We start from the raw sequence: 72089 nt of genomic DNA on the forward strand, positions 1-72089 counted from the left end.
CAGGTATATACATTCTGAAAATAATTTATTTATCATACATTCGTCAAAATGATCGTAATATAACATATCTTTTCATAATACTTGAAATCATACTTTGTTCATAGAATCTTTCATATCATAATATGTTCACATAAAATAATATTCATGCTACACGTGCGCTGTATAAAATCATACTTCTTATTCTAAAATCGTAATTCTCTGGCATCTCATACATACATATATGTTTCATCATAATAGAAGTATTTCCCAAACGTACATTTCATCTATAATATACAAGTATAACTTTTGTTTTTCTGAAAATAAATTTACTCATAATTAATAATAAATTACGTGGAAAATATTTGCTTTAGTTTATTCCCTTACCTGACTACTTAGAAAACTCCTAAAATATCATAACCTGACCCCCGTAGGATTTCCTAATCAATACCCTGAAACTGAAAATTCACAGTATTAAACCTTAGTATTTTCATGCGTACATCATTTCCTATAACTATCACAAAGTCTAATTTGGCTTAAAAGTTTTATCTCAACTCATGGATGATTTCCAACTTCATTTTCCTAACGATCCGCTCCAGCAAACTCGCAGAGAACTTCGCCAGGAGCGTCGTGGTAGCCTCAAGTCTTCGATCCGGCGTAAAATTAGCCCAAAATCAAAGAGAGAGAGTGAGAGGGCCAAAGAGGAGAGAGAGAGAGAGAGAGAGAGAGTGGAGAGGAAGCTTGGAAATGAAATAAAAATTGAATTTTTCATATTTATAGACTGGGGATTTCGTTGACGAGCCACATCCTTCGTCGACGAATTCTCACTACTTTCGTCGACGAAATTCAGTCGGCACTGGAACCCCTCTCGGTATTTCTTCGTCGACGAAGTCCTGTGTTCGTCGACGAAATCCTTAAAGCTTTCGTTGATGAAACCCTGTGTTCGTCGACGAATCCCAGCAATCTTTTAAAAATTATTTTTATACCCCAAATGCAATGTCGTCGACGAAATCTACGGCCTCCTTCTATTTCTGTTTCTATTTCTCTCCTTCTTAATTAGTCAAATTCCATTTTATTTGGGTCGTTACAATGACACAACCCATTTCAATAGTCCTTTTTTTTTTAATAAAAAATCCTATGGCAAGTGATGTCATCTTCATGTCACCCACTATTTGCGTCACATAGCACACTCCAATTGATTCTTTCCCTTTCACACGGATTGTCAACATAATAGCGATTCAATCCTTTACAGAAAACAAAGATCATTTATTTTTGCTCTTAGGAATGTAAATGGAACTAAGGCCTAAATAATGAGCACATTATATTAAAAGTAGTAAGATAAGCTAAACAAAATGTTAATTTTTCCACTGCATAAGCCACAAATATTTAATTCAAAAGTTTAAATTGTTAAATATCTTAATTATACTATTTTATTGTAAAATGCTTCAAAATTTTAAAAATATATTTTAAGCAATTGATTTCTAGATTTTTAACTCAATAGAGTAGTTTGGTTTTGAGATAGCATGAAAATGGACCCAAAAAAAAAAAAAACTAATTTTTAAGTTTTCAATTTATTTTGTTAGATTTAAGTTTTTTATTTGTTTAAATAACATTGATAAAAGTCTTTAATCATCGATAAGTAAAACGTAAAATCAGTCAACTTTTAATATGTTTAAACTCGACTCATTTAATAAATAAGTTTTAAAAATCGACCTCGAGGTAGACTCGTTAATTAAACGATTAAAACTCAGACTTATTTATTTGTTCGACCCATTTATTAATTGATCTAAAAATGAGTTTAAACGAGTCAAAACTAATCTTATTAAAATTTTGATTATATAAAAATGAACTTTAAAATTAAACCTAAATTGTTTATTGATTTAAACAACCAAATGATTCAGTTAATTTATATCATAAGTTTAATATTATAAATTGTATTTTACTATCTTATGACATTAAAAAAAATTTAAAAGATGGGAAAAAAACATTCACTTTCCCTGAGATTTGATAAAAAGACAGAAACATTTTCTAAGATTTTAAAAGGGTCACATTCTTTTCTTGAGATTTTAAAAATATCATTGACAGCTCTTAAGGTTTACCAAAAAGACATAGACATTCCCTAAAAAATTTGTCTTTTTACAAAATGTAAGGTAATGTTTGTATCTTTTTTGCAAATCTCATGGGCGATTTTTGAAATTTGAGACGTCAAGGAGAGGTGTCTAAAAATTTTAAAACCTTAGAAGAAGTCATTATCTTTTTGTTAAGGGAAGGCTAATGTCTTTTGCCCTAAAAAGATAAATAAAAACATGAGATTAGAGATGAGTGAAGAAAAAAAGAGGATATATTTTAACACACACTCACACAAACACACATGTAAATAATGTCAATTTTTGGAATGAATTATAAATCAAATATATAAATTAATTAGCCCCCTAACAAACATAAAGACAAACCAATTTTCGATTCTATATTTTAAAAGATTCTAGAACTTACCTCATTAGCAAACTCCTAATCTTATTAAAGAGATCTATTATTTGAGTTTTTAAACAATTCAAGTTACAGGCTACAAAATGAGTCAACTCATGAGTTAAGTAAGTTGAATATCACCTAATTTGAGTATGACGTATTTAATTTTTGAGTTCAAAATCTCATATCGAGATTGACTAAATCATCCCAAACAATAAGGTCAAACAAGCTATTATCAAGTTAAACATCAAGTAATTTGTAAAAGGCTCAACTTATTTGTACTCTTATATTAAAGTTTAAAATTTAAAAAAAATTAAAAAATTAAAATCACTTTTATCACTTAATTAGAAAAATAATTAAAGTTTTACATTATATTGTTAGCTTTAGTGCAATCCCAAGAGAAAGATGAATTGGAGATTTAAAAAATTTCCTCTTAGGTTAAACTAATCTAACAACAGTATAATGCAACCTAGGAGTAGTCCAAGTATATATGAAATTGTAAATACGATATATTAAACAATTTTCACTACATGCACCACAATTTCAGTATTTCTCAACCAGATACAATGTAGTGTCAATCAGATATGCAGTATATTCAGCAGGGAAATTAAATTAATCACAAAGTAGAATATAATATACAGGAAATGTAAAAGTGATACCGAATATGATATCGGGGTTCGGCCAATCCTACCTACATCCCGCCTTGGCTCACTAGGACAATGATTACACTATGAGCTCACTTAACGAGTAGAGCGGCACCTAAATACAATCAGGTCAATTAACACAAGACTGACCTCAACCTTTACAAATAATCCTTCCGAGTTGGATTACCGCCCCCTCAGGTCACACCTGGAATACAATCAATGAATATGAAATTTTGCGTACAACTTTGAGCGCTTCTACACAAGCATATATGAACTACAATACAGTCTAGATAAATATGTACTCACATATGATATGAAGTTAATGTTTAAGTGAGATCTAATATGTAAACTCTTTAAAATGTGTGAGTGTATGTATATATGAGAGTTCAACCTTTGATTCAAGATAAGATATTCAACACATAAATAATCAAAGGAAGTTTAACACAATCCAAATCAAATACCTCAAGGATATTCTAAATATAAAGCACAATTGATATGTTGGATTAAAGCTTACAAAAATAATATCAAAGATTATATGCAAGCTTTCAAGTCCTGCAGTATGAGTGTCAAGACTAGCAAGCAAAAATCAAGATCAATCCCAATTGAATATTTATGAAATAAAATACTAGGGGAAAGATCAATTAAGCAAGAACTCTCAAAATGGATTTTCAAAATTGTATGCTTATGTGAGAGTGTTTGCCAAGGAAATGATATATAGGAGTGTATGCACTAACCATAATCACTTCCCTTCAATCTTGTAATTGATTTGCAAGAGATGGGAACAACTAACATTTACTCTCACTTTCAAAAAGATGTTTATAAGAAAGTATGAATGAGAGATTTCAAATATGAGCTTGGAATGAAAAGAATATTGCAAAAGAGTATGAAAAAATTGAGAGAAAAAATCTTAATCATTTTGGCTAATTTAGTTTCTAATTAAGCCAAATGAAGTGTTATATATAGGTGGTACTTAAAAAGTAACTGTTGGGACATAATGAGGAATATTAGAATTGTTTAATTTGAATTTTAACCCCAATTAACCTTAGTTACTGTAGTAAAAATAAAACAACCCGAGAGTTTCGGGTGCCCGGTCCATAGTTCGGTCGCCCGAACAGACACACTCAGAAAAATTATTTTTGAAGTTCGGGTGCTTGAATATGGGTTCGGTTTGCTGAACCGAGGCGATTCTCCAGAAATCTGCAATTCGGTTGCCCAATTTAAAGTTCGGTATGTCTAACTCATGCATTCGATTGCCCAAGACAATTTTCAACGTGAGGTTCGGACTGCCGAGTTGGTGGGAAAAGTCAGAGTAATGGTTTGGTTGCCCGTGGATGCTACAGTCAAAATGGTTTGGTTATTCGAAACCAAGTCAACGTTCTAACTAGTCAACGGTTCGGTCACCCGAAGTGTTTTGAACACTAGGGGTTCGGTCACCCGAAACCTCACAACTTTTACCCTTTAAGTCCAGACTTAAGCCAATTAATTCTCTTGATAATATATGTTATGTTCGGAATTGTGTTAAGTGTGTGTGTGCAAGGATCTAAGGCCGTTATAAGGTCTTTTGAGTTAGTCCCAAAAACTTGGCGTCTGTTGACCGAATGGTGAACCCTAAGGTCACTCTATGGTCTTGAACATTTAGTCCTACCATGCATGTGATGTAGTTTATTACAGAACATATTATATTACAGACCAATTAAAAATGAATTTAAATACAATAGAAAACAGATTTTCATTCTTTCGATTCTTCAGATGCCATAAATGAAGATTGATCTTCATAATCCATATGACTTGCTTGAGTTTCTATCAATAGTACATGCTTAGAATGAACCTGTTCAAGAGACTCAGTATACAGGTTAGAAACATTGATCATATAATAATTAAAATAGGATTAGATTCATAGAGCCAACGAATATTTTTATTGATATTATTGTATAAATTTATAAATAAAAATATTTTAATAATAAAATAATTATATTATTAATCTAAAATTAATATTAGTAATTTAAAAATAATCATATTTTATCTTAAGAATAAAAATATCCCACGCACGTCACGCGTATTTACTAGAATAGATGAGAGCAAAAAATTTTTAGGCAAGCCACATTATGGAAATATTATATCCAGCCCATCCGCTAACCTATCATTACACGCCATTTGTCCTTTTGCCCCATGTGAATCATTGGACTCGTGACCTTGTTAAGCCACGTGTCAAAATAATTCTCCCCTTTACAAGTTTGCAAAGACGATACTACCCTCACCCTTCGAGAAGGCCCTGAATGTGATGCTTGTGGATATGGATGGATGGGAAATAATAATAATAATAATAATAATTATTATTATTATTATTATTATTATTTACATTTGAATTTAAATAAAAATTAATAACACAATTGAAGATTAGATATTTTGTTTCAATATTTCAAATTAAATAAATATAAAATCTAAATATGTATACATAGAATATAATTATCTTAAGCATAAAATTGAACACTATATTAGTTAAAATCATTGCTTATAATTTAAATTACAAAAACATTAAGTATTACGAATAATAGAAGACAGAAAATAGAATTTGCTGCAATCAATGCTTTCCATTATTAGGAAATATATTATTTGATCAAATAAGGAAAAAGAAAAAACATTAATGGAACTCAATCCCTACCTCAATTGATCCCTACACACTCCTCCAAAGATCAAACTGGATTGTTGATCAAATAAATGGTTGATCAAACCCTAAATTATTGAATTAATGAGATACTTAAACATGATCACATTACAAAATTCAAAATAAAAAGAAAGGACAAAAAACACTAATCTCTTTTAAGATTTTGATAAAATTAAATGCACTAACTTTTCTTGAGGTTTCAAAAATTGTAGGAGTCTTTCATCGTATTTCAAGAATTTTAGAAACTTTTTCTAATATTTACCAAAAAGATACAAATTTTCTCATATATTTTACAAAAATATAAGTCTTTTAAGAGGGGGTTTGTATTTTTGAAAGCAAATCTTAGGGAAAGTTTGTGATATTTTTGAAATCTTATGAAAGGTTAATGAAATTTTAAAGACTGAGAAGGTTCTTGCCTTTTTACAAACCTTAAGGAAGGTGAGCGTCTTTTATCCTAAAAAAAAAAAAAGCACATACGAACACCCAAAAATTCGTAATTCATTTTACAGACTACACATAAAATAGATAAATAATAATATAACAATTGATATTTGGGTTAATAAATTTCCATATAACAATTTTATTATTTTAAGATCAAATTTTGACAAGTAGTTATTTTTTATATTTTTACTTTCTTTTGTACAAATGGGAGCAAAGTTTTCGAAACTTAATTTTAATCACAAAAGACATTGACCTCCCTTGAGATTTGTCAAAAAAATAATGACCTCCTTTAAAATTTTAAAAATTTCAAGGATCTCTCTTAGGGTTTACCAAGAGATGCAAACCTGTGCTTATATCTTATAAGAACGTAAGTCTTTTTAGAGAATATTTGTATCTTTTTGCCTAACCTCACCAGAGGTTTGTGGTATTTTGAAACATCAAAGAAGGTATGTAAGCATTTTTGAAACTTCAGAGGTCGTTTTACCTTTTTACCAAATTTTATGCTGGTAAATATCTTTTGCCCAAATTTTAGTTAAATTATATATAATCTTGTATGGAAATTGTGAATCATTTTACATGTATGTAAAAAAAAAAGGCCCCCTTAGGCATGGCATGGTGGAAAGACATCAATACGTAAGAAGGAGTATCGAAAGTTCAATTCCAGGTAGATACACTCACGAAGTCAATGGTACCTGTGGATGATGAGAGTTTATTCTGTTGGCCAGCGGAGATCGAAAATGGTGAGAGTTCGCTCTTTGACCTAGCGGGAATCATGGATGGTAAGAGTTTTTTGTAAGCCAGCGGGGACCATGGATGGTAATGGAGATGTGTCTCGGGGGTCAAGTTGGTTGAACATTCAATTGATGCACAGAAACCGTATCCACATTTCGAACTTTACCATGATCAGCGAGACTTGGGGGTGGAGGATACTAATCCATAAGCTTGGTGTTGCACCAGGGAGTCCGAAAGGCTCGTTGGTGGCTGAAGTTCCTGTATAATCCAAAAAATAAAAATAAAAATAAAAAATAAAAAAGGTATGCTTAATTAGAATTGACCAGGTAGATTATGGTTGTCAAAGTTGCTGAAAAAAAAAACTTAACACCAAGGATAGCTCAATAATTAACAAAGTAATCATAATGGAAAGACAATTTCAAATATTATAATACAAATATGAATTTCATTTCGATATGAGCTTATTAAATAATTTTAAAAATAAGTACTTATTTAAGTACAAATCAATATGTAATTTAAATACTTTTATAATATATATTTATTTTTCAAGATGGAGATTAATATTTTGTGCATTTTTATTCTTATTTTCAATAAATAAGTAATAATAATGATAATGAATAATTTAATTATAAGAGTGAAGTAATACTATATTATTAATTGAAATTTATTTTATATTTTAGCTAAAAATAAATATTTATTTTTCAAGACATTTTAAATGGAGACTAATTCCCTATGCAGTTTTTATTTTTATTTTTATTTTTAATAAATAAATAAATAGTAATGATAATTAGTCATTTTTCAATAAAAAAGAAAATTTTCTTTTCTTAGCTAAGTAAAATTTTCCTTTCTTAGCTAATTTTTAAGATCTCAAAATAACACCTTAAAAATCTAAAACTATTTTAAAAAATATTTCTATAAGGCTATAATTAGCATAAATTTTCTAAAAATATTGCATAAATATTTTTAAAAATACTTTATAATTTTTATAAAATAATATTTTTTTAGAACTAGTAATTTTTTAAAATAATATATTTTAAAAATATTATTTATTCATTACTTTATTTTGTCACATTGAATTTATAAGTAATATATAATTATTAGTCAAATTTCGCGGGGCACATTAGTAAAAACAAACAATACATGATGCCAAACTTGTCTTTTCACAACCTGTTCAACCCGTCTATCTACATAGTGTACACTCGGATATTCCCCGGCACTAGCGCTGTCTCGTCTTTACCGGAACGAAAAATCGACGATCAACCATGGCCGGAGTTTCTCAATTCAATCCCTCTATCTGCAAGGTCTTCTCTGCAACCTCACCGCAGCTTCAGTTCGGCTCCAAGCCCTCAATTTTTCCGATCAATTCGATCGGAATTGGGGAGAAAGTGACGAAGAGGTGTAGGGTTTCCTCCGTTAGGGGACGGCAAAATTTTCGGGTCCGAGCGGCGGACGAGGACGAGGGGGGCCCGTATTTGGGGGAGCCGGCCGAGGAGGGGGCGGCAGCGGCGGTGGCGGTGGCGGAGGAGGAGAAACCTAAGGAGCCGACGGAGATTAGCAGTTTGAAGAAAGCCTTGGTGGATTCGTTCTACGGGACCGATCGTGGGCTGAGAGCCTCAAGCGAGACGAGGGCGGAGATTGTTGAGCTAATTACGCAGCTCGAGGCGAAGAATCCGACTCCGGCACCGACCGAGGCGTTGACTCTTCTTAACGGAAAATGGATTCTGGCGTAAGTTTGCAAAGAGATTTAAGATTTTTAATTAATTCATGGAGTTCGATTGTGTTAATTGGTGCTTGTTTGTGATTATTAGTGGACTAAGAGTTACTCTTTCTTGGAATTCTATGGAGTTGAAATCCTGTGACTACGTAAGTGGTACACTTATTTTTCTTATAAGAAATACAGGTGTGATGTGATTCTATCAGAAGTATTGAAAAATAAATATGTTACATGTAACAATTCCTGTTAGAGAACACGATTGGCTCAAGGGTTCCCTTTGGATTAGATTCGGAAAGGGTATAATTTAAAATTATATTAAAATTTATCTAAATTAATTGAAATTCAAATCCAAATTCATGCTCCAAACGCTGCGGAAGAGAAGATTCAATGTTTTCAATCATCCTTATTTTTCAATTATTTTTGCTGAAGAAAATTCTTTTAATACTCTTTATATTTTACATATTTTCTACTCCAAAATAAGGATAAATATGTAATATCTTTATGATAAAATTGTGTTTTGTCATCAACATGCAAAGGGATTAGATATTTATTATGTAATATCTTTATGGACAAGTGAAAAGAGCCCTTAAAAATGCTCTCTATATTTTAATAATTTATAAAATTATTTCAATACTCTTTATGTTTTACATATTTTTTACTCCAAGTATTTAACTAATTAATTTTCACATCATCAACCACCTCATCTTTTATCCTACTTTTGGCATGCTATTATCTCAACTTCTCTGATTGTATCCAGAAAATAAGAACATAAGTTTGGATTTAATGTTTTAAAAACTGTTCAATGATCCCTTGTTCAATAATCAGCAGTCTGTTTGTTAATCCAATTTATCTGATCCCTTGCAAACTCCCCCCTCCCAAAAAATAAAAAATAAAAAGAAAAAAAAGAAACTTGTAGTGCATTTTACTGCATGCCATAATTTGACTGCAAAGGACTCTTGTTGCTACTTACTGGAAAACATTTACTATGCTTGTTGTTATTGTTAAGATTTAAATGTTTTATTTCATATTTATTAATGCTTATTGGAAGCTCTAGTCATTGGTAGGAGTTGTGGTTAGTGCTAGCATGTGATCTTATTTTATAGGAGTTGTGGTTAGTTCTAGCATGTGATCTTATTTTATAGGAGTTGTGGTTAGTGTTAGCATGTGATCTTATTTTATAGGAGTTGTGGTTAGTGCTAGCATGTGATCTTATCTTATAGGAGTTGTGGTTAGTGGTAACATGTGATCCTATTTTATAGGAGTTTGTGATTAGTGTTAGGATGAAGTGTTCTGATGTAAAGCCTATTTATAGGCCCTTCTTCTTATCAATTTTTAGATAAGAGTTTTACCATTTTAACTTGTCTCTTTTGTTTTCTCTTACCTTTGTATTAGTGGTATCAGAGCAGAAAACGTGTGAGAAAAAACAAGAGAGATAGAGTGTTCAAACAGAATTAATGGCTTTAGATTCAAATTTTGTGCAGACGGCGATCCCACGTTTTGATGGTCACTATGACCATTGGAGTATGCTAATGGAGAACTTTCTACGGTCAACAGAGTATTAGCGGATCGTTGAATCTGGAATTAAAGAACCAGCAACAAATACAGTCCTGACGGATGCCCAGAAAACAGCGTTGGAAGGGAGAAAGTTAAAAGATTTGAAGGCAAAAAATTACCTTTTTTGGGCCATTGATCATCCCATCTTGGAAACAATTCTTAGCAAAGAAACTTCCAAAGATATTTGGGATTCCATGAAGAAAAAATATCAAGGCTCTGCTAGAGTGAAGCGTGCACAACTTCAAGCTTTGAGAAGAGATTTTGAGGCTCTACAAATGAAGGATGGGGAATCTGTCACCAGCTATTGTGCCAGGACAATGGAGATTAGCAACAAAATGCGATTTCATGGTGAGAAGATGGACGATGTCACCATTGTGGAGAAGATATTGCGTTCCTTGACACCAACGTTTGATTATGTCGTGTGTTCAATTGAAGAATCGAAAGACATAGATGCCTTCTCTCTTGATGAACTGCAGAGTTCCTTGCTGGTCTACGAACAAAAGATGAACCGAAGTTCAACTTCGGAGGAGCAAGCTTTGAAGGCTTCTACCTCTACTAATTTCTCAAACTCTAGAGGAAGGGGTAGAGGTAGAGGTAGAGGTAGAGGAAGGGGAGATCGAGGCAATAGAAATGGCAGTAGGTATTTCAAAGCAAATGATAATCAATTTTAGGGCAAAGGTAGAGGACGAGATCAACATTTTGACAAATCCAAGGTAGAGTGCTTTAGATGTCATAAATTTGGCCATTATCGTTTTGAATGTTATACTAGGTTGCCTAATGACAAAGAAAAGGAAAAGCAATCAAATTTTGTCGAAAAAAAGGAAGTGGAAACTTTGTTGAGGTTGTTCAAGCTAATCGGGAACCTGAATCTGATGTTTGGTATGTGGATACGGGCTGTAGTAACCACATGTGTGGAAATAAGTCTTCTTTTTCTTATTTAAATGAAGGCTTTCATTCTACAATAAGTTTTGGAGATTGTTTCACTGTGAGGGTGATGGGAAAAGGTGATATTGAGATAAGAACCAAGAATGGTTTTGTAGAAACAATTTCTAATGTCCTTTACGTTCCTGACTTGAAAAGCAATTTGTTAAGTGCTGGTCAATTGCAAGAAAAGGGATATGTAATCACTATTCAAAATGGTGTTTGTGAGATTTATGATCCTACTAGAGGAGCTATTGCTGTTGTGCAAATGAGTTCAAACAGGTTGTTTCCATTGAAGATTGAAAGTGTGCAATCTTGTTTGGTAGCTGAAGTAAAAGATCATTCTTGGTTGTGGCATTTTCGTTATAGCCACTTGAGTTTTGGTGGATTGAAGACCCTCCAACAGAAAAATATGGTGACTGGTCTTCCCCAGATTAGTATTCCTTCCCATGTTTGTGAAGAATGTGTTGTTGGCAAATAATATCGTTCTCAATTTCCCCAAGGGGAGTCATGGTGAGCAAAAGGTGTTCTGGAGCTAATTCATTCTGATATTTGTGGCCCGATAACACCATCTTCTAATGGAGGTAAAAGATACTTAATTACCTTCATTGATGATTATGCTCGAAAAACTTGGGTTTATTTTTTACAGAAAAAATTAGAAGCTTTTTGTGCATTTAAAAGCTTCAAGGCTTGTGTGGAAAATGAAACAGGAAAGACCATTAAGATCCTTCGAACAAATTGTGATGGAGAATATTGATCAACCGAATTTGAATTTTTTTGTGAAGTTCATGGCATTCGAAGAGCGCTGACAGCTGCTTATACACCATGTTAGAATTAGTGTATTCCCAAGAGGGGGGGTGAATTGAAATTTTAAACTTTTCTCCTAGGTGAATTAGATGTCAGTTGAGTATTACAACCTAGGATCTTTTCTATTCAGTTCCAAATACGCCGATAAATATAATATGTGAAAATTTAAATCAAACGCATCATTCACGTAATAACATACACGTGCGGTAAATATAAAGTACGACAATATACACAAACACACAATATGTTATCGGGGTTCGGCCAACTGTGCCTACGTCCTCGCCTCTAGCTCGCAAGACCGAGGATTCCACTAATAGCTCACTTAAGGGTGGAGCGACACCGATTACAATCAGGTCAATTAGCACAGGACTGACCTCAACCTTAACCAGGTCAATGAGCTGAGCTGACCTCAACCTACACACCTTAATAGGATGACGCACTTAGCTTTTCTAATCGGGTCTAAGTCAATCCGGGACTATACCAGGGCTAGTCTCCCTTTTCAGGCCCGTGCCTGAAAATACAACAGTATTTGCAATCAAATAATATCGGTACAGTGATTATGCTTTCAAGTAAAGCAGATGTGTACCCAACTACGCGCAATTACATACACCACAATATGATTTAATATATAAGTTCAGTATGGTCCAATATCTCAACTCTCAGATATATATATTTACTATTAGTATAATGAGTGCACGAGAGTATCAATTAAGCAATCTTTGTATCACAGGATATTCAGCCAAGGTGTTCACACAAAGATATCAAGCAAGTCTCATTTATATTAATCAATGTGATATTTCGGTCACGTAGATCAGATAATGTATATGCTTGGTTTGCAAAAGATGTGTAATCTTTGTATTCAGCAAATAATATGAGAGTGAATAACTTTTACACAAAGATTAATATAACAAACACAAATATCTTCTCACAAGTATTATCAAATATAAATAACAGAAGATATTTGAGTATGTTTTGAAAATGATTTTGCAACCCAAAGACAAATACAAACTTCTCAAGATATTGCAATGAATATGTAATACTCAAAAGTTTTATACAAGTCTTCTTAGGAGAGACTTATTAACAAAGTTCCCTAAGAACACTTAGGTTTAGCTCTCGTAAAAATCAAATCAATCTAATCCGAATGAGAGAGCAAACCTTTCTAATCAAGCACTCAATCAACTTACAGAGATTTTGAGCAATAAAAGAAAGTAAGTATGAGTGGTTTTGGTATGAAAATGAGTATTATAGGTTTTTGGATTTTCAGAGAATTTTTCCTAATTAAATCTACTAATCTCTTGCTAATTTGCACAAATGATCATATATATATAGACATGGGATAAGATATGACCGTTATGGACTTATTGAGCATTATTAGGAAAGTTTTAAATCATTTTAAATTAGTTAACCCTATTTAAAAAATATTTAACCGTGGTAAAAATCAGGGGCACCCGAGAGGTCCGGTCGACAAAAGTTCATATGGTTCGGTCGACCAGGACATTTTTGAATTGAGGGCTCGATCAATCGAAAGTGGGTGATTTTTCACTTTACTGAGGTTCGGTCGACCAAGCCATTTTGAACTGAATGGTTCGGTCGACCAGACAGTTGGGATTTCTCCCGAGGACTCTCGGTCGACCAAGTAGTTGCAATACAAATTTGGCTCGATCAACCAGATGGTCAAATTGTTGACCAGAGAGGGTTTCGATCGACCGGGGCTTTTTGAACTACATTGGTTCGGTCTACCAGGCCCTTGGTCAATTGTTGGCCCAGGCTTGGTTCGGTTGACCGGGGCAGAATGAACTGCCAAGGTCAGTCGACCGAAAGTGCACAATGTCTGCATTTTGGTCTTGTCTTGAAACACATAAACCCTATTCAAGTGCCTAACAATCAAGGGTGCAATGGTGTGTGTCCTAAGGCCATTTTTGTCCAAAATAAAGACACCAAAATAGTCCAGTGTCGGTCGACCTTCGGTCGATCGAAGGGTAATCCCGAAAGTCTTTCTAAGGTCATTTTTAGTTTACGGCTAGTTTAAGCTTACCTATTAGATTATGCATGTGATGTGTGTGAGCTTATTACAAACCAATCCCTATTTACTATTACAGACCCTTTGCATATAAATGAAATACAATACAATCGTAAATTGGGTCTTCAGCTTCAGTTCCTCTTTGTACTATCACTATGATCTGCCAATTAGAATACCTTCACATCAACTCGGCAGACATTAAATACCTGAATATTTGTCATAATCAAAACCGGGATATGACCTATAAGGTCAACACACCACAACAAAATGGTGTATCAGAGAGGAAAAATAGAACCATCCTTAATATGGTGAGAAGCTTGTTGGCAAGAGGGAGATTTCCAAAACTGTTTTGGCCTAAAGCAGTAAATTGGAGTATTCACATCTTGAATAGAAGTCCTACATTTTCTGTTCAAAATATGAGACCAGAGGAGGCTTGGAGTGGAAGGAAACCAGGTGTAGATTATTTTAAAATTTTTGGCTGCATCGCTTATGCACATATCCCGGATGAAAAAAGGAAGAAACTTGATGATAAAGGGGAAAAGTGTGTCTTTCTTGGTGTTAGTGAAGCATCCAAAGCATATAGATTGTTTAATCCACTAACCAAGAAGATTGTGACCAGCCGAAATGTTGTCTTTGATGAGGAAAACACTTGGGATTGGAATAGGCAACAACCTACTCAAGTTCTTTTTGACAATGATTCTGAAAGAGAGCCAACTCCAGCAGCATTTATGCTTGAAAATTCATTAGAAGCAACTCCAACAGCTGCTGAAATTTTGCCAGCAGCTCAATCTCTTCGTCGTATTCGAAAGAGGCCCGCATGGATGGAAGACTATGAGGTAACTAAAATTAAAGATCTAATCACTCATTTTGCTTTATTTTCAGATTGTAATCCTACAACTTTTGAAAGTGCCGTCAAAGAAGCAAAATGGCGGAAGGCAATGGATGATGAAATTGATTCCATTGAAAGAAATGATACTTGGGAGCTGACTGATCTTTCGAAAGGGCACAAAACCATTGGTGTAAAGTGGGTATTCAAAACAAAACTAAAAGAAAATGGTGAAGTTGATAAGTATAAGGCGCGTTTGGTAGCGAAGGGATATAAGCAGGAATATGGGATCGATTATATAGAAGTTTTTGCTCTCGTTGCAAGACATGATACAATCAGATTAATGATTGCATTGGTGGCGCATAACTCGTGGCCTATTTTCTAGCTGGATGTCAAATCGGCATTCTTGCATGGAAACTTGGAGGAACAGGTATTTATAGAACAACCCCTTGGTTATATTAAGATCGGAAATGAGTATAAGGTATATAGATTAAAGAAAACTCTTTATGGATTAAAACAAGCTCCATAAGCTTGGTATAGTTGCATTGAGACTTATTTTTTGAAAGAAGGCTTTCACAAATGTCCATATGAGCACACACTTTTTGTTAAAATTGGAGATAAAGGGAAATTGCTCATTGTTTGCTTATATGTAGACGATCTTATATTTACTGGAAATGATGGTGTCATGTTTAAAGAATTCAAGAAATCTATGATGGTTGAATTTGAAATGTCTGACCTTGGTATGATGCATTACTTCCTTAGCATAGAAGTAGTACAATCAACTAACGTGATCTTTATTTCTCAAAAGAAGTATGTGCAAGATATTTTGGACAGGTTTCGGATGAAGGATTGCAATCCTGTAAGCACTCCAACTGAGTTTGGTTTGAAGCTAAACAAAGATCATGAAGGGAAGAAGGTGGACAGCACACTTTACAAGAAAATTGTTGGCAGTTTGATGTATTTAACTGCAACAAGACCAGACATAATGTATTCTGTGAATTTGATAAGTAGATATATGGAGAATCCAACAGAAATGCATTTGTTAGCTGCCTAGAGAATCCTTCGTTATTTGCAAGGAACTAGAGATTTTGGGCTGTTCTACAAGAAGGTTGAAAAGTTAGAGTTGTTCGGGTTTACTGATAGTGATTATGCAGGAGACCAAGATGATTGAAGGAGCACTTTGGGCTATGTTTTTATGTTGGGTACAGGGGTTGTTTCATGGTCTTCTAAGAAGCAACCAATTGTCACCTTGTCAACTACAGAAGCTGAATTTATTGCTGCAACCGCTTGTGCTTGTCAAGCTATCTGGTTGAAAAGAATTCTTGAAGAGCAATAGTTCAAGCAAGTTGAAGCTACTACAGTTTTTTGTGACAACTACTCAGCAATCAAACTCTCCAAGAATCTTGTGTTACACGGAAGAAGCAAACATATCAATGTGAAATATTATTTTTTAAGAGATCTCAGCAATGATGGAACAATCAAAATGGTTTATTGTCGAAGTGAAGACCAATTTGTAGATATACAGACCAAGCCTCTCAAGCTGGCTACATTTGTGAAGTTGTGTGGTCTACTTGGAGTTTGTTCACGTGCTGCTGTAAAGAAGGACTTTGCAGAGGGTTGATTTTCTTTTAAACTGATTTCTGTAGATTTCAGTTTAAGGGAGGGTGTTAAGATTTAAATGTTTTATTTCATATTTATTAATGTTTATTGGAAGCTCTAGTCATTGATAGGAGTTGTGGTTAGTGCTAGCATGTGATCCTATTTTATAGGAGTTGTAGTTAGTGCTAGCATGTGATCCTATTTTATAGGAGCTGTGGTTAGTGCTAGCATGTGATCTTATTTTATAGGAGTTGTGATTAGTGCTAGTATGTGATCTTATCTTATAGGAGTTGTGGTTAGTGCTAGCATGTGATCCTATTTTATAGGAGTTTGTGGTTAGTGCTAGGATGAAGTGTTCTGATGTAAAGCCTATTTATAGGCCATTTTTCTTATCAATTTTTAGATAAGAGTTTTTCCATTTTAACTTGTCTCTTTGGTTTTCTCTTACCTTTGTATCAGTTATGCTGTTTAGAGTTTATGATTTTTCGTACCTAAAGACTTATGTATTGTAATAACTAAGTTTTCTGCCTTGATAAAATTTATCTTACCTTCTTGTTTGTTTATTTATCATTTTTTCCAAGCTATAGAAGGCTAGAACTAGAACCCGAACTCAAACCTATATGAAAGAGAGAATAATTATATAGATTGATATATTATATATAACTAAAATTTTTAGGACAAAAGGCTAAGCTCCACGTAAAAGATAACTATAAGAAAAAAGGCCTACTTACAAGATGAAAAGTAATAGAATAGTAGCAAAACTTACTGAATATTTTTGTAAAGCAGTGAGATCGTATAGACTGGTTGTTTTCAATTTGGCGTTTATTTTCTATTTTCTAGTCCTGTTGTTTTGACTTTTGGGGGGCTGTAGGAGTGAGTTGTACAAGAAAAATTATTAGGTTAGTTTGAAAAACCACACCAAATTTTAGATGACCAGAATCATGCACTGGGGGGGGGGGGGGGGGTTGTTCATATCTTATAATATCCACTTCAACCATACCTTACACTTTCTCATTATTTAATTAGCTGCAGACTTAAACTTGATGTGTTTCTGACTGCATAATCTAAGGGGTATTCAGCTTCTTTATGCTGGGTCTGGTGGGGGGCACTTGCCTACCCTCACCCCTATTGTATCTGCCCTTCTTTTGAGTACATTTGGGAATTATAAATGAGAATATACATGGGATACAGATAAACTGAATTTTGAAAGGCATTAGATTCTCTCACTGCATGAAACAGCACCATGGAATATGAGATTCAATTATTTTGCCCTTCCCAATCCCAAATGTTAACAAGTTCATACACAAATAGTTAATATGATAAGTTTCTTTGACATTAGTGATAATTAATGGCAGTAATGGGGAAAGGGGAAAAAAGCTATAAATATAGAAATGGTGGCAAATGTGATTGAAAGCATCTAGTATCCATCTTTGATGTACAACATCCCATGATTAGCATTTAATGTGATGGTATTATATGTTGATTATACAATGCTACACTGAGATCCATGGTAACGTGTGTTTATATTGCTCGCATTTTCTCCTCCATGTCCTATTTCTTTCCCCTATTATTCTTTCCATATTTTTCTGTTTCCATGTTATAATTATAGATTTTATAGGAGCATTTCCCATTCATGATCCTTATCACCCTTCTGATTCACTCCGCATTAGCCTGTTGGGAAACTATGATTAGGGATGCTTCTTTCACTCTAGAAATTTTGTTTTTTGAAATTTTAGTTTGTCACGGAGGGTGACTTTGGGGTTTGCATTTACTCACTAGTCAGTATTAGCCAAAGTATTTTTCTGAAAAGGGTGTTGATGTTTTTAGTTATTTAGAGCAAAACCAGTCCCACCTACGTTTAAAAGCTGTTAAGAGTTTGTTCTTTGTAATTTAATGGTTGTGTAATATGTTACTTTGAAATTTTTGGGGTCCTGCAGGTATACATCATTTGCAGGTTTGTTCCCCCTGATGTCAAGGGGAACACTACCATTGGTGAAAGTGGAGGAGATATCTCAGACCATCGATTCAGAGACATTCACAGTCCAAAATTCCGTTCAGTTTTCTGGACCACTCACCACTACTTCTGTCAGCGCTAATGCTAAATTTGAAGTCCGAAGTCCCCAGCGTGTGCAGGTTCACTTTCTACACTCTGCTTCTGTAACTTCTTGCATTTACTCATCACTTATGAACCCTAAGTTGCACAATTCCTACTTAAGAGTACGTTTATAGCCCCACAACAATGCAATCGGATGGGGATATTTCATATACAATCCTAAGCCTTTTCTTGCATAGATGCATTTTCTTCAAAATTTTCTTTTATTATGGCCCATATAGTTTTCTGCCGCTGAAAAAACATCTTTGGGTTGGCCAACGAATATATCCATGTTATAAGCTGATTACTCATAAAAGGGTAGGCTAACAAGAGGAAAGAAAAGAAGTAATGAGGTTGGTTACTAGTAAGCAGGGCTCATAAAACAGCGTTGGATCCAGTACTTGCAGTTTGTGGACTGAAGCTTTTTTTGTTTCTTCTTTACTTTATAAGATTAATGGTTTTTTTTTCTCCCCTTTACAATTATTCATTTGTAATAATAAATTATTACCACATGGATTTCCTTCTCTCTCTCTCTCTCTCTCTAATTTTGAAACAACCTCCAAACTTTGATTCACAACAACAAAACCAGCCTACTGTTTTTAAGCCTATATATGTTGATCAGACTCTGGTTCATATATGTTTAAGGTTAGAAGGACAAAGAATTAATAATTGAAGGTCATGTCTGAGAATTGGGGTACATTTCGTTAGAAGGTTTTTCACATTTGGTGGTTTTGATTCGATGGTATTTGTACTTGCTGTTTAATCAATACTTCATTGTTTTAACATCAGTAGATTTCATCACATTTTGCAACAGATTAGTCCTTCTTGTTTTCTATCATAATGGTTTATTTATTTATTTATTTGCTGGGTCTTCTCCAATTCAGATCAAGTTCCAAGAAGGCATCATTGGAACTCCCCAGCTGACAGACTCTATCGTGATCCCAGAGAACGTAGAATTTCTGGGACAAAAGATCGACCTCACCCCATTCAAAGGCTTAATCACCTCACTCCAGAACACTGCTTCGTCTGTTGTAAAGACCATTTCCAACCAACCACCATTGAAGATCCCTATCTCAAACAGTAGTGCTGAATCATGGCTACTAACGACATACCTCGATGAAGAACTTCGGATCTCTAGGGGAGATGGGGGCAGCGTATTTGTGCTCATCAAGGAAGGTAGCCCCCTTTTGACGCCCTAAACAAATGAATTTGGATATGCTTGTACCCCCAAGAACTAGATGGTTTGTGTGTAGTTATTTCCTTAATTACTGAAAATAACATGTGTATTGTCAAAATTAAATGTTATGTATGTGTAAAATCAAATTTGGGGCTTGTTAATTTATTATGTATTTTAATTATCTTCCCCACTTTTTTGATAATCAAACATGGAAAAAGTGAAATCTATTCTTCACACTTTCCTTCTAATGTTTTAAGATTTTGCCTCCACGTGCATTACACTCCAATATTCATTGGGTTATCATTGCTTCTTACAAGTTGAAAGATGTTCATTGGGTTATTCCTTTTCGTTACTAGAAAAAGCAATCCAAGCAGCTCAGGCAGAAAAGAAACGAAAATGGACCACCAAATGTAGACGAAAAAAATAGACGAGAAAAAAAGACTGACAAACAACAAACTACTACAAGCATAATTAAGCCCAAATTGGTGAAGCTTGGTCATTCACAACATGGTCATTCTGTATAGGACATTAGTATAGAAAATGTAGAAGATGCTCTTTTATTGATGTGAAGATGTCCAATATATAGGACTTGTACAAAGTATAGTTGTTATAAATTCAAAAGTATCAAATCAAAAGATCTTAAACTATTAAATACAAATAAATATTTAGTAATATAGCTAAAGAATTCAAAGCAATTGCAGACTATTGAATATTAGTCAATCTTTAGCTGTACAGGTTCTCAGTAATTCAGTAATCGATAGAATCCGAAGTAGTGAACTCTTCGGACATAACATGTTGCTACTTGAGATCCTTAAAGGCTTGAGACACCCATATGGGCTTTATAGGTTGAGGAAGAGGGTGTTTAGTGGCAAGGTAAATTTGTTTGAGTCTATTGATCATGCGTCAAGGTTGCATAATTAAGTATTTAGATGCATTAATTAAGTGTCATCATTTTAATTAAATACTTAATTATGTTAAATATTTTAATCATTGAACTCATTTGATAATTTTAAGATAATTAACCTACACTTGTTGTAAATTTATGTACATTCGTGTTCTATTATTACAGGTAATTTTTTAGGAATCAAGGTCAAAATTAAAATGCACATGAAAAATCGGCATTTTTGGGAATTACAAGGTTAAGGGCACGCACCTGAACTTGCACACCAAGGGAAGGGCAAGCCAATACACCGGAGTTCTCTTGCTGATGTCAAAGATGATACAACACCTACTTCAACTTTGAAGTCTTAAACGACAAGGGATTCTGACAAGGGCTTTACAAAGGAAGAAAGGACAAGCTCACGACAAGCAACAAGGCCGACCATGCACCACGTTGAAGGGAAGCATCATGAGCCATGCACGTGCGTGAGAGGGTTGTGCCATGCAATTCATAAAGAAGCCCTGCCATGCATGTTTGTGAGAGACCGTGAAAGAAAATTGTTAAGATTAATACAAACTTTATTAATCTTTTTGTGTACATACAACTATACAAGACCATCCTTTTATAGGAGAAGGAGACATACAAGGGTACAAGGGTATTTTAGGGAGTATCTTAGGGAGATATAGTAACATTCCCCCTCAAACTCAATGTGGTATCGAAGATGACATCTGGAGTTTGTATATTAAAGCACGATGGCGACCAGGTGGATGAGATTTCGTGAAGATATCAGCTAACTAATCAGCTGAAGGAACTAACAAGAGGCGAAGTATTCTGTCCTGAAGATGATGACACACAAAGTGACAGTCGATCTCGATATGTTTGGTGCATTCATGAAAGATATCGTTGTGAGCGATCTGGACAGCACTATGATTGTCATAATAAAGCGGAGTGTTTGAGGGCTAAGGAACTCTCATATCTTGGAGAAGCCAACAAAGCCAAAGAAGCTCAAAAGTAGTATCAATGAGAGCCCGATACTCAGCCTCATTGCTAAAGCGAGAGCAACAATAGTCTGCTTTTTGCGCTGCTAAGAGATAAGAGAATCACCAAGTAAAAAAAGAAAACTAGTGGTAGACCGACGATCAGTAGGGTCCCCCGCCCAATTAGCATCTGAATAAACTTGTAACGTCAAGGATGAGTGAGAGGAAAAAAAAAAAAGGCCATGAAATAAGGTGCCCTACACATATTGTAAGATGCGAAGAACAACTGCATAGTGAACAGACTGAGGAGCCGACATAAATTGACTAACAAGGTGCACCGCATAGACAATGTCTAGTCTAGTGACAGTGAGATAAATCAAACTCCCGACAAGTTGTCGGTAATGAGTGGCATTGGGGAGAAGCTCCCCATCAGTAGGACGGAGTTTGATATTGGGCTCCAGCGGACTATTAGTTATCTTACAATCGGTGAGGCCAACATGTGTGAGAAGATCATAGGCATATTTGGCTTAGGTCAAGGAGTAGCCATCAAAGGTAGGGGACACTTCTAAGCCAAGGAAGTAGCGAAGAGAACCGAGGTCTTTCATCTCAAACTTCCAACATAGAAATTGCTTAAGCTCATGAATACCAGAAGTATCATCACCAGTAATGATCATATCGTCAACATAAAGTAGTAGAAGACTTATGCCAATAGCAGTGTGATAGGTAAAAAGAGCTGAATCATAGGGGCTAGAGGCAAACCCAAGTTGGGCAATAGTGGAGCTGAACTTGGCCAACCAAGCACGAGGAGCTTGGTTAAGCCTATATAAAGCACAGGGAAGATGACAAACCTGACCACAAGAATGAGGATACCCAAGGGGGGGCTGCATATATACCTCCTCAGCCAAATCACCATGTAAGAAGACATTCTTGAAATCCATATAAAATAAAGGCCATCGCCGAGCAGAGGCAACAGCCAAAAGGGAGCGAACGGAGGTAATACGAACAACAGGGGCAAATGTCTCCTCATAATCAATGCCATATTTCTGAGTACAGCCCTTTGCCACTAAACGAGCTTTATGTCATACTTCAGAACCGTCGGAGTTTGTTTTCCGTTTATACACCCATTTGTTCCCAACTACAGTCTTACCAGGAGGCAAGCCAACCAGGTCCCAAGTATGAGTTTTGTGAAGTGCGTCAAGTTCTTCAGACATAGCTTGCTGCCAAATAGGAACAGAACAAGCTTCGCGATAACTATGAGGCTCATGAAGGGAGTCAAGAGTAGAAAAACAGTGAAAGTCACTAAGATAGGCAGGAGGTGCCCTTACCCGACTAGAACGATGGACATCCAAATCAATGGATCAAGTGGTGTGGAAGCGATGGCAGGATCATCAGACATTCCAGGTTTGGGAGTGGCAGACGCAGAGGGATCACCTGATGAGCTGGTAGGACCTGCATTAGAAGAGAAAGAGGGAGAGTGATCGAGGGTAGGATCAGTGAAAATGGGGGAGTATGAGAGACAATCGGAGGAAAATGGAGAGATACTAGTGAACATGTGTTCCCAAAATTGAACATGCTGAGAGACTCGAAGAAGCTTGGCTATGGGGTCATTGCACCGATAACCCTTGTGTTCAATGCCATAACCAAGAAAGCAACATAGACAAGAACGAGGTTCAAGTTGTGTATGTTCATGAGATGGAAGCAAAACAAAGCAAGCACAACCAAAGACTTTGAGAAGAGAATAATCAGGTACCTTTCCATATAGAGCCTTATATGGAGATTTATTGGAAAGAGTAGGGGTTGGAACCCGATTAATAGTGTAAACAACGGTAAGAGCAGCTTCACCCCAAAAGGATTCTGGGAGGGATGTAGAGAAGAGTTGAGAGCAAACAGTGTCAAGAATATGACGGTGCTTACGTTCGACATGACCATTTTGTTGGGAGGTGGATGGACAGGATCAATGGGAGACAGTGTCGACCTCTCAAAGTTCTTCAATGAAATGGGTAGAAGTATATTCCAGGGCATTATCTGACCAAAAGACTTCAATGGTGCGAGCAAACTGAGTTTTAATCATCTACTTAAAGTCACGAAAAGCATTAAGTAACCCAGTGCGATCATGCAAAAGATAAATCCATGTATACCGAGAGTAATCATCGATAAAAATGACAAAGTAACGAGACCCGCCCTTAGTAAGGACAGGAGCAGGTCCCCAAATATCAGAATGAACCAAATCAAAAGGTGTAGAAGACAAAGAATTACTTTCATGAAATGGTAGAGCTTTATGTTTCCCAAGTTGACAAGGCATACAATCAAAATGTTCAAATTTAACATTTCCTAAGCAACCACTAGAAGCTAAAGACTGAACACGAGACAACGAGGCATGACCGAGATGAGAATTCCAAACACTGAAAGACACTGCAGCAGAAAGAGATGGAGGAGAACACGCACGAGGAAAAGGCAGAGATGTGAGCTCGAAAAGGCGACCAACTTTACGCCTGGTCCCAATAAGCTGGCCCGTCTTCGGATCCTATACATCACAACCTTTGTGAGAAAAGGTTAAGATCAGACCACTTTAAACAAGTTGACCAATAGAAAGGAGATTGAGAGAAAAGTTAGGCACAACATATGTATCAGGTACAGAAAAAGTAGGAGTAGAAAGATTACCAAGAAGACTAACAGACATATGTGAATCATCATCAGTATAAATTAAGGGAACATAAGTTAAAGATTGCTTATGCGTCACTAAAGAGGAATTAGAGGTCATATGATTGCAACAGGCAAAATCAATAAACCAAGGTGTAGAGATACCTGTGGAGATTGATAAGGTAGTAGAAGTGCGGGATAGAACCTGGGTGATAATTGCCTCAAGGTTAGCTGTAGAAAGAGACGAAAAAGGAGGTATAGAAGATGGAACAGAAATTGAGGAGTTGGTGGAGACAGCAGCAACAGGCTTGGAAGAGTACAAGGCCTTAGCCTTGAGAGCATCCCGAGCATCCTTGGCCTTCTTCTTAGGAGAATCGGAAATACGATGACCGTCTTCCTTACAATAGTTGCACTGGCCATTGAAATGACGCGGTTTAGAAGATGCAACAGCTGCTGCAGGAGTAGCCGAAGTAGAGGAACAAGACGGAGCAGTAGCTAAAACCATATTGGTAGAATGAACCCAACGAGTTTGTTGGCGTGTCTCCTCAGAAATGAGCTCCGCAAGAGCAACCTCAAGTGTAGGAAGAGGCGATCGATGTAACAAAGAAGCTTAAGTATTCTCAAATTCATCTCGGATTTGCATCATAAAGTATATAAACTGACGATGATCCCGATATGCAGCAAAAAATTTAATCGACTGTTCATCAGAAAAAGCAGGGTTAGCTTGAGAAAGCTAATCCCAAATGCCACTAACCTGAACATGAAACTCGACAATATATTGTCCAGGTTCTTGACGCATCTGGGAAAGCCTAGTTTCCAACTGAAACTCGAGAGCAGCATCATTACCACAATTGTATCGTTTGGCCAAAAAATCCTAAGCAAGTTTGGCATTACGAAATTTAGGAAGTAGACTCTGAATAATAGGAACAGATATATTAATAATCAGGAAAGGATCTTACAGTGAGTACTTTCCCATTCACTAAGAGCCTCATCAAACTCTTCTGTTGATTGCGTGTCAGTTTTCGTGAGTTTTTGTTTTGTTCAAGTGACAAAACGCCATAATCGCCGACCAATAAAAAAAACTAACATTTGTTAGGCCCAAGCATTGTAGTTGGTGTAGTGACTCGAAGAATAATGGTATTTAAATAATTAAGAGGGATAGAAATGGAAAAAGAAACAGAAGAAGATGGAAGACTTCGTTGACGACATTGCACTTTGGGGGTAATAACCGAAAATTTTTCCTTGGTCCTCTTCGACGAATACATGGGATTTGTCGATGAGGGTATAGCAGGACCTCGTCGACGAGGACGAGCTTCGTTGATGAGAAAATACCGAGAGGATGTTTGGGCGACTCTGAATTTCATCGACTAAGGGCAGGGTTCGTTGACGAATTGTCTCTTGACCTTGTTGATGAGGTGACGTGGCTCGTCGACGAAGGCCGTAGTATAAATAGCCTAAACTTGGTTTATACACATAATTTTCAGCGTAAATCTCTCCTCTCTCTCTCTCTGGGACGGTGCTTCCTCCCTTTTTCTTCGATTTCGGTTCCGTCAGTCGTCGGATCGACGATCTGAGGCCACCACGATGCTTTTGGCAGAGTTCTCTTCAAGTCTGCCGGGGCAGATCGTCGGTGGGATTGAGTCGAATTTCTCCCCAGAATCAGAGTAAGGTCTTTTATTCAGTTTTTGACCTTCTGGCAGTTGTAAGAAATGATGTAAGTCAAGAAATATTATTCTATTCTGACAAATGTGGTTTTCAGGGTGTGGAATAGGAAGGCCTGCGGGTATAGGATCAGTATACGATAGGGGCTTTTAGACAGTTTGGTAAGGGAAACATGCTATGCTAGGAAAACCTAGTATGATATCAGTATGAAGTTATTGTTTTTACCAGATTATTATTCAGAGCTGAAATTTATGCAATTTATTATTGATGTTAAAATAATTTAAATTATTGTGTGGCATGAGAGTATGAATACCGTATAGAAACATGTTTTTACAGCATTTTCAGGAATATGTTTTACAGAATATACAGACAGTGAAATGTGTTTACAGTATATTTCAGAATATCATGATTTTACAGTTTTGCAACACCATAACAGGTAGATTTACAGTTTATCTCAGAAAAATGCAGTTGATATAGTTATAGAATATTACAGAATCATGGTAAAACAATTAGTTGTATATAGAAACGTATTATATAGTATCAGACCCTGATGAATTAGACAACAGAGCACGGTACCGTAGCTACTGATATACAGATATTCAGTTCAGAGTGCAACCACTTAACTCAGATAGTAAGTGGTATGAGGTCGATCGTGCCTAGTTGTGGACAAGCTCCCCATCGGATATGGGTTGAGGAGGGCCGATCTGACCGAGGAGTAGAGTAGTTTACCTTGGTAGGCCAGTCAGGATAGATCCAGCCTTCGGGCCGCACAACCCTTTCATGAGGGATTAAATCATGACATACAGTCATCCAGGGAAATATTCTCAAATATTATAGTATTATCAAATTTTTCGAAATAGTAGTATTATTATGAAAAGTAATTTCATACAGTTTGACATGTTAAATTATGTAGTTAAAGGTTTTATAATATGTTATGTAGCATCAGCATTTTCAGTTTTAGTTATTTGTACTACTCTTAACTCGGATTAATTTTTACAGATCCATATCTTAATAGCCACACACTAGTAATAGCATGTTTCGTCTTACTGAGTTTTGACTCATTTTAGTGTTGAATTATTTTTCAGGTGAATCAATTGGGCGAGTGGAGCAGGCTCGCAGATAGAGGAGCCGTTAGTCTGTCCTTTTTTAGGGTAAGTGTTTTTTTTTTTGGGTACAATTTGGTTAGCCCTGGTATTAGTAAGAGTAGTTCTTAAGAGTACAGTAAAATAGGTAATATTTGTGGAATATATAGACACTCTGGTATTGTAAATTTTCTGGATTGTGTTTATATGGATTTCGCTTCCCACTATTTAGGTTGATGGTTTGGTTTAGTTTAGTAGGTATTAGAGCATTATGAATTTTATAGTATATATATAAACCAGTTAAATAATAAGTCGTTACAGTTGGAGCTATTCAAAACAATCTCTATAGGGCGGGCAACATCAATTAAAGACGCCATATAAAAAAAATAATGGATAATACTGATCGATGGAGAGCAAGTAGCAATTTAACAGAATCTGAAAGATGAAAATTGGTGCTTCGCTAGAGAAAGAATGCGACCAAGGAGCAAGTTAGAGCACAAACCGTTGTTGTTATAAACCTTGCCAAGGAACCGGTTCTGTCATGGATTTTCCAAGAAATCAAAGGTTCCCTCGCCATCAACAAGCGGGATTATACTGCGGGGACTCAATTGCCTATGCCGAGCGCGGCCAGGGAGCAAGGAGCGGTGTGATGGTGAAGAAACCCGTAGCCCAAACCACCCCACCAGGAATCGATTCGCTAGGTGGGGCTCAGGGACTAGCAAGGCGCACCCGTAGTCGCTTAGGATGGGGCTTCGCCGGCCAAGGTGGTGAAGCCGGGCATGGTGGTCCGGCTGCTGCGTCAGCAGTGAGTTCACGAACAATGGAGACAAGCGGTGGAGAACAATGATGAGCTCGCGCGCACATGTTCGCCTGCATGGGGAGAACAAATTGGGAAGACAGAGACTCTCTGCCCAAGGGTTTTGTTCTTCCTTTCGTTTCTGTTCGGTTAGAAGTGTCAAAGGTTGGGGAGAAGGCTGAGGGCGGTCTTGAGGATGACTCTCCCTCTATGTTGGCAGGGCGACTGGAAGACAAAGAGAGCTCCAATTGGCTGAGCGTGAAACGACGCCGGACGGAGGTAGAGACGATAGCCTCACTAGAGACGATGACAATGACTAGAGGGAAGATGACGACGACGCCATCCGAAACGGCTACCAACGATGACGACAACGTTGTCCAGAACAGAAGCCGAGTGGAGAAGATGGAGGAGTGGGCGGTGGCAAGGAGGTTTAGAAAGAAAAAAAAAAAAAAAAAAAAAAGAGAAATTAGGTTTATCTTGGCTCTGATATACTAACAAAAACAAAGGAAGCTGGGATACCTAGACCGTGTGTAAAGGAAAAGAAAAGGAGAGGTCGTGAGCATGAACTAAGAAGGCCAACGTGAGGAGGCCGTGCATGTATGTCTTGGGTTGTGCGCTAGGATTAAGCAAAGCTGGCAGCCATGCGTGAATTATTGGGCATGCAAGGTAGCTGGGACTTAGGGGTGTGTGGGGTTGGATGTGCATGGGCCATGCACGTAGGTCCATGCGTGAAGAATCGGCCAAGAAGCAAAAAGGGGCTTTCGTGTGTATGCTTTTGCAAATGTAGGGGCTTTAGTAGGAGGCTAAAGAGGTCATTATGAGCTAGGGTTTAAAGGGCAGTTCAGGGTGCTTTTGAGAGGTGTGTTTTGGGAGGAAAGGAGCTAGAGGAGGCGCCGCACAGAGGGCAGCAAGCTGCTATGTGGAAGACTTGAGCACCAATTGGGAAGAGACTCACCTCACGGCCATCTCTCTCTCTCTCTCTCTCTCTCTCTCTCTCTCTCTCTCTCTCTTATTACCTTTACCATTTAGTTTTATTTTAATATCATTTAAATACTTAGTTTGAAGTTTATTTCTATTTAATCAAGTATTGAAGTTTAGTTATTTTTTTAGCATTCATTTGAGATTTATTTTTAGTTAAGCCTTGTTGAGTTTAATCATTCTCTCTCTCTCTCTCTCTCTCACACACACACACACACACACTCTCTCTCTCTCTCATTGTTGGAATTTCAATATTTGTTGGGATATTTTTATTATGAAGGTCACTTTGTTCTTTTTATTTAAAGATATTGTTGGAGTTAATACTTGCTTGAGCACTCTCACTATTGAGTTTACCTTACTTTTATTTAGAGTTGAAGTTGAAATTATATATTTGCTTAAGTTAATTAATGTGTTAGTTTACTTCATTGTTGAAGAATTTCTTTCAGTTCTCCCTTACTCTCTCTTGTTCTCTTGTCTCTTTAATTAATTTTTTTGTTTAAATTTCAATGTCATTTAATATTTAGTGGAACTTAACATTGTTGGTTTTATTTTCATTTGAGCTCATTTTTTTTATGTGGATTTAATTTGTTTGAGTATTTGGTTAAGTTTAAGACTTTGTTTAAGTTAGTTTACTTTTGCTTAAGACCCTGTTTAAGTGTAGTTCATTTGCTTGTTTAATTTCGTACTGTTTATTTTATGTTCTTATTTTAGGTTTCATTTTGTTTTAATTTCACAATAAACTTTCAAAAACCCTAATATTTCGAATCTAGACTATGTTCAGTAAATTTGTTTTCTTATTTTCTTCTTTTTGTTTTACGTGAGTTTGAAATTAATTTGCATTTCCTGAGGAGACGATCTGGCCTTTTAGGCTAATTATTACACGACATAACTCCTATACTTGGGATAGCCTTTGCGCTGATCATTTTAGAGTGAGTTATCTATGAATATTATTCATACACCTGGTAGTCATAGCATGAGTATGGGTGGATCGAGTTGGAGATGCAGGTGTGGCGGGTGAAGGGATTATCACTGGCTGAGAGTGTGTAAGGGTGAATAATGAGAATCGAGAAGGTAAAGTCAGAGCTGCAGGAGCGTTGTCCGTCATAGTGGTACTTTGGGAGTTTAAGTAACCAAGAAAGTGACAAGGCATGGATTTTGGTTGAAATTTACCTATGGTATAAGGTTTGAGCCATGGGTAACACTAACAACCAAAAATGCGCAACTTCTTGTAATCGGGGAAATGACTAAATAAATATTTGAATGGACTTTTATGTTTCAAAATAGGAGTGGACATAAGATTTATCAAATAAATCGCTGCCTAAAATGCATAGGATCAATACGATAGAGGAAGACTCGCCTAACTCAATAGAGTGAGACCGATTTCGACAATGTGCCGATGTCGATATTCACTTTTATCATTCTGCTGAGGTGTATGAGGAGCGGTGGTCAGCCAAGTAAAGAAATTAGAGGAGAGAAAGCGAAGAGCATGATATTCGCTCCCATTATCAGAGTACAAGTGTTTGATTTGAAAAACAAATTGTTTTTCAAGTAGGCCTTTCAACTGACAGAAAATGCACTAAACATTACTTTTTTGACGAATGGGAAACAACCAACAATACTCGGTAAAGTAATCAACAAATAAGACATAACAACAAAACCCATCAAGTGAAGTGGAAGTCGTAGGCCCCCAAACATTAGTGTAAATATATTTAAGAGGATGAGTGCTAACAAGAGAAGTGGAAGAAAAAAGGAGTTTTGTGACTTTTATTGCATTGACAAGAATTATAAATAGATGGTGAAGAAACACGAGACACTACAAATGGAAGGGAAAATGTACGCATAACAAAATCAACAAGTTTATTTGATGGATGTCCTAGTCGTCTATGCCAAGTGTTAGATGTTGTTCGTTCACCAACAAGTGCTAAAACAAAAGACTTGGTAGCGAAAGAAGCCGTCGGAATTGGATAGACATCATCCTGACATTTACTGCAAAGAATAGTCATCCCCATGCTTCAATCCTTCACAAGAAAATAAAATGGGCTCAAGATAGATATTATTGGAATGAGTGAAATTATGAACAAAAATTAAGTTCTTGTTATAGACACCCAAATTTTAACCAGGCCCCTTCCCCAACGAAACTCAGTGTAATAAGACCTGGCTTGAAGTCTTGAACAAAACCCTTTTTCAAAATTAAGACCCTAAGTCCTCAATTGAGTCTTGTCGGTTTCAGGGAAGTCAAGTCCCTAAAAAATTTCCAAAAAAAGTTGATTCGAAATTGAGTCTTGTAAATTTGAAATTCGAGTTTTGAGTTTTCAAAATAAAGTTTCTTAGGTTTTAAAATGGGTTGCTAGATCGAGTCCTTTTGATTTTAACTAGTTTTCATGATTAGATTCTTTTAGTTGCAAAATTAATCTATTCTAAACTTTAGTTGAAGCCTCAAAATTTCAAGAATGAGATTTTCTTAATCTTAGTCGGAGCTTTTCTAATTTCCAGTTAAATTGTTTAAATTTTGAAATTGAGTCCTTTATCTCATTTTATTTTGGAGATTAAGTTTCTTGATTTTTAATATGTGTCTTAGACATTAAAGTAAATCTTATTACTTGTTTTTAATTGTTAGTTTATTTATTTCTCTGTAATCTATACATGTCCTCATTGTCATGTCTTTCTTCTTCACAAACAAAACTAGAGCTCCACAGGGCGATACACTCGACTGATAAAACCTTTATCTAATAAATCCTGCATCATTTAATTCTCTCAATTCTGCTGGGGTCATGCTGTAGGGAGCTTTAGAAATTGGTGTTGCCCTTGGAATTAAGTCAATGGTAAAATCAATCTCACGATTAGGAGGCAGTCCAGGTAGCTCTTCAAGGAAGACGTCTGAAAATTCCTTTACCACTGGTATATCGGTAAACTCTAATTCTTTCTGCGTCACTTCCTCTACACAGGCTATAGACCCCTAACATCCATCCAGAAGTAACCTCCTCGCTTGAATGGCTGACACCAACTGTGGTGAGGAATGCACGCACGACCCCATGCATCTAAACTCTTGCTCTCTAGGAGGTCTAAATATCACCTCTTTTTTATGACAGTTGATGCTGACATAGTTAATAGTGAACCAATCCATTCCCAAAATCATGTCAAATCCATGCATGTCTAATACTATCAAATCAGTTGGTAATACTCTCCCCTAAATATCTATTGGATAGCCCCTGATTACCCTTCAACACTTTACTACTGACCCTGTCGGTGTGGCTACTGCCAATTCGGTGTGTAACATCTGTGTTTCTACCCTAATTAACTCAACATACCCCGTAGATACAAACGAGTGGGTGGCCCCTGAATCAAATAAAACAATAGCTTTAATTGAAAACACATTAATCGTACCTGTTACCACGTCGCCAACTACCTCAGCATCTCCTGGTGTCAATGTGTAGACCCACGCCTACGCGGCATTTCTCTGTTGGCCTCCTCGAGGCCCCTGGATGTTACCCCAGAATGGTTTGGGAGTAGGAGCAATGCTATCCTGTGCACGACAGTCTCGTGGAAAATGACCCGGCCAATCACAATGGTAACAAACGTTTCTCCTTGCTCAACACTCTGCCAAGTGTCTCTTACCACATGTCAAACAAACGGGGTAGGTATGCTCACCCTGAAGCTCACGACTTCTAGTCTCTCGCCTCTATCCTTTCTATATCCACCTATCCTCCATAGGCCCCGGCTAGAGCCCGTCTGAAATCCTAGAGGTGTGGGTCTCTCCCTCTAGCCCTGCACCTTAACACCCCTCTGCTCGCTCGCCTCAGCCACAGCTGCTCTATCCACCAACTTAGAAAAATCCCACCTTTTCAATAGTGCCACCTGCTTGTAGATTTCTCGCCTCAAACCTCTCTCAAACTGCCTTGCTTTCTTTGTCTCATCTAGTACGATGTACGAGGCAAAGTGGGACAACTTGATGAATTTCGCTGCGTACTGATGTACTATTAACTGCCCCTATGTCATGTTAAAATTTTTTTCCACTTTTACTTCTCTGGTGATGGCAGAAAAATATCTATCAAAAAACACTTCTTTAAATTGGCTCCAAGTTAGAGCTACATGTATCAGCCTCTACTTCTCTAAAAGTCTCACAACTGACCACCAACGCTCAACCTCCCCTATCAGCCTAAAGGTGGCGAACAACACTCTTTGCTCATCTGTGCAACACAATACATTCTGTATCTTCTCCATTTCTTGTATCCAGTTCTCCGCTGCAATTGGGTCCACACCACCTAAAAAATCTAGAGGCTTCATTTTAGTGAATTGCTCTATAGTGTAACCATGACCTATTGATGCTCCTCCCTGCTCCCTATAGCTTCGTGCAATCTTTTTCATAACCTGCTGAGCTACAATGCGTAGAATCACCTCTGAAGCATCACCGCCCATGCTAAAAGGCCCTACACTATCATCACCACTAGCATGAGCACTACTACCCGTAGGGTCCATCTTGAAAAGACAATAAACATGGTTTAAGGACCCTATCTTCATAACATATCTAATATATTTGTCTAACTAAAATCTCATGTCATCTATTAATCCTGACGTCCTTATATCAATTTAAGATTCAATCGTGCAATTTAGAAACACAACCCGACAATAGTTTACTATGACTTTCCTGAAATCGTCACTCTAAGAAAGACACAGAAACCACTATGTAAATCCTACTTCTAGACTGCGAAACAAAACCCCGAATTCTCATATTAACTCCTCAATATTGACTTACTAAAATCATGATCTACCACATTTCCTATTTTCTTCAAAATTTTTCCCTATACTCTGGTATTGTTTTTGTTGTACTCTAAAGTCTACAGAACCTAACAACCTTGGCTCTGATACTAAACTATAACGATCCGAAATTTTTACTATATTATTTTTTTCCATATAATAACAATATTATTTCTAATACCATAAAAAATAATGAAAGTCAATCTAGACCCGAAGGTACCAGGGGTATATTTGTCTATATATACATGTAGTCTATGCAGTGGAAACTATATTTATACAACCCTTTTTACGATACCAGAGTTCTGTTGTATCCATATATATACACATGTACATCCCAAAATGCCCATAAGTATCCTAGCGTCATAACCTAAAAATCCATCTTGATCTCAACACGACTACTTACCCTACAATTGGAGTAGTACTAATGAAGTCCTCTATTTCGGAGCTTACTTCACTCGTCTCTCGGGATTTCCTAAAATGTTTGCATTGCTGGGGTGAGACACCTCTCAGTAAGGGAGATAAACTAATATCAGTGTATGGTAACATGAGTATTATTATATTAAAAACGTAAACTGTACATGATATAATGTATCTATTAAATAAAGAAAACTTGTACATAATATAACTGTAATTGATATATATGGTAAAACTGTGCTGTAAAATACTGAATAAATCATGATTCGTCATAACATATTATATGATACTAAATTTCTATATACATGTAAACCATCTGCTATATCTGTATAATATTGAAATCACACCCTAGATGGATAGTTAGCTGACGTCATGTATTACTCCCACATGATTAGGTTATGCAGCCCATAGGCGGGACTTAGCAATGGCTGACCTACCACACTAAGTCAAACTTGTAAGTTTGTAAGTACGATTGACTTGCCCAACCTAGTCCGGACTGCTAGGGGGCACCTGTTGTAATGACCCAAAGAATAATGGTAATTAAATAATAGAAGAAAGGGGAAATGAAAACAGGAACAGAAGGAGGCAGTTGACGACTTTGCATTTTGGATGGGATAATCCCAAGAAATTTTCCAGGGCTTGTTGACGAACACAGGGGTTTCGTCGACGAAGTTTTGTCTCGTCGACGAGAAGATACCGAGAGAGGATTTTCGGAAGCCTGAAATTTATCGAAGAGGGTTGAAGTTTGTTGACGAACTTTCTACAGGACTCGTCGACGAGGTGACGTGGCTCGTTGACGAATCCCGTAGTATAAATAGGGTTAAACGTGATTTTTCAGTTCGTTTTCTACATAGAACCTCTCTCTCTCTCTCTCTCTCTCTCTCTCTCTCTCTCTCTCTCATCCTTTGGTTTCTCCTCCTTCTCTCTCTGGGCCGGATCTCCGCTGATTCGATGATCTGAAGCCACCACGATGCTCCTGGAAAAGTTCTCTACAAGTCTGCCGGAGCGGATCGTCGGTGGGGCTGAGTTGGAAACCATCTCAAATCCAGGGTAAGAGTTTCTACTCAGTATTTGCCTATTTGATAGTTGCAGAAAGCGTAGTACGCGTAGAAATACTAAACTTTAGTTTTAGAAAATGTCATTTTCAAGGCATTGAGTAGGGAACCCTGTAGGTGTAGAAGTATTTCTTTTAGGGGCTTTTTAGGAATTAGGTAAGGAGATAAACTAAGTTAGTTCTTTTATGAAAATGTATGTATATTATTACAACATTTGATTTCAGAAAAATAAATATAAAATATATGATTTATATTTGGAAAATACTGCTGAAAATGATGGTAGGTTGAATATATGAAAAACCTGTTCTGTGTGGCATGAGTCGAAATTAATATGAAATATTGTTTTCTGGGAATATAATAAAGATATGAATTTTGATAAAGGAAAACCGGCGTACGGGCCGAAATTTTGATATATTTGCAGGCGTATGAGCTGAGCTATGTGTATGATTTGCCAGCGTACGGGCTGAACTATGTATATGATTTGCTAGCGTACGGGCCGAGCTATGGATGTGATTTGCCAGCTATACGAGCTAAGCTATGTATATGATTTACTAGTGTAGGGGCCAAGCTATGGATATGATTTGCCAGCATATGGGTTGAGCTATGGATATGGTTTGCCGGCATATGAGCCGATGATTTTCATGATATACGTATATATGCAAAATAATATGATTGATTTGATAATTAATGATATGAAATATTCATGTATCACAGTTTCAGTATATGTTATATGATATCAGAACTTGGTTGGCTTGGTCTAGGTCAACACTTGCACGGTATCGTTGCTGTGTCCATGGTCATCATGATCATGATATTGTGTTAACGCCGCTGTACGGAGTGGTGTGAGATTGGATGGTCAATGTGATTTTTAAGAAGTGTGTGAGCGCCCCTGGTGTACGGACCAGGTCTGGCAGACCCATCAGACTTACAGACTGTACTTTTAACTTGGCAGTGGTCGGCCAACCATTGTTAGGTCCCGTCTTCGGGCCACACAACCTAGTCATGTGGGGGTAATACATGACAACAACCAGCTAACCTATAAGGAATATTTTCGTATTATATTTTATGAGATGAAATATGATTATGAAAATGCAGTATGTTCTGCCATACTATGATGATATACATGTTTTCCCAGATACGACATGACAATTTACTAAATATGTTTCTATATGATATATATATAATACGGAATACTCATTTTGCCACACACTAGTATTAGTTTATTTCCCTTATTGAGAGGTGTCTCACCCCGAATTTTATAACCATTTCAGGAGCCCCTGATAGGAGAGTGGGTAAAGCCCCGCTGATCTAGTACGGTTGATCTGCCCTTTCAGAAGGGTAAGCGTTTTGATAGGGTCAGATGTATTTTGTAGAAATGGCCCTAAGACATCTTTTATGTTGTGTATTGTGTGTATATAAATACAGTGGTTGTACTATCTCTGGTATTGTGATGGATGATTCTGTATTTATGATATTAAGATTGCATGTTTTCTACTGTTTAGGCTTCCGTTATGTGTTCTGATATATTCCTAGTACCCACGGGTTCAGGTGGATTATGATGTGCTGAGTTTTGTGATTATGATATTATTATTACAGAAAAAAAAAATAAGTGGAAATTAAGTAGGTCGTCACACCTGCTCTATATTGAAGCACAATCAACTATCCCCCTCCCACACTCTATCTGAGATGTGTGGTAGTACTTCCTGAACTGATAGCTATGGTACCGTGTTTTGAATTAAACTAAGTCATCCAGGCTTTACTATCATATAGTACATTTCATAATACTGTTATATAATTGTTTCATAATTCTTTGTAACATATGTAATACTAATGTTTCTGAATAATTGTTATAACATGCTTGATCACGATATCTGCGTCGGTTAAATATTATGGCATCTGCGCCGAATGAAAATTACGGCATCTGCGCTGACTGAAAATACCATTTCTGTACTGTTTATGGTTTTTTTGAAGACTTTCGTTAAATCATGTTTGTTATAAGAAATCATAAATATTCTGACATATCATCATATACATAAAATCTATACTCATGCCACACATAAGTGAGTACTATACTATACATATTATCTGGTCTGAAAACATATTTTACTGACAAATAATATTAAATCTATTCTCTCTGTTCAACATCAGTATTCCCAAAAACTATATTAAACCATACATAATTTTCGAATTAAATACTGTATATTTAACAAATAATTTTTTTTTGAAAATACTGACTTAATTTATCCCCTTACCTTATTTTTGAGAAGCCTATTAAAATCCTAAACCACCCCTGCGGCGTTCAAAATTCCAAACCCTGAAATCGGATTAACCATAGTTCAATCAACTCAAACCCCAGTATAATTCCATCTAACACATTTCCTAGGTCTAGAAATACCTAATAATCATGTAAACCCTAAAAAAACTCACTTACCCTGATTTTGGGATGGTGCCCAAGAACCCCAAATCAACAATCCGCTCCGGTTATCTTGCAAAGAATCACCCCTAGATCATCGTGGTAACTTCCGATCGTCAAAATAGGGTAAAACGGAGCCGAATCCAAAGAGAGAAGGTAGGAGGGCCAAACTAAGGAGAAAAAATCTAAAAAAGAGGAATTCTCCTTGCTGAAATCCGATTTGAGCTTATTTATAGGCAGTTGTCCACGTGGCTTCGTCGATGTATCACATGTCTTCGTCGATGATCCACAGAGAAGGGCGTTCGTCGACGAAGAATGGGTTCATCGCCGAAACATAGAAGACCGTTCGTCAACGAAGACAGAGGGTTCGTCGACGAACCCTTATTGAACTGAAATACATGCTCTCGGTATCTTTTCGTTGACGAAGCCCGGCCTGTAGATCCCCTTTTTTATTTCTTCCTTCTTTTCTTTTTCCCTCTATTATTTTTCGGGGTCTCCACACTATATTTCATAAAGTGTTGATCCCTATATAGATGTCCATATAACATACATGTTGACCAAGCATGAACAAATTACTCATGATAAAACATCTCATTATCGCCATTTTATTGTTATAATTATTGGTGATAATTCAATCGTGCAACCTTATTCTTTTGACTTTTGACCGCTCAAAGCTTTGTTTGTTTTTTTTTTTTATGATCATCTCTTTTAAGTTTTCGAAAGCATAAATTAGCCAAAAAAAGGAGATCTAGCCAAAATGTTTTTTTTTTTTTTTTTGGAAAGAGATTTCTTTTTTAATTAATATTTTCTTCTCTTTTTTGTTCCGAATTTTTTTTTTTCAACTTGTTTCTTACTATTAACAACACAATTATAACTATAGAACTATAAGAATTGATGTGGTACAAAATAATAAAATCCCAATTTCCTAATATATCAAATTTACAACACAATATTTTATTTCACTCAAAATCTAATACAAGCTAATTCATTTTTCAATTGTCCACTAACTATCACACACACATTTCAAAAAGCTTTTAATTTAGAAAAACTCAAAGAAACTAATTTCAAACAATATGAATTTACTCATGAAATATTAAATTGATATAACAAGGTAGGTCACTTTAAATTAGAGCCTTTAAAAGAAATCAAATAAATATAATTTCAAAAAAATCTACCCACAAAAACATTAAATTAGTATGGCCAAAGATAACAACATAGGGTCCATGCTAGATAGGAATTTTATAAAATCTAAAAACACAATTATGAACGAAAAATTTACCCATAAAAGTATCTAATTAATATGATGAAGAATAATAGATTAACAATGTAGCCACATAGTATTCAACTCAAATTTGGATTAACATTAACAGAAACAACTCACTATTCAAGAATTCCAAATTTTGATAAATAACATTACTTAGGTAGCATTTGGGAGCATGAGTTTCAAAACTTGGATTTGGATTTAGATGGGTTTGGACAAATTTTAATACAATTTTATATTACATTTAATTCGAATATAATACAACTCCAAATCTATGATCCCTCCAAATATAGAGTTAAATTTTTTATAAATAATATTGATAGGGGCTAGAGGTGGCCAAAAAATGATTAGCAATTAAGCATTAAGGCGACAAGCTTGTGCCGGCTGCAATGAGGGAGTTAGGGTGTGGCTCTGAGGAAGTCTAATTGTGCTGAAGGAGATTCGTTTTTCCTTCTTTAAAATTTGGAAAAACCCCTAAAATTTTCTTTATTTTAACCAAAGCTCCATGCATAACTAGGGGTGTTCATCAACCTAACTAATCCAAATCGAATTGACCCAAGAATTGGTTTTAAATGATTTGTGTTGGTCGACAATTTCCTATTTTACATAACCCGCCCATATATATTTGTTTATGGGTTTTGCATCTAATCCACCCAATCCAACCCAAACTGTCTCGCTTTATATACACTCAATCCAACCCAAACCATCTCCTTATAACTCATATATATATATATATACACCCAATCCAACCTGAACCATCTCCGTATATATATATATGCTTACAATTACTCAAAACTTATGAAAGAATACATAAGATGGACTATGGGATCACATATGCATTTTGGAATATTTTGATTCTTTCCCAATTTTATTGTAAATCGAGAAACTTCTAAATTTTTCTATCTTCTTAGAATTGGATTTTAAAATTTTGGGCATTTTTTCATGCACAAATAAATTATTTTTAATAAAAATTAAAAACAAAATGTATAATAAAAGTTCTTCCTATGTTTATCTACTAACTAACAAAAAGTTGGAGTTGATTGAGTTGATATCTTGAACAATTTACAAAGGCGAGCATCGAAAATACAAACCTATAATTTTCACCCATTCAAAATTAATTTAATCCATAAATATACAATAATTGATGAAAATTCTTTATGTTTGAGTTTTTTAGTTCATCCATTGTTTATTGTAAATGTTTATCATTGTAGAAAAAAAAGGGGGGGGGGGGAAAAAGAAATTTTTGCATTTGAACAATAAAGCAACTGCATCAATATATAGGGCTAATTTACGAATCAGAGCTTGAAATCCATTTGCTGTCCTCTTGACATATTCACCAATTTTTGTTGCTTCAAATTATTCCGTCATTTTCCTATACAACCACATGTATGATGTCGTGGTTTACACTCTACAAGAATGAGATTTTCCTTTCCTTTGGATTTGTCACGCTTCCATATGCATGTGTGCATATATATATATATATATATATATATATATAGAGAGAGAGAGAGAGAGAGAGAGAGAGAGAGAGAGAGAGAGAATTTTCAATGGATAGAAAATTCTTGGACACTTTCCATTCTTTGATGAAGATATATGCTCTAAGACACTTTCCTCTATACAACTCGTCCATTGTGTGAGGTAATAATGGTTGGGGCTTGTAAAAATAAAAATAAAAAATAAAAAAATAAAAAATTGCCTTATAAAATTTGTAGACACCCCATTTTTTCCCAAACCCAATATAACAAAATTTTTATTATTATTATTATCACTCTTCTATTATTATTATTATTATTATTATTATTATTATTATTATTATTATTATTATTATTAACTTTAATATTATTACTATCATTATTTTTACTAGTATTATTAGTTTCACTATTATTACTTTTAAATATTATTATTACTTTTGTTGACTCTACGAGTCAAATCTTGTTTTGATAATGACAAATCACTTGATATTTGATCTGTGCATTGAGTTTGTGAACATGACTTACACTAAGCATGCACAGAAAGTCAACAAATCTTGACAAGATCCATGGAACTCAAAGAGTACGGGAATCAAGATGCAAGCGGCAAAGTTCAAGAATATCTTGAGAAAGGGTATTTAGAACTGATGTACTTACATTTTCATATGATTTAATTTGAGGCTCCTTATAACTTATAATGGTTTTAGGATTCATGCATTTCATATACATCATTAGAAAACTCTCATGGACCTTGAAATGTTTTCAAAATCATGAAAAATATATTTTATGAAAGACCCAAGAAAAGGAGCCAAGCAGGTTAGAAATGAAAATTTGAGGAAATGGGGATTTCGGTCGCCTGAACTCAAACCTCAGTAGCCTGAAGAATTTCTTTGGTTGCCTGAAGATTAAGTTCAATCACATGAAGAATTAAATAGAGAAGACAAAACCTGGCCGAGGCTCTTCGGTCGCTTGACCTTGGAACCTCAGGCGCCTGAAGTTGACACTTTAGGAGCCCGAAGTCGAGTTCGGTTGCCTGAACTCGCGGGAAAGCCTAAAAATTAGTTCTTTATTAAAAAGACACGCGAAGTATCTTATTGGTCCAACAACTGAGATTAATTCTAAGGGTAATATAATATATATTATGAATATCTAAACCCTAGAACACAAGCTAAGAGATACAACAAGAAAAACATACATCTCATTGCAAGACTTGAACCCTAGAGCCGATTTTCTGCACTTCAAATCTTCTTCCATCTTCGTTGGGAAAATCTCTACTGAAATCAAAAGGGCATTCATTCATCCAACTAAACTTTAATCCAGTATTAAGGTTTGATCTGTCAAGTTATTACTTTTCAAGAACCTCTCATCTCTTTACATGTTTATCATTAGAAAGAGGTTTTGATCTTGAGTGTGTATTCACATATAAAAACTGATTTTCGAAAAGATCATGTTTTGAGAAAAAACTTGTTAATTTGGTTGATTGATTTGCGATTCAAGAAGTACATAAACACATATTTATATATATTGTTCATTGGGCTTCTTATTGAAAAACCTACTTTGATTAAAATATTGGAACTTGAAGGAAAACTTTGTGATTTTTGATTGAATTGTATTCAAGTCAAATTTTTGTTAAATAGCTCACTTCAAATATACTTGTGCATCTTTACAAAGTGAATCAAGAACCCTAGTGGACTCCAAAGCATTCCAAATATATTTTCACTTGGGAATTTTGATTAAATACGAATTTGTGTGTTGACACATATCATACATCAAACGATTGTATCGTTTTTCATACATTCTTGAGCTTCAAGTTATATCATATGTTAATGTACTAGGAAATTGAATTGTACTCACAAGCTTTTGTTAGAAGCATTGTTTTGAGTGTTATTTTCAGATTTTATTGTAAACTCGGTTCGGTTATGAACCGGGTGTGAGGAGGAAGTTGTACCTCTTGTGAGCAGCGGATAAGGAGGGAGCTGTACCTCTTGTAAGCAGCGGTTTGTAAGGGAAGCTCCGTCCCACTTTAAGGAGCAGGGTTTTTAGTGAATCCTTGAGTGGTTGCTCAAGGCGAGGACGTAGGCCAAGTCGGCTGAATCTCGTAAAATCGCGTTTGTCTTCTCTCTTCCTTTTACTCTTTATTTTCCGCGCTATATTTAAATTGAGTATATTGCATGCATAGATAGGATTGCCACACTCACACATAATTGAGCAATTAGAAGTAGTTGGTAAACTTATAAGAAGTGTGTAAAAGGAAATTAAGTGGATTATTTTTTTAATATCCAATTCACCCCCCCTCTTGGGATTACACCTTAATCAACAACTTTATTATTATTATTATTATTATTATTATTATTATTTTTACTATTATTACTGTTATTATTAATATTATTATTACTTTATTATTATTATTATTATTATTATTATTATTTATGTTATTATTATTATTATTATTACTTAGGGTTAAAACCAAAAGTCTATAAGAAGGCCTTAAGGGAGAGGCAGAACGGGGGGCACAGCACGTCAGCGCACAGCCAAGGCCAGGAAAGAAAAAAAGTTTTTGTTACTCTTCTGCTTCTTCTTCTTCTTCTTCTTCTTCTTCTTCTTCTTCTTCCTGTCAGCCCCTCACCTCAGCTCCACCATTCACCCAACCTCCAGCCACTCCTCTGTTAGGAGATGTGTGGCTCGTATGTGTGTCGGCAGCGGCACTCAGTTGAAAATGTTGAAGCTAGAGATGGATGACCACCAACCTCTACAGATTTTGTTGAAATTTGTAGCCATCTTCTTTGATTTGCAGTAGCCTTACTTGACTTCTTCCCCCTCCCATGTGTATATATATGTAATGTGTGTGTGTGTGGAAGTGGTGTGGTGAACTGCAACAGTGTATGGTGAGATGCAGAAGATAGTTGTGTGGTGCTGTGTTGTGAGGTGCAGAGTGGAGAGAGCTGTGTGTGCAGAGGTCTGTGTGTGTGAGGCAAATTGAATCCTTGTGAGAGTGAGAGAGGAGTTGAGGGCAGTAGCCTCCTCCTTCTCCTTATGTAAATCTCCTAATAGTTATAGTGGATTTGAGCTCTCCCGTGGACGTAGGTCACAGTGGACTGAACCACGTAAATCTGGTCTCATATTTTTGTTGCATAATTTTGCTTGTGCGGTTGTTGCTCGTCGATCATTTCCTAACATCCTCTGGTCAACTCCCTCAGCAACTCTCCATCTGCCACAGCTCCTCCACCAGACTGCAGCAGCCCCCCTACCCCTCCACCAAGAACAGCAGCAGCCACCTGAGCCCTCCTCAGGCCAATAACCAGCAGAGATCACCAGCTCCAGCAACACACCCAGCACAGCTACGCCAAATCCAGTACGGCCGCCCACACTCCATCACCGTCGCAGCCACGTTTGTTGCTGCAATAACCTAGCTGCTCCTCAATCGTGCCCTGCTGTTCTCCCTGCCTCTGGCAGCCCCCCGCTCCAAACCATCCCTGCTCCATCGCCTGCTCAGAAACCACCGCTGGCCAGACTTTCCTCAGACTCCGACAGCAGGTTTTTCCTCCTGCAGCTCTTCGCCTAACATCATCTCCCTGTTGTCATCTTCCCTGCTCTCTCACAGCCATGCACATACACACACTGAAACTCACACACAGGCACACAGTAGACACGCACACTATGCACATACTGTCACACACATGCCTATATACCTATGAATATATATATATATATATATATATATACATCTTTTTGGATTTGTTTGGGTTTTAATATGTAAAGTTCAAGTTTTTATTGCTTGTGTGTATATATTAAAGGATCGATATTTACTATATATTGTATATTAAAGGATTGATATTTATTATGTATGTGTGTGTATTAAAGTTTAAGTTTTTTTTATTGTTGTTGTATGTGTTGTATATTTTAACCAATCCATATTATTGTTGCAAGATTTTTTTTTTTTTTGTAGTATTTGCTTAAATTCTTGTTGTATTTTATTGTAAATATTAAGGGGTTTGTTCTTATTATTGTAGGATTTTTTTTTATATTGTGGAGGTAAGAGTTCTATTGTTTAAATGTAATAATTTTTGCTGTTGTATATTTAAATAGGCAATATTCAAGTTGTATGAGTTTCGTAGTATTTATTTAAATAGACTATGTTCATGCGATATGTTTAATGTTTAGGTTTTTTTTTTATCATGTTTATTGTTATTTAGTATCACAGTTTTTTTTATTGTTATTTGTTATTGATGATTGTAATTATTTTGTGTTTATAGTTATGCATATTTAGTGATTTGAACCGGTTTCCTATATTTTCATATTTATTTATTTGGGTTTTAAAATGACTAAAAGCAGTAAAAAAAATCAAAGGATAAAAATAAGAAAAAATAAAAATCAGGAAATTCACAAGAAAACTCCAAAAATATTTTTGATTTGATTTTTAGGATTTTTCTTTAGTTGTCTTTTGGTTATTTCAAATTTTGGGGAAGAATATCAAAAAATGTTATAAAAGTTTTAAAATTGCAGAAAAACCCAAGAAATATTTTTGAAGTTGGAAATCTATCTTTGCAAATTTTTCATCCCTAAGTAAATTCAAAAACCTCCTGGAATATTATCGTTCATACTTAGAAAAATCCTACAAATTTCAAAATAAAATAAAATATGGGAGTGTATTTTCTTAACCTATTTTTGATTTTATCCCTATGATTTTAATGCGAGGGTATGAGCTTTCGGGCTTTACGTACCTTTAGTTCTGAGGGAATATGTATATATATTTATATACGTATATTTTTGTATTATTTATTTATTTATTTATTCATTTTGCATGTGTATTGGTAAATTCACTAGAGGAGTAATTTTAAAGACTTATTAGATTAACTTATAGATAATTTTAAATTAATTAGGTACTGTTCATAAGAATAGGTGCGTAGGGGGTGCTCATACCTTTCTCTCGCGTAATCGAACTCTCGACCCCAACTCAGGTAACGTAGATCCATTCTACTCTTAACATGGTAGTAATCATATGTTCTAATCACACTAAAAGGTTAGTGACGACTCCGACAATTCCTTATTTTTGCCAAAAATTTAAAATACATTTTTATTTTGCCACCTTGAAGCACCTGTGCATCGGGACGTCGCGACAAAATTCACTATTTATAGGTTCAAAGGGTAAAAAACCCATTAATCTTGATTGATCAATCAAAATTTGATTGATTGATCAGATTTAAATTGATTTAAATGTTTTTTATCTTTTAATTCTGATTTTGCAATTATCCACATATCTAGTTGAAATCTTCTTTATGTGTGCAAGTGCAAGCATTAAAAAGCTGGCTCACTGAACTTTATTTTTTTTTATCTTTTATTTTTTTATATTTTCCATGTATTAAAAAAATAATATATTTCATGCATTCATTTATTTTTCTTCTATTTTTCAATTTTCACTGTATTAATGAATTTTTACACACTCATGTACAAATTCAAAATTATACTAGGAAAATACCCAAATGGAAATTAAAATTAAACCTAAGAATCCAAATTATATTATATAAGCCTGAACAAAATGGGGTGTCTACAAAAAGAAAAGGAAATATCATTGAATTCATATTTTCATATTTTGGTTGTCAAGAAAAGTAAGAAGTAAAATAGAAAATATACCAAATTTATGAACAACATTTTGATTTTACACATCATTAATATTTGATTTTTCTTATTATTTAATTATATTAAAATAATATTTATTTTTAGTAGTGTTTAACATAGAAAGAAAATATAATGGAAAATAAGTTTCCTCCTTATTTTCCTTTCTTTTCCTTTTTATAAGTAAAATAAAGATAGAGGGAAAAAGAAAAAAATACAATCCCCACTGGACTAGTGACATAGATGTGCCTCCATTGACATCATTTGATGTCACTTATTTAATTCATGTAATAATAATAATGTAAGAGATATGCTACCTTCCATCGCAAAGACTAGGTATATTTTTTCTTGATACCTAAACATGAAAATATTGATTTCTTCATATTTTCCTTTACTTTCCCTAATATTTTCTAATTGCTAAATGGGCCTCTAGAAATTTTGTATTTTAAATTTTAGCCAAAACATATTGCTGAAAATGAGGCTGATGTTTTTAGTTAAATAGATCAGAATAAGTATCATCTATTTTTAAAAGCAGCTAGAGTTTGTTCTTTGTAATTTAATGAACGGATTTTTCTCCAAATAATAGCGACTCGTTTTGGTCGTTATCTTGGAATTGATAATGCAACAATTAATCATACGAGAGCTTTAGGGGCACCTATTTGCGTGAAAGTTGACCTAACAATGGAGTCAGTAAAAGGATTTCCTCTTGTTTTATCTTCGAAACAATGTATTTGGCAAGAGGCCAAATATGAAAAGATGAGTTTTTTTTGCTTTAAATGTTGTAGGAAAGGATATACCTCAATTGTTTGCAGGGTGAGAGAGAAGCAAAGGGATGAGGAAAAATATAAAGAAAAAAAGATATGGAAACCAAAGACTAATGACGGTATAATAGAAACCAATTCCGACTTGGATAAATGAGCAAAGAAGGTGGTGCAAGAAGCAAGACCCAGTAATGTGCATATGATGAAGTAGATCAATGATAGGAGCCCTGAAATAGCGGAAACTCCTGTAGTTCAAGAAAATGGGGATCATGTAAGGCAAAACTCTGATATACCGCAGAGAGCATTAGAAAATAATGGGAATGAAGATTCAATAGAGAGGAATGAAGGGGAGTGTGAAGAAGTCAAATGTGATGATGATCCTCGAGTTTTAAACGATGAACCTTTATCTTAAGAGGAAGTGCATCACGTGGATAGTTCTAAGCTGATTGAAGGTCGGGACCAAGGTTTGCAACAGGAGGATTTGGCTCGGGGTTATTCGTCTGAGGGAAGAAGGTGAAATATCAGTTTTAAAAGGCAAAGAAAAAATATATGAGTCTGATACAGGGTAGGGATGGATTTCCGTAAAAAATTCGGTGAGGAAATCTTAGAGGGTTCTCATCCGATCGCATAAATTAAATTTATAACGAATACAATTCTTTTTTGGAATATTAGGGGGTTGGGCAGGTCTAGAGGCAGGTTAAAGATGCTAATTGAAAAGTTTAATGTTGGGTTGTTTGCTATTTCAGAACCGTTCACGGCTGAGGAGCGGATGGTAATGCTGGGTAATTTTTTGAATTACCACCATTTTATATCTAATGAAAATCAGGGCGGTAAATTGTGGCTATTTTGGAAGGATATAGATGCCTTTAAGGTGATTTCAATCACGACTCAGAAGATTTCTAGGTGGTTTTTTTAGGATGGACAAAGAATTTTGGTGAGTTTTGTCTATGTCAAATGTTCTTATGTTGAAATAAGAGATTTATGGCGGCAACTGAAGGAGTGCCAATCAGATTTTTCTTGGTTGGTCATGGGTGATTTTAATGTGATTCGAACGGATACTGAAAGAATTGGTGGAAATTCAAGACCATTGTTTCCTATGATGGAGTTTAATGATTGCTTACATCAGTGTGATCTCTTTGATTTATCAAACACAGGCTCACGAATGTCGTGGTGCAATGGCCATGAAGGGGTGGCTTGTAGTTGGGCTAAGCTTGATCGTGTTTTTATTAATAATGGTTTTTCCAATCTATATGGTTTGGCTCAATTCAAATATCTGAGTCGGAAATCATCAGATCATAGCCCTATGGTGGTGTATACAAATACGTCTTTCTCCCGGTATGACCCTACCCTATTTCGGTTCTTAAATATGTAGAGCTCGCATGATATGTTTTTATCGTACTTTAAAGATGTATGGATCAGGAATGACTCGGCCTCGGGTCTTCTGAAACTTGTTATTCACCTTAAGAGAACTAAAGTTGCATTACCTACATAGAATAAAAATGTCTTTGGGAGAGTAGAAGAAAATTTAAAAGCTCTTGAGGAAAGGATGGAATATCTAGAAAATCAACTACAAGCAGGTTTTTCTAAGAACGTCGAAGCTGATTACTTGACTACAAAGGTGAAGATTCAGGTGTGGGAGAAGAGGGAAGCATCTTGCTTAGGACAAATTGCAAAAAAAAAAAAAAAAAATGATTGATTGAGGGGGATCAAAATTCTAAATTCTTTCATTCAGTTATCAATCAAAAGCGAAATAAGAGTTGTATAAACTGTATGGTTCTGAATGATGGGAGGATATTGGAGGGTTCGAAAATAATTCATAACAAGGCAACTGTTTTTTTCCAGAATTTTCTTTCAGAGTCTTTAGCGGTTGAACCATGCGATCTCTCCGAATTAATTCAAAGGCAAATTTCAGATGTTGATAATAATTTACTCTGTACTGATCCGACAGAAGAAGAAGTTAAAAGAGCGGTGTTTAATATTCCCAAAGAAAGTAGTCCGGGACCGGATGGATTTGGATCTGAATTTTATAAATCTTGCTGGGACATTGTAAAAAAAGATCTTTTGGATGTGGCAAAGGATTTTTTTCAGGGCACTACTCTTTCCAAGTTTTTTTCCTTTTCATTTATTAATTAAATTCCGAAGGTGGATAATCCTTCTAGCTTTGATAAATTCCGGCCTATTAGTTTATGCTCTGTGGCTTATAAAATTTTTTCCAAGATTCTTGTTTTTAGACTAACCGAGCTTGTTGATAAGTTGGTCTCGCATGAACAAGACGCTTTTATTCTTGGGCGAAGTATTTTTGAAAATATTACACTGGCTCAAGAAATGGTTCAGTCTTTGCACAAAAAAATAGTTGGCGGCAATGTGATGATAAAACTAGATATAACTAAGGCTTACGATAGAGTGAATTGAAATTTTCTTCTGGAGGTACTTAAGGCTTTTGGTTTCTCTGAAAGGTTTCGCAAGCTTATAAAAAATTGTGTGGAGTCTCCATGGTTTTCTGTTTTGATGAACGGAACCTTTAAGGGGTTTTTTCAATCTACAAGAGACTTGCGGCAAGGGGATCCACTATCTCCTTATTTATTCATCATAATGGAGGAGGTTTTGACAAAGTTGCTTAGGAAAAACTATGAGACTGGTTGGATTGGTAAATTTAATCATCCGATTGGGACCCCATTGGTTTCACATTTGTTATATGCGGATGATATTCTTATTTTTGCGAATGGTGGGAAGAGTTCTATGAGAAATTTAGTTTACGCTCTGAAAAGGCATGAGAAGTGGTCGGGTCAAAAAATCAGTAAGACTAAGTCAGTGTTATTCCTCTCAAAATACATCACTCCTGCTAGGAAGTGTGGTTTATTGAGAATCACGGGTTTCATGGAAGGTAAATTCCCTGTTTCATATTTGGGTGCGCCTTTGGTGTCTGGAAAATTATCTTTCAGGACATTGGAGCCTCTTGTGGAGAAGATTAGAAAGAAAATTGCAAGGTGGAAATCTAAGTTGCTCTCGTAAGGTAGAATATTGATTTTATTAAGACATCCGTTATCTAGAATGCCTATTCATTTGATGTATGTTATTAAGATTTCGCAGGTCACATATTCTCGCATTAATTCTCTTCTTTCAAATTTTGTATGGGGAGAGGTGAAAGATAAAAAGAAGATTCATTGGCACTCTTGGGAGAAAATTTGTAAACCTACCTCGGAAGGGGGTCTGGGCCTGAAAGATCTTAAGGAAGTTCAGAAATCTCTTCTCATGAAATTTGCCTTCAGATTGCTCACTTCTAACAATCTGTGGGCAGATTTTTTCAGAGCTAAATATTGCAGAAATGATCATTTATTAATAAGGAAGGGGAGACCAAATGACTCTCGGTTTTGGAAATCAATTATGGCCACCATTCCAGAAGTTATGGATAATGTTAAAATTTTGGTGAGAGGTGGGAACTCTTCTTTTTGGTTCGACAGGTGGCTGTCATCAGACCCGTTATCTGTGAGTACTGAGGATATTTTGAACAAGAAACTGTGTATTAAGGATTGCTGGCTAAGTAATAATTGGAACTCTGATTTAGTACGAGAATTGGTTGGTGCTGATAAAACAAGGGAAATTTTGCAATAGGTGCCGGCGGGTAAAAGTGGGCAGGATATTTTTGTCTGGAAGCTTGCCCTAGACGGTAATTTTTCTACAAAAACGGCTAGAGAGGCAATGAGGAGCAGAAGTGATAATTTTTTGTGGAATGAATGGTTTTGGCATTCTTTATTGCCCAGAAGAATCTCAATGTGTTTATAGAGAGCTTGGTTTAGATGTTTGACTGTAGATGATAGAATTCAAACCAAAGGAATATCGATGACTTCGGCTTGCGATTGCTGCGTTCAGAGAAGCCAGGAAAACATTAATCATATTCTTTCTTTAGGATAGGTGACTTCAGAGGTTTGGCGTCAGGCTAGTGTGGCATTGGGGATTCCTTTCCAACGATCTCTTCCTTGGAAAAATAAAATGGCAAATTGGTTCCACTATGCAAAAAAAAATCGTCTATTAAAGGTATTTTAATCAGGTTGATTCCATGTTTGATTACGTGGTGCCTCTGGAATCGCAGATGTAAAGCGAGAATGAAAAGAGTTTATCAAAGTGCAGATCAAATGTGGAGAAGTGTTCAATTCTGAGTTAGTTTTATTGCTGAGAGCACCATTTCTTTTCAAAAATTGAAGAAGTCGGACATTAAGATTTTGAATGAGTTTCAAATTAAGCATTAGGGAGTTTGCGATAGGCCTGAAAAAAATTATTTCATTGGTTAAACCTCCAGTATGGTGGATAAAACTTAATTGTAATGGGAGTTGTAGGGGCAATTCGGGTACCTCAGGAGGTGGAGGAATTATTCGGGATTGCCATGACATGATAAAAACGGATTTTTCAAGTTATTTTGGCAATGGTACGGATAATAGTGCGGAATTAAAAACAATCAGGGAATTAATTCATTTGTGTAAATGTTTGCATTATGTTAATGTGATTATTGAAAGTAACTCGCGAATTGTAGTTGATTGGCTTCGGAAAGGTAGATGTACTTTGTGGTATCTTTGGGAATTTTGGGAGGAGCTCGTGACAGAGTTAGTAGGAGTGAATGTCATGGTGATGCATCAATATAGAGAAGGCAATAGTGCGGCTGATTTTCTTGCTAAAGAAGGAAAAATGAGAAACAATGTAATCTACGAAAAACAACACCTTCTACCACGTTATCTAAAAGGTATCCTTCGGATGGATAGGTGGGGTCTTGTTTCCGTTCGTCGTTAGTTCATCTCTAGAGTTTGGTTTGGTGTATTTCGTTTTGTTTTTGATTGTTTTTATGTTGTTATCTCCTTTGTTAGTTATGTTCATTTTTGTTTTGTCCTAATTTGGTTGGTTGGTTTTAACTTGTAATCACGGTATTCCTCCGCCAAAAGTGAGAGATTATTAATAAATAAATGGAGGTGCCGCCCTTTTTTTCTAAAAAAAAAAAAAATGTGACTTTGAAATTTTTTGGGGTATTGCAAGTATACATCAGCTGCAGGTTTGTCAAGGGGAACACTGCCATTGGTGAAAGTCGAGGAGATATCACAGACCATTGATTCTAAGACTTTTACAGTCCAAAAATTCTACTTAGTTTTCTGGATCACTCACTACAACTATTGTCAGCGCTAATGCTAAATTTTGAAGCAACCACTCAAATTTTGTTTATTTGAAGTTAGCTCCCATGTAGCAGCAACTGAAGTGGGCGTAATCGGAAAAACAAAAAAATAAAATAAAAATTAAGCTGACTTGCATTTTCAACTTTCTTCACTTAAGGGGGGTGGGGGCTATAGCCACTTGAGCATGTGTGCATCAGCCCATGGTTTATACATGTTGTAAGTTGAAAGGACAAAGAACTAATAATCAAAGGTCATGTTTGAGAATTGGAGAACATTTCATACGGAGGTTTTTCATATTTTATGGCTTCTAGTGATTCCATGGAATTTGTAATATTCATCGCTTATGGTTCTTACTGTGATCCCGAAGAATGAATAATTTCTTGTGAAGAACTTTGGATGGGAGCAGCGTATTTGTGCTCTTTAAGGAAGGTAGCCCCTTATATAGTGATATTGCGAGAAGTAGATGGACCTTGTGTTTACGTAATTTCCTTTATTGTTGAAAATAACAGATGCGTACTTTTCAAAATTAAATGTCATATTGATGTGTGAACTCAAGATTGGGTCCGTTAGTTCACACTATGTTTCTTAACTTATTATGCATATTAATTTCTGATGATCTCGTTCGCACTTTCCTTCTAATGTTTTAAAATTTTCTTTATATGCATAAAACTGCAAGGTTCATTAGACTATTCTTGCTTACCTTTGTTCTCGTTACAAGAAAAAGCAATCTAAGTAGCACATCTAGAAAAGAAATGGGGATGGACTAGCAGATAGAGATAAGCAAACAAGAAAGAAGATAAAACAAAAAATGAAAGCATTACAAGAAGAATCAAACCCAATTTAGTGAAGCTTGGCTACTTGCTTAGATGGTTTAGAACATTTCGACTTGGTTATAAAATATCGAAGGCCATACAAGAAAACAACTACATCAACAAACAGTAACATAAATACTCATGCTCCCCTTTGATGCTAAAGAAAAATGGTGTTTTCAGTAGAGTATTATGCTAGTATGGTATTAATATGGTATTTCACTTGGGTTTTTTCTTAAATGGGATTGGTTTGAGATGATGAAAGTTTTGTGGAATCGATTTCAGCATGATGAGCTTCGGAGGATATTGTAGGGAATTGGGGTTCTTGGCATTTGAATAAGTTGGAGATCAAATCTAGAATAGGTATGTGATCGAATCGAGGACAAGCGTCCACAATCTTCTTGACCATGTACATGAAAATTTTCGCTAGGGACAAGTAGAGTGGAAGATAGGACAGCACAAAGATGGTCACGGGAAGTAATGCCACTAAATATAGTGCAATTTTAGTCCAGCTTTCTTTCTTAGGGATCATGAGGGTGACAGTAGCTGCAAATGCCACCACCATCATCATGGACATTGAGAGGATTAGAAACGTGAATCCCAACATTAGCTTATAGGGGAGGGATTGCTTGAAATCTTGCAGTCGAAATGGAGAGGTGAGGATGGAGAGAAAGGTGATGATTGAGCTCATGGAGAAGGAGAGGGAGAGGACATCAGAGAGGGTGAAGACAACAAAAAAAGGCTGGTAAAGGAGAATGGGTAGGCTGGTGCTATGGTTTGGGCCACTAGGATTGGTATAGGCAGCAACAAAGGCCATAGTGACAATGAGAATGATGCTGTTTTCAGAGGTTCTCTTCAACCATTCTCTAGCTTCCTTATGGAGCTCCTTATTGTTGGTAATGAATAGCTCTTCTGTAGTTTGCCATTTGTAGTTGTAGTGTTTGATAAAATGCACAGTTGAAATTTGCTTCACACGCTGCACAAAATATATGTAGTTATAAATCACCCAAAAAAGAGGTTAACTTCCCTTTGCATATAAGTAGCTAAAATGTTTGTTATCATATAGGACTTACAAAAAGTATTTCGATGCAATTGTTCACTGGACGCATCATGTATTTACTATTTGCAATTTTAGTACCAATTCCCAAGAATGAGAATATATTCACTCATTTTTCTTTTCCTTTTTAATAAAAATAGTTAATAGTATAGATGGAAGACAACTATCATTATGTTAAAATGTAACAATAGATGGTGCCATTTTCAAACTTCGGCCAAAGTTTATTCATTTACGAACCTCAACAGAGGTCAAAAACTTAGATTGTGGTAGGGGCATAGATTTGAAGCTTAAAATTGAATTTGTGTTGATTTTTATGATGTTCAAATGAAATTTGTATTGTGTTTTTCTAAAATCCATAAAAATTTGAATTCAAGTTTTGAATCCTAAGCTCTCAAAACTTTGTGTTAATGTTCAAGTTAATTATGTCTATTTTGCCTTATTTGAAATGAATTCTCTTTATGATTTGGTTTCAGCAATAATGAGTATTCGGTTATTAGAAATGTGTGCCTCACCTCGAACAGGTGCAAACTCTTGTTGCAATTGGATTGCAGGGCTTCGGGTCTTCGATCTCGTCCATATGTTTTTTCATTTTCATACCAACCATATGTAGAATAGAGTTCCCTTGATTGTCAATCTTCCTTATAAGCCTCCTCATCCGTGTTTCCATCCTCTCCAAATGGTCTAAAACCTTCATTTGCCTGTGCCTAATGGCTATATGCAATACATTCCTTCCCTTGGCGTTAATATGCTCCACAACTTGAGGGTACATTTTTAGTATTTCTCCCACAATCTCCATGCAACCCGACCTTGTTGCCAAAACCAACGCAAAGTTATCGTTCCGCACAATACTACTTCTTTGGTCCGGGTTTTCTTCTTCTTCTTCTTCTTCTTCTTCTTCCACCCATTGAGTTGGGGAATGATGCATTGAGTTTGAGGACCCTTCGCCTTTGGCTGGTGATGCATTTACACTAGATTTTGTTTTAGCTACTCTCATTGGGTTTTCTCGTGGATCTCTACAAAATTTGTGTATCTTGGGCTTGCTCCAACCTATTAAAGGGTATGTTTTTTTCCATGACATGTCTTTTGCTATTAGGAGCTTGGCTAGTCTCAAGGCTGAATCATGCCTTTGCTTCTCCTTTCTAATGACTTCAAGCATGGGCAATTTGCAACATGATTTTACTACGTGCACACGCAACAAAAGTTAGTAATTAGCACACATCAACCACACACACTTCTTTAATTAGGCATCGCCGATTTTGAACTCCAATAGCCTAAAAGAGCATGCGTCACATGTATGTCGACACACCCTTTCTTAGGCCATGAATCATTTGTTGGACACAATCTGCGACACATTAATACCATAATTTGTACATAGAATGTATGAAGTATGGTGAATCAAAATGTATCATGCAACATATATTTTATATATATATATATGGTTTCACCTAGTGCTCACCTCAATTTACATTAAGTCATAACGTTGTGCTTATCCTAAACTGCATCGACATGAATGGAATTTTATTTTAAAAAAATTAATACGTATTGTATTGATGAGATGCTTTGCAAGTTGGCTCTCAGTTATATATATATATAGGGAGGTGGGTTGAGATATGATATATAGATGCAGAAAACGAGTTTAGTCAGTGAATTATATATTTCAATACGTTAAAAAAACATGAAAAAGAAAGAAGATTAATGCATGTATAAGGTTAATTAAAAGATAATTGTTATTAATTAAAAGAAAAGATGAACACATTAGTTCAATTTAATTTTTAGTTTGGTTCAATTTTGAAAATATTAGCCCAACAAGTTATTGATTTTAATTTTTTTTCATTCCTAGATGAATCTAATTTAAAGTTTCTAAAAGAAGTCGATTTTTCCTTTTAAATTATAATTTTCTAAAAATTTAATAATCATCAATATAACACTTGGAAGTTTGTGCGGTGCTCATAAAATATTAGGCATTCGGAAGGAAACGACATCGTATCACGCGTCAAGCCGAAATAATATTGTCAACCGTCCGATGGTCGCATGCAGCCCCCTCCACCCTAGGATCCATCTGCAGCGTATCTGAATCTTCAAATAACCCTCAAAAAACCCTAATCCCACCGCCGAGCTTCTCCCGTCGCCCCGTCTTTCCATCTTCACTCGGAAGTCGAGCAGAGAGGATTAGAAGCACGAACAACCGCCATGGGTAACCTCTCTCTCTCTCTCTCTCTCAGTGTTCGGTTGAATCGTAGTGTTCAAGACAGGTATTTTGATTGGGTGTTTCAGGTAAGGTTCACGGATCGCTGGCTCGAGCGGGTAAGGTGAGAGGTCAGAGACCAAAGGTAGCAAAGCAAGATAAGAAGAAGAAGCCTCGAGGCCGTGCCCACAAGAGCATGCAGTACAACCGGCGATTCGTGACCGCCGGTAATTTAAAAAATACTCTCTCCGTCTCATTTGTTTTACATAGCTATCATGTCTTCTTTGTTTTTTGAGACCATTCGGTTAATACTATGATGACTGAAGAATGCTATTTAGGGCCTTGTTTGGATTGTTAGTCTAAAAATGATTGGTACATTCAAATACCTGTTGATTGCTTCTAAAACTGATAGAAGGGAGTTACTTCTAAAGCGAAACTTATTAGAGAAATGGTTTAAAATTTTTTATCCCAAATGTTTGATTTTACAAATCTAGGGATTAAACCTGTCAATGGTTATCAAACAACCCAATCAATAATAGCCTTAACAAATGCCTATAAGGGCTTCCTAGGTATCGATTGTGGTTTCCTGTTATAGTTATGGCCACTGCAGTGGCTGAGTGGTGTTACTGTTGCTGGTAATTGTGATTATTGTTGGGTTGGTTTCACAAACTGCTGTTTTTAGGAATTTCAGGAGTCTTCAGATTCCCTTCAATTGTAAATAGTTGAATTATTACCAAAAACTTAAAAGAAACATTTGCCATTTCCCGAGCCACTTTGCCAAACGTGCCATAACTCATAAGCTTTGCTAACATGGTAACCATGTGGATGACATGCCAAATTTGGCTAGTTAAGAATGTGGCATAGACTTTGTAATGAAGCATGAATATCAATTTCAGCTTTATAATGGGCTTTTTCTTCTTTAGAAATTAGCCAGATGTTTTTTTTCCCCAAGTTATGCTTCAATCTAGGAAAATTAAGATTCAAACGGATTTTATCATTTCCCCAATTAATTCACCAGACAAATGAATGAACTTTTCTAGGTTGTAGCTAAATCTGTTTGAAGTTTGATTTTCCCATATTGAAGCATCATGAAAATTGTAGAATGTAAGCAACTTTTTCTGTTGGGTCAATGAAAATGCCAACAATGAATGCTTAATCATAATTGGTAGCAGTAGACCAGTTTAATGACTTGTTTGATACAATCAATATTTTGGGATAAAAACTGAATTTATTACGGGGCCAAAGTTTTTAACTAATTATTTTGTTATTTTGCAAATTTGCTTTGTTCAAATCATTTATCTCTATTATGGCATGGTCTTTCCAAAAGGCTATTGTATGATGAAAATAGTTATCAGAAAAACATAATGGATAGCCATGTTTGCCTTTTTAGCATTTCATATTTTTTCCCCACTTCTAATCCAACCCGATACTTTTAATATAAAAATTTTAAACTTTAACTATTAAAATGTCCTTTTCATGAAGAAGCCAAATAACAATATACGGTGTTAGGAGGAGTTTTATTATATAAACAAAAATTTCAAATAATTCATCTCTTCATTTAAGCATTTGGAATTCGTGAAAGTGTTCTTGTCTTTTATTTCGAAAATTATAAATAATGAACATTTAAGAGCCTTTAATATCTATTACCCTGAAAAAAATTCTAATACTACTTTTTGGTAACGTAGATACCTATGAAAAGAATACCTTTTAGCAATTCCATACGTTTAATGTTCCAAGTCAAATGCCTAAATTAGAGTGTAGGGAAGCAATAATGGAAAACTATAGAGGGAAAGAAAAATGTAAAGTTTTAGTCTCCCTGCAGTTTTATAAGAATCTATTATTGTCCCATTATTATCGCCCCATTATTACTTGGGTGGACTTATCACAGTAGATAGGTCATGAAGCTAGGTCAATACAAAAATATAAAGGTGATGACTGAGCTCATGGAGAAGGTGAGGATGGAGAGAAAGGTGATGACTGAGCTCATGGAGAAGGTGAGGGAGAGGACATCAGTGAGGGTGAAGACCATAAAGAATGGCTGGTAAAGGAGAAGGGGTAGGCCGGTGCTCTAGTTTGGGCCACTAGGAATGGTATAGGTAGCAACAAAGGCCACAGTGGCAATGAGAACCGCCACAATGATGCAGTTTTCAGAGGTTCTCTTCAACCATTCTCTAGCTTCCTTATGGAGCTCCTCATTGTTGGTAATGAATAGCTCTTCTGCAGTTTGCCATTTGCAGTTGTAGTGTTTGATGAAATGCACAGTTGAAATTTGCTTCACACGCTGCACAAAATACATGTAGTTATAAATCACCCATAAAAGAGGTTAACTTCCATTCACATATAAGCCGCTAAAATGTTTGATATTTTAGATTTTAATAACAAATTTGACTTCTACATGCTAGCATGCGAAGAATCGTATAGGACTTACAAAAGGTATTTCGATGCAATTGTTCACTGGGTTTCAATGAGAAATGAGTTCTTTAGTGCAGAGATGCCATATTAAAAAATATTCATGTAAGAGGAAGATGCATACACGTACACACATCATGTATTTCTTAGTTGCAATTTTACTATCAGTTCCAAAGAATGAGAATATATTCACTCATTTTTCTTTTCCTTTTTAATACAAATAGTTAACAGTATAGATAGAAGACAACTATCATTATGTTAAAATGTAACAATAGATGGTGCCATTTTCAAACTTCGTCCAAATTTTATTCATTTATGAACCTCAACAGAGGTCAAAGACTCAGATAGTGGTAGGGAGCATAGATTTAAAGCTTAAAATTGAATTTGTGTTGATTTTTATGATGTTCAAATTAAATTTATATTGTATTTTTCTAAAATCCACAAAAATTTGAATTCAAGTTTTGAATCCTAAGCTCCCAAAATTTTGTGTTAATGTTCAAGTTAATTATGTCCATTTTGCCTTTACTAAAATGAAATCTCTTTATGATTTGTTTTCAGCAATAATGAGTATTTGGTTATTAGAAATGCGTGCCTCACCTCGAACAGGTGCAACGCTTGTTGCAATTGGATTGCAGGGCTTCGGGTCTTCTCCTCCATATGTTTTTTCATTTTCATACCAACCATATATAGAATAGAGTTCCCTTGATTGTCAATCTTCCTTATAAGCCTCCTCATCCGTGTTTCCATCCTCTCCAAATGGTCTAACACCTTCATTTGCCTATGCCTAATGGCTACATGCAACACATTCCTTCCCTTGGCGTTAATATGCTCCATAGCCTGAGGGTATATTGTTAGTATTTCTTCCACAATCTCCACGCAACCTGACCTTGTTGCCAAAACCAACGCAGAGTTATCATTCCGCACAATACTACTTCTTTGGTATGGGTTTTCTTCTTCTTTTTCTTCCTCCCATTGAGTTGGGGAATGATGCATTGACTTTGAGGACCCTTCTCCTTTGGTTGGTGATGCATTTAAACTGGACTTTGTTTTAGCTACTCTCATTGGGCTTTCTCGTGGATCTCTACAAAATTTGTGTATCTTGGGCTTGCTAGTATGAGAGTAGCAAGCCCACGATACACAAATTTTGTAGAGATCCACGAGAAAGGCCAATGAGAGTAGTTAAAACAAAGTCTAGTGTAAATGCATCACTAGCCAAAGGAGAAGGGTCCTCAAACTCAATGCATCATTCCCCAACTCAATGGGAGGAAGAAGAATAGAAGAAAACCCGTACCAAAGAAGTAGTATTGTGCGGAATGATAGCTCTGCGTTGGTTTTGGCAACAAGGTCGGGTTGCATGGAGATTGTGGAAGAAATACTAAAAATGTACCCTCAGGTTGTGGAACATATTAACGCCAAGGGAAGGAATGTGTTGCATGTAGTCATTAGGCATAGGCAAATGAAGGTGTTAGACCATTTGGAGAGGATGGAAACACGGATGAGGAGGCTTATAAGGAAGATTGACAATCAAGGGAACTCTATTCTACATATGGTTGGTATGAAAATGAAAAAACATATGGAGGAGAAGACCCGAAGCCCTGCAATCCAATTGCAACAAGCGTTGCACCTGTTCGAGGTGAGGCACGCATTTCTAATAACCAAATACTCATTATTGCTGAAAACAAATCATAAAGAGATTTCATTTTAGTGAAGGCAAAATGGACATAATTAACTTGAACATTAACACAAAATTTTGGGAGCTTAGGATTCAAAACTTGAATTCAAATTTTTGTGAATTTTAGAAAAATACAAGATAAATTTAATTTGAACATCATAAAAATCAACACAAATTCAATTTTAAGCTTTAAATCTATGCTCCCTACCACTATCTGAGTCTTTGACCTCTGTTGAGGTTCATAAATGAATAAAATTTGGACGAAGTTTGAAAATGACACCATCTATTGTTACATTTTAACATAATGATAGTTGCCTTCTATCTATACTGTTAACTATTTGTATTAAAAAGGAAAAGAAAAATGAGTGAATATATTCTCATTCTTTGGAACTGATAGTAAAATTGCAAATAAGAAATACATGATGTGTCTACGTGTATGCATCTTCTTCTTATATGAATATTTTTTAATATGGCATCTCTGCACTAAAGAACTCATTTCTCTTTGAAACCCAGTGAACAATTGCATCGAAATGCTTTTTGTAAGTCCTATACGATTCTTCGCATGCTAGCATGTAGAAGTCAAATTTGTTATTAAAATCTAAAATATCAAACATTTTAGCGACTTATATGTGAACGGAAGTTAACCTCTTTTATGGGTGATTTATAACTACATGTATTTTGTGCAGCGTGTGAAGCAAATTTCAACTATGCATTTCATCAAATACTACAACTGCAAATGACAAACTGCAGAAGAGCTATTCATTACCAACAATGAGGAGCTCCATAAGGAAGCTAGAGAATGGTTGAAGAGAACCTCTGAAAACTGCATCATTGTGGCGGTTCTCATTGCCACTGTGGCCTTTGCTGCTACCTATACCATTCCTAGTGGCCCAAACCAGAGCACCAACCTACCCCTTCTCCTTTACCAGCCATTCTTTATGGTCTTCACCCTCACTGATGTCCTCTCCCTCACCTTCTCCATGAGCTCAGCCATCACCTTTCTCTCCATCCTCACCTTCTCCATGAGCTCAGTCATCACCTTTATATTTTTGTATTAACCTAGCTTCATGACCTATCTACTGTGATAAGTCCACCCAAGTAATAATGGTCTATGTGGCTTTGAAATTTTTGGGGTCCTGCAGGTATACATCATTTGCAGGTTTGTTACCCCTGATGTCAAGGGGAACACTACCATTGGTGGAAGTGGAGGAGATATCAGAGACCATCGATTCAGAGACATTCACAGTCCAAAATTCCGTTCAGTTTTCTGGACCACTCACCACTACTTCTGTCAGCGCTAATGCTAAATTTGAACCTCGAAGTCCCCAGCGTGTGCAGGTTCACTTTCTGCACTATGTTTCTGTAACTTTTGCATTTACTCATTGCTTATGAACCCTAAGTTGCACAATTCCTACTAAGAGTACGTTTATAGCCCTACAACAATGCAATCGGATGTGGATATTTCATATACAATCCTAAGCTTTTCTTACACAGATGCATTTTCTTCCAAATTTTCTTTTATTATGGCCTATATAGTTTTCTGCCGCTGAAAAAACATCTTTGGGTTGGCCATCGAATATATCCATGTTATAAGCTGATTACTCATGAAAGGGTAGGCTAACAAGAGGAAAGAAAAGAAGTAATGAGGTTGGTCACTAGTAAGCAGGGCTCATAAAACAGCGTTGGATCCAGTACTTGCAGTTTGTGGACTGATGCTATCACACACAATGCTTTTTTAGTTTCTTCTTTATTTTATTAGATTAATGGTTTTTTTTCCCCTTTACAATTAATCATTTGTAATAATAAATTATTACCACATGGATTTCCTTCTCTCTCTCTCTCTCTCTCTCTCTAATTTTGAAACAACCTCCAAACTTTGATTCACAACAACAAAACCAGCCTGCTGTTTTTAAGCCTATATATGTTGATCAGACTGGTAAATATATGTTTTAGGTTAAAGGGACAAAGAATTAATAATTGAAGGTCATGTCTGAGAATTGGGGTACATTTGGTTAGAAGGTTTTTCACATTTGGTGGTTTTGATTCGATGGTATTTTTACTTGCTGTTTAATCAGATACTTCATTGTTTTAACATCGGTAGATTTCATATCGTATGGTTCACATTTTGCAACAGATTATTCCTTCTTGTTTTCTATCGTAATGGTTTATTTATTTATTTGCTGGGTCTTCTCCAATTCAGATCAAGTTCCAAGAAGGCATCATTGGAACTCCCCAGCTGACAGACTCTATCGTGATCCCAGAGAATGTAGAATTTCTGGGACAAAAGATCGACCTCACCCCATTCAGAGGCTTAATCACCTCACTCCAGAACACTGCTTCGTCTGTTGTAAAGACCTTTTCCAACCAACCACCATTGAAGATCCCTATCTCAAACACTAGTGCTGAATCATGGCTGCTAACTACATACCTCGATGAAGAACTTCAGATCTCTAGGGGAGATGGGGGCAGCGTATTTGTGCTCATCAAGGAAGGTAGCCCCCTTTTGACGCCCTAAACAAATGAATTTGGATATGCTTGTACCCCCAAGAACTAGATGGTTTGTGTGTAGTTGTTTCCTTAATTACTGAAAATTACGTGTATTTGTCAAAATTAAATGTTATGTATGTGTAAAATCAAAATTGGGGCTTGTTAATTTATTATGTATTTTAATTATCTTCCCCACTTTTTTGATAATCAAACATAGAAAAAGTAAAATCTATTCTTCTCACTTTCCTTCTAATGTTTTAAGATTTTGCTTCCACGCGCATTACACTCCAATATTCATTGGGTTATCATTGCTTCTTACAAGTTGCCCAACAGATACTCGTATTTGCTGGCTATCAAAAACGCCAAGTCTGTTTCCTATTTTCCATAGGAGTATTGTTATCAGTAGAAGTATTAAAAAAAAAAAATGTTTGTCGGGTTGATTGACTTGATGAGCAAGTAGGGTGGGGCACATAATTCCTACATTGACTTGTCTGCTCATTACGTCATTCTGTGACCATTACAAGATGTCGCATACAAGTAAATATAAAATAATTTTGTAGATAAAAATATTATTATCTTTTAGAACTAAAATAAGTTTTTCTAGAAAAATTAAATTCCATAGCATTAGATAATTTATATTAAAAAAAAAATAATTTGAACATTCAGATCTAAAAAGTCTGATTCATTCAAAGAGTAAAATAAAATAAATGCATGGTATTATAAACATTAGGGGTGTATAAAATTTACTGAAAATTTGAGAATCGGACCGAAACTGAACGGTTTGAAGCTTCGGTTCGATTTTTGGTTTTGGTCATTGGTTTTGATTTTGAATTTATAAAAAATAGATTTTTGATTTTGGTTTTACTCGAAGTCTGCAAGTACATGTGGAAAAAAAAATTATATCGTATGGAATATATTATTTTTTTAATTTGAATTATTATCTTGTACTTTCTCGGGAGTTTATAAAGGAGGCATGAGTGCTATTGGGATTCTGGGAAGAACCGAACCAGTAGCAGCCTGCTACTACCACAGCAATGACAGCATGCATCATCTTCTCCGACGCTCATGCCCACACCAACGCCGAGTCCCCCAATCCTTCCGTCCTCGACTCCTCATAGCACCTCCCGCTTCCTCCCAAGTCCCACCCCATGCCGATGCAGCGAGTCAGCGACGCTCACGCCCACATCTCCGATTCTCCACGCCGACGCAGTCAGCCAGTCACACACAGGCTACACAGCAACGCAGCTCAAAGCCTTGGGCATAGTTGAAATAATATAGGAGGCTGTGGGCTGTGGGCTGTGACTGGCTTTAAGTAATAATTTTTTATTTTGTTAGTTTAAAATTTGGGAAAACCGAATTAACCAAACCAAACCCTAAAATAAACGGTTTTGTTTGATTTTAAACCGACGGTATGCGTTCCGTTGCGGTTCAGAAATTTCAAAAATCGAGAGGTTCGATTCGGTTGACGGTTTTGGCAATAACTGAACCAAACCAATGACCAAAACCGAAAAACCAAACTGAAGCTTCAAACGGTTCGGTTCGATTTTCGGTTTTTCGGTAAATTTTGTACACCCCTACTAAAATGTGAACATGTAGCTCGATGGCTTTATCTTATCTTATGGAAACACAAAATAAGGAATCCCGGAGCTAACGTCTCGCCGGCCACCGCCTTCCTCTACTTGCAGACATATGGCTTCCTCTAGTTTTAAAAGTAATGCTGTAAAAATTAACATAAACTGCGGGAAAAGTTGCACTCACCCAAGTGTTCGGCAGGAATAGCCATGTGAGGAACAGTGGTCCCGTCGGCGCGTCTGAGATCAAATTCCTCATTCTCTTCGGCCACCCTCGCCGCTAAAAACTCAAACATCTCCTTCTTTCCATACCGGGCAGCCCGAAAGAGCGCGGTCTCCCCCAGGCGGTTGGGCACGCTCAGCAACTCCTGAGAGTTCGCGAGCATAATCTCTGCGGCGGCGACGGCCATGGTGGTGGTCACTTCGTGAAGCACGGTGTTTCCGACGTCTTTCTGGCGGGTCAGCCAGGCGGCGTCGGCGCCGTCGGCGAACTCCTGGAGCAGACGGATGACGAGGTTGCTACGCTTGGAGTAGGTGGCGACGTAGAGGACGTTGTCGCTGTGGACGGTGATGCTGTGGAATTGGCCCTCTGGCATGCGCTCGCACAGCTCAATCACCACCTTGTCCTCTTCTCCCATCATCAGAGCTTTGTATAGCTCGCTTTCTGTCACGAGTCTCTGTTCGGCGTCGTCGTCCTTCTTCGGCCACTGCGCCATGGCAGCTAGCACATTAGTCTAACTTATATGAATTTCATCAATATATAACACATTTTATAACTAATTAAGAGTGTTAGATATCTCATTGCATAAAACTCAGAATACCTAGAGTTTTGCAGAGCCCAAGAAACTAAACGAAGTCAATTAAATTTCAGAGAGAGAGAGACAGAGGAGTTACATTGTTTTTGTAGTCACCAGCTGGGACTTGGGTTCCCATGGCCGCAGAACAGAGCAACGAAGCAGAGACGTTGAGCAGAGGAAAAGAAAAGAAGTGGAGGAAGAAGAACAGGAAGCAGGGAGGGGAGAAGTTAGAGCTGAGAGAGAAAATATAAGCAAATTAATTTATAGGAAATCCTATGGCATTGGCTATTTTTGGAGACAAATCTCCCATGTAGTTTTTTATATTTTTGGAGACAAATCCCATAGGGATTTTTATATTACATTATTTTTGTTCAGTCCTATTTTGATTGTATTTTGGTTCAGTCTGGATGAGAGCCTTGAGAGAGGGAAGAAAATATAAGCAAATGACATTCTGTTTTGGTCGTCTTTGGCGAATTATGTGTTGTTGCTACCTATTTTGGCCTCATCAATCTACTTACCTATTTGGTTCAGTCCTGGTCCTGGATGAGAGGGAAGACTTTCTCAAGTCAAATACAACCAAAAAACGTCATTCCTACTCTTATTTCTCTTTAAATACACACCCTAATTTGCTTATATTTTCTCTCTCAGCTCTAACTTCTCCCCTCCCTGCTTCCTGTTCTTCTTCCTCCCCTGCCTTTTTTCCTATGCTCAACGTCTCTGCTTCGCTGCTCTGTTCTGCGGCCATGGGAACCCAAGTCCCAGCAGATGACTACAAAAACAATGTAACTCCTCTCTCTCTTTGAAATATAATTGACTTCGTTTAGTTTCTTGGGCTCTGCAAAACTCAGTTTCTAGGCTCTCTGTTTGTTTAGCAGGAAAGAAAGAAAATTTAGGAAATTTGCACCCCATTTTTGCATTTATATATATCTTTATGTGTGTGTGTGCGGGCGTTAATAAAAATTAAATATATTTTCTTTTTAACAAACAATCCAATAAAAATATATATAAAATAATGTAGGCTATTATAATAAATACGCTATTTGTTATATTGCCCAAATTTAGATATAATCCTAATAAAGTTTACATAATTTTAAATTTCAAGTCAATCCAATAAAAATATATATAAATTAATGTAGGCTATTATAATAAATACGCTATTTATTATATTGCCCAAATTTAGATATAATCATAATAAAGTTTATATAATTTAAATTTAAGGTCAATCCAATAAAAATTTATATAAATTAATGTAGGCTATTATAATAAATATGTTATTTATTATATTGCCCAAATTTAGATATAATCCTAATAAAGTTTATATAATTATAAATTTCAAGTCAATCCAATAAAAATATATATAAATTAATGTAGGCTATTATAATAAATATGCTATTTATTATACTGCCCAAATTTAGATATAATCCTAATAAAGTTTATATAATTTTAAATTTCAAGTCAATCCAATAAAAATATATATAAATTAATGTAGGCTATTATAATAAATATGCTATTTATTATACTGCCCAAATTTAGATATAATCCTCATAAAGTTTATATAATTTTAAATTTCAAGTCTTGAAATTTTTATTTTCAAATATTAATATAAGGAAAGATACAATGTTGGAGATGTGGCTCATTTAAAAAATTTAATTTGAAGGCAATTTATTGTTACATGAATTTTAATATTTTCATTTATGCAATGAGATATCTAACACTCTTAATTAGTTATAAAATGTGTTATATATTGATGAAATTCTAATAAGTTACACTAATGTGCTAGCTGCCATGGTGCAGTGGCCGAGCAAGGACGACGACGCCGAACATAGACTCGCCACAGAAAGTGAGCTATACAAAGCTTGATGATGGGAGAAGAGGACAAGGTGGTGATTGAGCTGTGCGAGCGCATGCCGAGGTTTGTTTAATTCCATAAACTTAAGAATTAAGATTTATGGAACATTTTTTTCTTTTATACTAACCAATCAAAGTCACTCCATCAATCTCAACAAAATTTATGCAACTGCATCAATATACAAGGCTAATTTAAGGATGAGAGCTTGAAATCCATTTGCTGTCCTCTTGACATATTCACCAATTTTTGTTGCTTCAAATCTTTTCCATCATTTTTCCATACATCCACATGTATGATGTCGTGGTTTACTATGCTCACAGCTTTATCTTATCTCATGGAAACACAAAATAAGGAATCCCGGACCTAACGTCTCGCCGGCCACCGCCTTCCTCTACTTGCAGACATATGGCTTCCTCTAGTTTTAAAAGTAATGCTGTAAAAATTAACATAAACTGCAGGAAAAGTTTGTTGGGTAATAAACCGACCTGGAGTAATAATCACGCACGAAGAAAAATAGAAACACACACAATGAACACTGGATTTACGTGGTTCGGTCTAAACTGACCTACGTCCACGGGAGCACACCACTGCACTATAATCTGGGAGAAAAATAATACACGGAGGAGCCACTGCTCAACTCTCTCTCACTATCACACCTCTCTGCTCTCTGCACTCTGCACTCTGCAATACACACACTCTCACAACTCTCTGCTGCACACACCACATTACACACTCACACCCACACACATATATATATACAAGAGGGGGGAGCAAAATTCAAATATGGTGGCTTGCAATTTCAGCAAAGCCTGCAGAGCAGGTGGCCGTCCATCTCCAGTGTCAAAGATGGTTGCTGGTTTTGGTGCGGCTGTCTGCGGCTCCACACCTGCAGAATTCAACAATCTCCCACTTGGAGGTGGAGACAGCATCTCAACCAGTGTATATGCAAATGTTGTGCTCATGTATGTCTTCAATCATGAAGACCAACTGAAGTTGAGCATAACTTCAGTTTCTCTGTAGTTACCACCTTTGTCAACATGTCAGCTGGATTTCTGCTGCCTTGAATCTTTTCAAGTGCCAGTACTCCATCCTCTAATAGAGATCTGATGAAGTGATAACGCAATCCGATATGTTTGGTTCTGGAATGAAATGCTGAGTTCTTTGCCAGATGTATCGCACTCTGACTGTCGCTGTACAAAACATTCCTCTCCTGCTTCAACCCAAGCTCTGTCAACAAACCCTGAAGCCAAATCATCTCTTTGCTAGCTTCTGTCACTGCTACGTACTCAGCTTCTGTAGTGGATAGGGCAACAATCTTTTGTATCTGCGACATCCAACTAACAGCTGTTGTGCCAACAGTGAATATGTATCCGGTGGTGCTCCTGCGGTGATCAATTTCACCAGCAAAATCGGCATCTACATATCCTTTGACTTTCAAGTCTCCTTTGCCGAAACATAAGCATTTATCAATAGTGCCTTTGAGGTACCTGAAGATCCATTTCACTGCTTCCCAATGAGTCTTCCCTGGATTAGACATGAATCTACTGACTGCTCCCACTGCTTGGCCAATGTCCGGTCTCGTACAAACCATAGCGTACATGAGACTTCCAATGGCTGAGGCATAAGGTACCTTAGCCATGAAGTCCTTCTCTTCATCAGTCTGGGGAACCTGATCCTTGGAGAGGCGAAAGTGTCCTGCCAAAGGTGTATTTACTGCTTTGGCGTTGCTCATGTTAAACCTCTGTAGAACACGGCCAATGTACTCTGACTGAGATAGCTGCAATGTTCCCTGTCGCTTATCTCTGGAGATTCGCATCCCAAGTATCTGCTTCGCTGAGCCTAAGTCCTTCATGTCAAATTCCATTGACAATTGCTGCTTCAATTTCCTGATCTCTTCTATATCTGGTCCTGCGATCAACATGTCATCCACATATAACAACAGAATGATATAGCTAGACTGATACCTCTTGAAGTAGCAGCAGTGGTCGGCGTTACACTTTGTAAAATCATTCCCGTGCATAAAGCCGTCAAATTTCCGGTACCATTGTCTGGGAGCTTGTTTGAGACCGTACAAGCTCTTCTTTAACCTGCACACCAAATTCTCTTTACCTTTCTTTGAGAATCCTTCTGGTTGATGCATGTAGATTTCCTCTTCAAGATCACCGTGAAGAAATGCTGTCTTCACATCTAACTGCTCAAGATGTAAGCCCTCCGAGGCAACAATACTCAGAACAGATCTGATGGTTGTCAACTTCACAACTGGTGCAAAAATGTCGGTGTAGTCAATTCCTTCCTTCTGCTCGAAGCCTTTAACTACTAACCGAGCCTTGTATCTTCTGGAGCCATCATGCTCCTCTTTGATTCTGTATACCCACTTGTTGTGAAGGGCCTTCTTACCTTTGGGCAACTCAGCTAGTTCCCACGTTCTGTTGGAGGTGAGGGACTTCATCTCGTCCTTCATTGCAAGCTCCCACTTGCTCGCATCTCCTGCCTGACATGCTTCATCATAGCATTCGGGCTCTCCTCCATCTGTAAGAAGTAAATAATCTATATACCTTCTGTTTGGTATATGAGGCCGAGTAGATCTCCTAAGCGCCGGAGCTGAAGTAGGAGATGGTGGTGCGACGATCTGCTCCACTAGTTCCTCCGCCTGAGGATTCTCGGCATTCTGCTGTTGTGTTCCCACACATTCTGGGACATTATCCGTATCTACACAGGTTGGTTCTCTCTGAACTGGTTCGGTGGATTCAGCTGTGTGCCTATCTTTGTACATCACCTTTTCATCAAAAATCACATCTCTGCTTCTGATCACCTTTTTGTTTTCATCATCCCAAATGCGGTATCCAAATTCATCTCCACCATAACCGATGAAAGTGCATTTCCGGGATTTCGGATCCAGCTTATCCCTGACATGATCATTGATATGTACATATGCAACACAACCAAAAACTTTCAAATGTGAAAGTCTTACCTCTTTGTTACTCCAAACTTCTTCTGGTAGGCAATAGTCCAATGGTACTGAAGGACTTCTATTAATCAAATAAGCTGCTGTGTTGACTGCATGTGCCCAAAACATCTTTGGCAAGCCTGACTGCATACGCATGCTTCTGGCTTTTTCTGTCAACGTTCTGTTCATCCGCTCGGCTACGCCGTTGTGTTGAGGCGTACCTGGCACAGTTCTTTCCATTCTGATGCCGTGCTCATAGCAGAAATTCTTGAACTCGGTGTCAACATATTCTCCACCGTTATCAGTTCTCAGCCTTTTGACTTTCAAACCAGTTTCGTTTTCTACCATCGCTTTCCAATTTTTAAAAGCATTGAAAACATCAGATTTATACTTCAGGAAGTAAACCCATACCTTCCGTGAATGATCATCGATAAACGTGACGAAGTAATGCTTTCCTCCTGTAGACGAAATGGTTGTTGGTCCCCATACATCTGAATGGACTAGCTCAAGTTTTTCCTTCTTCGGGGTACTGATATTTGTCTGGAAACTAACTCCTTTCTGTTTCCCAAATATGCAGTCCTCACATGTGTCAATCTTCACCGACTGTAAATCACTCAACTTACCCTTTGAGTGCATCACCCTGAGTCCCTTCTCACTCAGGTGTCCAAGTCTTTGATGCCATAGGTTGCTATCATCATTTCCTGTAGCAACTGTAATAGACATACATGTATCAGGAGTTACATAAAGAGTGCCACTTTTCTTACCTCGAGCAATTGTCAATGCACCCTTCGAAATCTTCCATTCATCACCAATGAAAGATGTGTTATAACCTTCATCTGCCAATTGACCGACTGAGATCAAATTCTTCCTCAGGTCTGGAATATGTCTGACATCCTTCAGCTTCCATACTGACCCGTTCATTTTGATCTTCACTGTCCCCTTACCGGCAATGTCGCAAGGATGATCATTGCCCAGATATACTTTACCGAAATTACCTGATGTATACTCCTCCAGGCAATCTCTGCTGCAAGTGACATGGAATGAAGCTCCAGAGTCTAACACCCAAGACTCCTTTTTGCTCTCCAAAGAGCAGATCAACAAATCATCGTTCTCGGAAGCAATATTTGCTTATGTCTTTGCCCTCGTATCTTTCTTCTGACTTCTGCATTGGTTCTTGTAATGACCAGTCTTTCCACAGTTCCAGCACTCAATAACTTTTCTGCTTTGAGAACCTGTGTCCTGAGTACCTCTGGAATCTCTGGATTTGGACCTCCTAGTCCTGGATCTGCCACGATTGTTAGATCTTCCATGTCCGCTTCCCTTTCCTCGGCTTTCCACATTCAAAGCTGAACTTGAAGTGGAGGCATTGTTCGATTGCATTCTGATCTCCTCTGTCAAAATCATGCTGATAACCTCGTCGTATTTCAGCTTCGATTTTCCTGCAGAGCTACTGATCGCAGTTACAATACCTTTCCAACTCTCAGGCAGCTGGCTGAGAATTAATAGAGCACGGATCTCACTGTCAAAGGTAATCCCGACCGAGGCGAGTTGATCCGACAACTCGTTGAAATTATTCAAGTGTCTGTTGAAGCTTTCACCTGCAGACATGCTCATGGTAAAAAGTCTCTTCATTAGATGTACCTTATTTGCGGCTGATGGCTGCTCATACATGTTCGATAGCGCATCCATAAGGGACTTGGTGGTTGTCAAGTGCTTGATGTTGAAGGCAATAGACTTTGCCAACGTCATCCTCACAACTCCGAGGGCTTTTCGGTCAAGCAACTCCCACTCGCTCTCCTTCATGGATTCTGGCTTCTCCATCAGTGGTAAGTGTAACTCCTTACCAAACAAGAAATCCTCGATCTGCATTTTCCAGAAACCGAAGTTTGTGCCGTCAAACATCTCGATGTGAGAGCTTTTCTAGTTCGACATCTCGATTCACTGATCTAGAGATGGAATTAGCTCAATCGGACAGCACGGTTGGATCCGGAATGGTCGAAAACCCTAGAAATGGCTTAAGCCGCTCGAAAAACGGACCCGAAATGGCTTCAAAAAGCCAGGTCAAACTTTTGGTCAAACCTGGTCAAACCTGGTCAACCCTGCTGACGTGGCACGTGGGACCCACTGCTGACGTGGTACTGTGGCCCACTGCTGACGTGGCACTGTGGGGCCCACTGCTGACGTGGCACTGTGGGGTCTACTGCTGACGTGGCACTGGGGCCCACTGCTGACGTGGCAGCTGACGTGGAACTGACGTGGCGCTGACGCAGTAGCGATGACGTGGCGGACCCTGGCTGACGTGGAGCTGACGCAGCAGCGCTGACGTGGCGGGCCCTGGCTGACGCGGCGCTGACGTGGACGCTGACGTCAGCGTCTTCAACCTTCGCTGGTCGCCGGACGTTCGTCGGCGCGTGAGGACCACTCCCGACCTGTCGCCGGCGCGTGGGAGCGCGTGAGGGCGCGTGGGAACGTCCTTTGGACGTTGGCGGCGCGTGTGGGCGCGTGCGGCTTCGTCTGAGCTCTGTTTGAGCTCCGGTTACTGCCGTTGGCTTCGTCTCGGCGAGAGGAGTTCGATGGTAGCCTCAAAATTAAATTTTGAGCTACTGGACAGGGGCTCAAAAAATCGAAATTTTTCTTGATCTGGCTATTTTTACTCCGACCAAAGCTCTGATACCAGTTGTTGGGTAATAAACCGACCTGGAGTAATAATCACGCACGAAGAAAAATAGAAACACACACAATGAACACTGGATTTACTTG

The 72089-nt window shown here is 36.7% G+C and overlaps 3 protein-coding genes across 6 annotated transcripts; 2 read left to right on the forward strand and 1 right to left on the reverse strand.

Moving 5' to 3' along the window:
- Window positions 1-8072: 8072 nt before the first annotated feature.
- LOC131152723 (plastid-lipid-associated protein, chloroplastic-like) lies at window positions 8073-36383 on the forward strand. 3 transcript variants are annotated; one of them, XM_058104550.1, is made up of 5 exons: window positions 8094-8650; window positions 18303-18498; window positions 19342-19633; window positions 26879-26944; window positions 36145-36383. In XM_058104550.1, the coding sequence occupies exons 1-4, from the start codon at window positions 8187-8189 to the stop codon at window positions 26914-26916; spliced, it is 990 nt and encodes a 329-aa protein (XP_057960533.1). In that variant the 5' UTR covers window positions 8094-8186; the 3' UTR covers window positions 26917-26944; window positions 36145-36383. The 3 variants fall into 3 exon arrangements, with proteins under 3 accessions (XP_057960535.1, XP_057960533.1, XP_057960534.1); XM_058104551.1 differs by lacking the exon at window positions 36145-36383 and adding an exon at window positions 35295-35557 and having other exon boundaries at window positions 8113-8650; XM_058104552.1 differs by lacking the exons at window positions 26879-26944; window positions 36145-36383 and having other exon boundaries at window positions 8073-8650; window positions 19342-19882.
- A 16207-nt stretch (window positions 36384-52590) lies between these two features.
- On the reverse strand, window positions 52591-54568 carry LOC131152936 (uncharacterized). The gene is made up of 2 exons (XM_058104903.1): window positions 54014-54568; window positions 52591-53331 (listed from the first exon to the last, which is right to left on the reverse strand). Exons 1-2 carry the CDS (start codon window positions 54566-54568, stop codon window positions 52591-52593), a joined length of 1296 nt encoding a protein of 431 aa, XP_057960886.1.
- An 883-nt stretch (window positions 54569-55451) lies between these two features.
- Window positions 55452-62406, forward strand: LOC131152724 (light-induced protein, chloroplastic-like). 2 transcript variants are annotated; one of them, XM_058104553.1, is made up of 4 exons: window positions 55452-55606; window positions 55687-55824; window positions 60838-61016; window positions 61879-62406. In XM_058104553.1, exons 1-4 carry the CDS (start codon window positions 55603-55605, stop codon window positions 62191-62193), a joined length of 636 nt encoding a protein of 211 aa, XP_057960536.1. In that variant the 5' UTR covers window positions 55452-55602; the 3' UTR covers window positions 62194-62406. The 2 variants fall into 2 exon arrangements, with proteins under 2 accessions (XP_057960536.1, XP_057960538.1); XM_058104555.1 differs by lacking the exon at window positions 55452-55606 and having other exon boundaries at window positions 55688-57470; window positions 60778-61016.
- The last annotated feature ends 9683 nt before the right edge of the window (window positions 62407-72089 follow it).

This window comes from Malania oleifera, chromosome 4 (assembly GCF_029873635.1).
Source record: "Malania oleifera isolate guangnan ecotype guangnan chromosome 4, ASM2987363v1, whole genome shotgun sequence".
Lineage (NCBI taxonomy): Eukaryota > Viridiplantae > Streptophyta > Magnoliopsida > Santalales > Ximeniaceae > Malania > Malania oleifera.

Bases quoted from the DNA above. Each gene is read 5' to 3' on its own strand.
- LOC131152723 (XM_058104550.1), top strand. From the start codon at position 8,187: ATGGCCGGAGTTTCTCAATTCAATCCCTCTATCTGCAAGGTCTTCTCT. The intron at 18,499-19,341 runs GTTCACTTTCTA...TCTCCAATTCAG, and splicing joins GAAGTCCCCAGCGTGTGCAG to ATCAAGTTCCAAGAAGGCAT. The intron at 19,634-26,878 runs GTAGCCCCCTTT...ATTATTTTTCAG, and splicing joins ATTTGTGCTCATCAAGGAAG to GTGAATCAATTGGGCGAGTG.
- LOC131152936 (XM_058104903.1), bottom strand. From the start codon at position 54,568: ATGCTTGAAGTCATTAGAAAGGAGAAGCAAAGGCATGATTCAGCCTTG. The intron at 53,332-54,013 runs GTTGGTATGAAA...TATTTTGTGCAG, and splicing joins GGAACTCTATTCTACATATG to CGTGTGAAGCAAATTTCAAC.
- LOC131152724 (XM_058104553.1), top strand. The intron at 55,825-60,837 runs GTAATTTAAAAA...CATCATTTGCAG, and splicing joins CCGGCGATTCGTGACCGCCG to GTTTGTTACCCCTGATGTCA. The intron at 61,017-61,878 runs GTTCACTTTCTG...TCTCCAATTCAG, and splicing joins GAAGTCCCCAGCGTGTGCAG to ATCAAGTTCCAAGAAGGCAT.